This window comes from Toxorhynchites rutilus, chromosome 3 (assembly GCF_029784135.1).
Source record: "Toxorhynchites rutilus septentrionalis strain SRP chromosome 3, ASM2978413v1, whole genome shotgun sequence".
Classification (NCBI taxonomy): domain Eukaryota; kingdom Metazoa; phylum Arthropoda; class Insecta; order Diptera; family Culicidae; genus Toxorhynchites; species Toxorhynchites rutilus.
In genome coordinates, this window is record NC_073746.1 from 26,645,488 (window position 1) to 26,717,576 (window position 72,089).

At 39.8% G+C, this 72,089-nt stretch overlaps 2 protein-coding genes across 2 annotated transcripts; both read left to right on the forward strand.

The window, feature by feature from the left end:
- The first annotated feature begins 14,021 nt into the window (after positions 1–14,021).
- Positions 14,022–23,356, forward strand: LOC129772965 (uncharacterized). The gene is made up of 5 exons (XM_055776508.1): positions 14,022–14,219; positions 14,290–14,415; positions 22,768–22,991; positions 23,047–23,157; positions 23,221–23,356. The coding sequence occupies exons 1-5, from the start codon at positions 14,037–14,039 to the stop codon at positions 23,354–23,356; spliced, it is 780 nt and encodes a 259-aa protein (XP_055632483.1). The 5' UTR covers positions 14,022–14,036.
- Positions 23,357–64,313: 40,957 nt separating this feature from the next.
- LOC129772966 (uncharacterized) lies at positions 64,314–70,436 on the forward strand. The gene is made up of 3 exons (XM_055776509.1): positions 64,314–66,494; positions 66,545–69,079; positions 69,207–70,436. The coding sequence occupies exons 1-3, from the start codon at positions 64,314–64,316 to the stop codon at positions 70,434–70,436; spliced, it is 5,946 nt and encodes a 1,981-aa protein (XP_055632484.1).
- The last annotated feature ends 1,653 nt before the right edge of the window (positions 70,437–72,089 follow it).

Below are 72,089 nucleotides of genomic sequence, written 5' to 3' on the forward strand. Positions count from 1 at the left end.
AAATTTCGCTTCGGAATCGAAACCGTGTGAGCTAGCGGATGAGCCTCCTCTGTCTCCGGATCCCGATCCAGCAGTGCATTCGCGCGGTCTACCTCGAGGCCGGCAAGGTGAAATTTATTTTCATAATTAAAATGGTCGATACCAAAAGAGGAACATGCTTACTTGCGCGCATGTGCACTCACCTCCGATGGGGTACAATATCGCTTAAATCCGATTAACATCATCCCCGCGTGATGCCACCCACCACCCACCAAGGCAAGTCGGCCCAGCCTGGAGGCGTCCAATCGCTCCCGCTGAATCTAGCGAACGAACCGATTGCTAATTAAAAGTGAATGATTCCAATCTTGATCACTATTCGCGCTTAAGCCATTGCTGCTGCTGCTGTTGACGCTGCCGCCAGAGATGGCCGGAGCGGAGAAATTTCATCCAACCAACCGCAGGACTCTTCGCTACCCAGTTGCCAGAGGTGCCAGGCCTGTGATTTTAGTGATTTTTTTCTGTTCAGTATATTTTTCCCGTCAAAATGGAAGTAAAAATTAAAATGTTTCAATCAAATTGTGGATTCCTTTGGAATCACCGGCCCTATTGACGTAGGACTACGTCTAACCGGAAGATATAGGGGGTGAAATGGAAATCTAGGCACTGAACAAGTAGGAAAAAATGCAAGATTTGGAACGCTTATAACTCGAGCATTTCTCAATAGATCGCAAAGGTTTTTGCATCAATTGATAGGAAATATATCTACGCATCTATCATAACGAATAACATTTCATTTTTCTTGAGATAAATAATTGAATTATTGTGAAATATCAAGCATTGTACAAATGCACTATGTGCCCATTTTTGATTGGTCCATTTTGTGCTCCTCAAATCGTATCGACCAAAACGGGCAACCAGAGCAGCAGCGAAGTAGAATGAAACACGATTGGAAAGGAAAAAGAAAAAAAAAATGAACGAAACATTGGTCGCAGTCTCACACATGAGTAATTCTCGAGCCAGCCAGTCAGCTTAAAAATCCCCGCTCCGCTGCCGTAACGATTCTTTCTTTGTGTGGACACCGACTGGACAACATCGTTGCTGGACGGGCTGGACGGCGAGGGATCGAGTGCCTTTCTCAAGGCAAGAGGGCGGAGGTGGTAGCGCTGGAGTAAAGTAGAGTAGAGTTTTCAAAGGGCCTTTGTCAAGGCTAGAGACGAATGAACTGCAAAAGTTTAAAGTCTCTATAATACAATTCCTTCCTTCCTTCCGTAACGATCATTCTCATTCAAACCGTACACCACATCAGTTCGCATCACAACACATCAACGAACCAACCCAAGCAGCCATGTCTGGACATGGCAAAGGAGTAAAAGTGAAGGGTAAGGCAGAATCCCGCTCGAACCGTGTTGGTCTCGAGTTCCCCGCAAGGGTAGCTAGGCCGAGTTAGCTGGCAAAGCTGCTCGCGACGATAAGAAAACCCGCATTCGGAACAGAACACATTCGGTTCGGTGGACATCAAGACAACAGGCAGTTGCAGCGAGCGGCGAGTGGCAAACGCAATCGCAAAACGGCAGCTGGTAGCAGAAGAAAAAAGTTTGTTCTTTATACAAACTGCTTTGGTGGCAAATCCAGAACAAGGCGGCATCAAGGGCGTTCGAAATGTTTTTTTTTCAAAACCACGAGTACAAAGTTTTCTAAATTGGAACCATTCCATAAAACACGGCGCTTATCAGGGCCATTAAACCTTTCAAAAAAGAGTTTACGAAATACAGTTCAATGCTTTCTAAAATAATATCCAAAATAATAATAAAACACAAATTGATTTTTTCATAATTTGTTTGCCAGGATCTGATGAGTATGTGAATTTGTCAGTTGTTCTGAGCTTATTGATAGTTGGGGACTTTCCTGATTATTCAATTTTCACCAATTCTCAAATTGTTTCCAGACTGAAAGTACAGTAATTTACAATTAGTTCGACAGTTAGCTAATTGGACGGACATGTAATGCGACATAATTAGTTGGACATTTTTGTAAACATAGAGATCCAAATTATGACCCCACATTGAAAGTCGACACTGTACCACTGTCATCGCAAATGTTCAATTACAGGTTAAAATCGCCTCCAATGCGACACTGAGTGGTGCTTCGGCACGTCGTGGGGTCTTTGAAATTGATCATTCAGTTTTCACAAACCCATGTATGGTGTCCGAATTAAAAGTGGCTTCAAATTACAACACATTGTATGCAGGATGGCATTAACGAATTTTCTCGGTAGCAAAAACTGCTTTCTTTGGTTGATAACTGATGTTGAAAATTGACTGACGTTACATCTGCATTGCATAGAGAAATAACTAAGGAGCAACACGATGAGCTATGTTTTTCCTGCTGCTCTGTTCTTATTTTAAAGGACTTTAATCCGAAGGTCATTCGTCCTTGTGTTTACTGTTGGTTTTTCAGAACGCTTATAGCTCGTTTATTTCTCGGCAGATCGTAGAGTTCGTCTCCAAAACCTCAGTTCTTTTTCATTTTTATTTACTTTGTTTGCGGAGACTACAAATCTTACAATTCATTCGTCTCCGAAACCACAGCTTAAGGTACGGTAATGTGCTCAATAGTTAAATATATGATAGTGAACGAGCTGATGCCTACCTATGCATTCCCTATCACAGTCATCATTTTGATTGTACGATATGTGTATACGCCGAAAGATGCCCGACGTTGAACATTTAATAAGTACTTCAGAAAAAAAATCAAGAATCAAGTTTGTAATAAAAAACGCAAAAACACAACACCAAAGGTTCTTTTCAGAACCCCCAACATGTTCATAAAGAGTAAACAGTAAACTAATCCATTTTTCAGGTAGATAGGTAGGTATTCACGTAGCAGAAGAAAATAAAACTATATATTTAGCAAAAGTTGTACCCTTTGTATAGTTCTACGTCACTCCGGTTATGTCACCGACATTACCCACCCGTCTTTTTTCGATACCCTTATATTCGGCCAAGTGCTACTCTAAAAGTTCCATTTCTCAGTCAAGGTTTTTCATTGTGTCTTTCACGGCTTCAGCGATGTGCGGCGTGTACCTTCGGGCAAATTCCGGTCTTTTTGACGTAGGATTACGTCTTTCGCACGTCGATCGCATCGTGGAAAATGTCCAACTTCAAACGCTTATTGCTCAGTCTTTTCATGATCGATTGATGTGATTTTTGCGTCACTCGATTTCGGCACTTCATAACAATTTTTTACGATGGATAAAATAATATCATGAGACTCAAACAATGAAAAAAATCTCACTCGTTGTTCAAACGGAAATACTGGTTGGTTGAAATCGAAGGCACAGGCTTCCTCTTGTACTCACAATTATTGCTCAGCTTTTTTCCGAGAGAGTTTTGCATCACTCATTTTGGGCACTCCATAACAATTCATTACAGTGAAAATGAATAAAATAATATATTTTATCGAACTACTTCAAAACCAAGGTCACAGGGGGAATCGGCATTGCAAATGCATGCAAGTCGGGGGCATTTTTCTATTACAAGTAAGGTGAGTGATACGGTTAATGCTTACAAATAAAATATCCGCGAAATCTCATATCAATGACCGATCATGCATTATAAAACGTTTAACACAAGTGAAAGTGTAAAATTGGTAGCGGATGTGTTATTTCAATTTTCATAAATAAAATCCAATGTGTATTCCCGTTCGACAACGGATTGTCCGATGCTATCTGTTTTGTTGTATTCATCTTCACCTAAGGCAAGTTCATACAGCGAGAAGAATTGGAAAAGTGAAGAAATAATTTCCCATATGCTCTACATAACGCATCAGGTGCTGTAAGTTCAATTGAAATTCGCATTTAGGCATATAGCATCCAAAATGACCGCCACCACAAAATGGCGATTCAGCGCGGACTCGATTATATACAGTTTCTGATTTCTTTTCACTGTATATAATCGAGTCAAAAAAAATTTTTTTTAATTCGTTTTTTTTGTATGTATTTTTATTTTTTGAATATGAAAGAGGAATTTGATTTTTTATTCATCTCCTTAGAGTAAGAAAACACCTTTCTCCCATGATAAAAATAAATTTATCCAAATTCTCTCAGGAAGAGATAGACGATCAAATTTGATGAAAAAAATCCTTCTACGTATATGTTCGAATTTCAACAATGACAGAGTTATTGAGCTTTTTTTTTGTTTTGGACTTTGTTGCCTAAAACTGGCTCTACATTACAAAGTACGCTACGAAATACGATTGTTGCTTTCATTTGAAAGATGAGGAAATTTAGTACAAGATATAGTAGTAGAACATTTAAATTAGTGGATTTTAATAACATTTTGGTAGTGAAAAACTAATAAGTTTATAATTTTTGATGTGTTATTATGAATTTCATCCTAAACATGTATATTAAACTAGATTGTTTCTATCAATTAAATTGAAGCTCTCTAACCGCCATGCAATTTGTTCTTTGACACCCAACTTCTATCTTTCTTAATTTGGCTGTAATATCGATATAAACAACTCCTGGTTACTCAAAGATCCTTGTTCCGTGTATGTCGCTGAACTGGGTGCGATATATTACGCATTAAGGATCATTGAACCATTGCCCATCGATCACTATTTTATTTTTTCAGACAGTCTCAGCTCAATAGAGGCAATCCGCTCAATGAAAGTTGATAAACGCTCATCTTATTTCCTAACAAGAATAAGACAACTATTGAGTGTTTTGGTCGAAAAATTATTCAAGATTACCTTAGCATGGGTTCCCTCTCATTGCTCGATTCCGGGGAATGAGAAAGCGGACTCGCTAGCTAAGGTGGGCGCTTTAGAAGGCACACTTTTTGAAAGGCAAATTGCTTATAATGAATTTTTCCACATTCCTCGTCAGTATACGCTCGTAAGTTGGCAACGCATGTAGAGTGGTGATGAGTTCGGTCGTTGGTTACACACGATTATCCCTAAGGTCTCGACGAGTGCATGGTTCAAGGGATTAAATGTAGGTCGTGATTTCATTCGCGTGATATCTCGGCTTATGTCCAATCACTACAACCTAAACGCGCATCTCTATCGCATTGGGCTCGCAGCAAACAATCTTTGTGATTGTGGCGATGGCTACCACGACATCGAGCATGTTGTCTGGTCGTGTATCCGGTTCCATGCTGCTCGCTCTCAGCTCTCTAGAGCACTGAGAGCACAAGGCAGACAATCGATTATCCCCGTCCGGGATATCTTAGGTAGCCGGGATCCTGATCTTCTGCTTCATCTATACCTGTTCCTCAGAAACGCCGATGTCAACGTTTAATGATGTTTCCTTCGTTGTGTCCCCGTTTCATATCCCTCCTATCCGATCGATAAACTTTTACTTAGTCGCGGCAATACATACACACACTCTTTACAGATGCACGGGCCGAAGGTTGTGCAGTCCACTGATCATTCAACAAGAGCCAAAGGTTGTACCGCTCATGACAACTCTACACGAGCTGATGATTGCGCCGGCTAGTGACCCTTCTATCCTGGATTCCTCGAGTCGAGAAAGACGCACCACGCTAGATATGGGGTACAGACTAGGGGGGCGTTGCTGATCCATGGTCAGCTGCATCCCAATAGGAAGTATCCCGTGTCGGGCACACGTACAGAGCATCGAAGACTGCGACATACCAATTATGAGAACACTTGTAATACTAACCTCGAGTCAACCGCGAGTAATCGGTTACATATTACTAACATAGTTGTAAACAAACATTGTCAAAATATTGAACTCCCGGCCCCGTTAGGCTGACGCCATATGAGCCTTAATAAAATATATATTTTGGATAAAAAAAAAACTCTTGGTGAAAATTCAAGATATATCTTCAAAAATCACGATTTTCACAACACTGTACATGTAATAACCACTCAAATTACACCTTAAAGTTGAAAGGCTAGATTTCTTCTTGAAATAAGTTATATTCCCCGGAATTGACGAACCCATTGGAGGATGACAACTCGCCACTTCCTGGCGTAAGGCAAGACATGACATCTTCTCAGGAGGAGATGTTTCCATTAACGAAATCAGACGTCCCAGAAGATAATCATTTGTCAGCTTCACACCAAGGAGAAGTAGTAAGTTTTAACAATTTGTATGCCTCGTCATACCAGTAGTAGATAATGAACCATCTTCCTCGCCTCAACAACTAAATGTAGTTGAAATTTTGATATACTGTCAAAATTTCAACCGTATGAAAAGTCCACTTAAAATGAAAGAAATCCAAATTAATGTTCTGAATTCTTCTTTCTCGATAATTATGGCCACAGAGACAAGTTGGGATGATAGTGTTAGAAGCGAGGAAGTATTCGGAAATCGTTTTAATGTCTTCAGAGATGACCGTAATCTTCACAAATCCCATAAAAAATCGGGAGGCGGCGTCCTTATTGCTATTAATTCATTAATAAATTCAGAACATATTCCAACAACAGAATTCGACGAGTTTGAGCTAGTGTGAGTCAAAGCACTTATTGCGGGAGAGATACATATATTTGTATCTGTTTACTTCCCCCCTGATCGTGCTTAACTTAGTTGTTATGAGAAATTCTTTGAAGTTGCTGAAAATATTTTATCTTCCTTTGCACCAGAATAAAAAATCCATATATACGGAGATTTCAATCAACGAAATGCGGACTTTATCACTGATTCTGAAAATGAATTTATCTTGCTTCCAGTTGTTGGTGATAATAAGACTCTGCAATTTATTTTTGATAAAATAGCCGGTCTTGGGTTGAATCAAATAAACAATGTTCAGAATCGACAGAAATGCTTCTTGGATTTCTTGTTGACAAATATGACCGAAGATTTTTGTGTGACCGAATCATTAACTCCACTTTGGAAAAATGAAGCTTTCCACACAGCTATCGAATATTCTATATTTATAGATAACACTCAAAAACCATTTGATTATGAATTTGAGGAAGTCTCTGATTACACTAAAGCAAATTACCAATCAATTAGGTGTAAGCTTAACTATATCAACTGGCAGGATTTATTTAGAAGTGTGGAAAACATTGAAGTAGCAGTGACGACTTTTTACTCGATGATCAATGAAATTATAGAGCAGGAGATACCAAGAAGACGAAAAAGGAGAAATATGAACACAAAATATCCGATTTGGTTTAATCAAAGCATAAAGAATCTAAAAAACAAAAAAACAGAAGGCACATAAATTTTATAAGAAATACAAATCTGACGCTAATCTCCAAAAATATCTGAACATTTGCGAACAGCTCAACTCAACTGTTAAAAGCGCTTTTGAAGATTACAGCTTAAAAACAGAGTCGGACATAAAATCTAACCCGAAAAGTTTCTTTAATTACATAAAAACAAAATTAAAAAGCAATGGTTTTCCATCACGCATGCACCTTGACGATACCGTGGGGAATGACAACATTTTTTCAAGAAGTTTATATTGTAACAGCTGAGGAGGACCGAGATCGTGACTTCTTTGCATTTCTTCCAGAATTTCCATGTGATGTTGGAGTTAGAAAACTAACTTACATTGAAATTTTTGACGCATTAAATAAACTCGATGTCTCGAAAGGGCCAGGTCCTGACGGAATTCCACCGGTTTTTATAAAAAATTTGGCATCTGAATTAACTCATCCACTTTGATGGCTTTTCAATACGTCATTGGAATCAGAAAGGTTCCCATATGGAATAACTCTTTTCTTGTACCAATATTCAAATCCGGTAATAGATCCGACGTAAGAAATTATCGTGGAGTAGCAATTATTTCTTGCATTCCAAAACTCTTTGAAGCCATAATAAACCAAAAACTTTTTCAACAACTAAAGACACGAATTACGAATAAGCAAAACGGTATATTCAAAGGACGATCAACAACAACAAATTTGCTGGAATTTGTCACATTCACTTTTGCAATGGATAATGGTAATCAAGTTGAAGCTCTATACACTGACTTTAGTAAGGCTTTCGATCGTGTTGATATATCCTTACTCCTTCTTAAACTTCAAAAAATAGGGATAGAAGTCAAGCTATTGAAATGGCTAGAATCATATTTGACTGACCGCACCCAAATGGTAAGATTTAATGGGAAAATTTCAAAACCAATATTTGTTACATCCGGAGTTCCTCAAGGCTCTCATTTGGGGCCACTTTTGTTCATTTTATTTGTTAATCAACAAGTGTTTTTCTTAACAGTGTTAAGGCACTTATCTACGCAGATGATATGAAACTGTATATGGAAATAAAGAGTGAAGAAGACTCTCAAACATTCAAAAATGAAGTTGACATAGTTTATAATTGGTGCACTAAGAGTTTATTACAGCTCAATGTTAAGAAATGCACTTTGATTACTTTTACAAGAAGAAGAACACCATTGAACAATGGTGTTATACTGGGCAATCAACCCATCAGTAGATGTCAACGAGTAAGAGATTTAGGTGTGATCTTAGATTCGAAACTAACCTTCGTGGATCATTATAATACAATCATCCATAGAGCAAATAATATGTTGAGCTTCATTAAACGCTTTAGTTACCATTTCCACGATCCGTACACAATAAAAACATTGTATATTACATACGTCAGATCAATTCTCGAATACTGTAGTATTGTATGGTCCCCCTACAAACTTCACACGAAGACAGAATTGAATCTGTACAAAAACAACTTTTGTTATTTGCACTTCGTAAACTAGGTTGGTCTTCATATCATCCACCTCCATATGAAGCACGCTGTATGCTAATCAATATTAAAAGCCTAAAAGAACGTCGGAACTCTGTCATGATTCTATTTATTATTGATATCATATCACAACGAGTGGACTCAGAAGAAATATTAGGAAACCTGAATTTTTACGCACCGATTAGGAACCTGAGGAACCCTAACATTTTTTACATAGATTATCGAAGAACGAATTATGCCAAATATAGTCCTATCAATCGCATGATGAGCCTCTGTAACGAACACAGTGAAACAATTGATGTAACCATGTCAAGGTCAATGCTCAAAAACTATCTGAATAGCATAAGATATCGTTAAATTTCAGTGTAATATTTGGGCAGCATATTTAGTCTACGCTGGTTTGACGAAATAAATAAATAAAAAAAAATTGATTATGTAACTTGTTAAAATCGTCTTTTAAATTAAACGAATAAATTATCCAGCCAGCTCTCTTTAGATTTTTAGTTTTAAGTAAGTAGTTTTAAGTAGTATTAAGAATGTATCGGTCTACAATTTAGATTGACGACAATAAAAATAAATAAAAAAAAATTTAAAATATAAAAAATAATAATTTTTCCAAACTGGATATAATCTAGTCCAAAATTGTATTTAATCGAATCACATATAATCGATTCTGTTTATAATCGAGTCCGACATGTATATAGTTTTTTCATAACCCCATCAAGATGGGTATCATATTAAAGGGCTCGAAATCTTCCAAGATGAAAAATTAAAATCGACTCTCCTCTCAGTAGCTTCACTTCGACTAGGACTACTTTGGCATTCGCCATCAACATGCCTTGAAATGACTAGAAATGAATTGACGAGCGTTAAGCGCGAGGATGACTAATAAACTATTATAGCAAATGGTTATTCATCCTGAATTCAATCCACGGTCTACTCACGGTCAGACTTCCTAACTCACGGTCAGACTTCCAGATTTGTCTGGAATCTTCCAGAGTTTGGTAAAGCAGAAAAAAATCTGCAATCACATTTGACTCTATTGAATTGGTTTGGAAAGCTAGTTTGTGCTAGTTTTATTGAAACAGTTATTCAAAATGGCATCACTGATTTCATCGATGGGATGCCAGACTGAGCTTTCTCAGAGCACCGATAAGCATGCTGGTTCCAACAATGTATGTAGTGAAGACATAAAGTGTCTTGGAGGATTGAAGGATTTCTTGAAGCATGCTGCGACTTAGAAGCACAAATGCGACGGTTGTGATCCTGAATGTTCTCGGAGATGATCAACACGAAGAGTTCATTAGTCATTTGCGAAGCAATTCGTTCAGATTGATTGCCGACGAATAAAGTTGCGTTTGATCAACAAAATTACGAGAGTTTTGAAAATGTGTAGGTTGGTACAATGACTGAACTACTCATTACACATCCAACCATTCTTTTACTGAATATTTTCCTAATCTGGTTCCCAGAGAAATGATTCAGCCAATTGATGAGGAATTCAGAGAGCTGCGCAATGTTGATTTTCAGAATATTCTCCGGATGAACGAACCAATTTAGTAATGTCTTGCGGTAGAGTTCTAGCCACAAAAAATGGCATTCCCGCAATTAAGAAAACTTATCCTTAAGTTTGGTACACATGTCTGAAGCCATCGATTTTAAGTATATTGCGTCGATATATGATAGGAAGAAATAACGGTTAAACCATGTTTTATACATCAGACGTAGAAATGTTGATTGATTGATTGTGTTGAATTGAATAGTTGAAACTTTTTCAGTTCTACCCCTGAGAATGGCCCTTCATTGGCCCTTCAGAAAGACACTTCATTGTCATTGCACGTCAGCAAACCGTGTACACTTCCGCAAACATCAAACGACGTTTTCGTGAAAATGTTCAATGAAAATAGCAATTGAATATAAAAAATGTTGACAAAAATTCCGGACAAATCCAGTCTTTTGAATTTCCAACATTCAGTTTACTGTTCAATACACTTGGCAACCCTAGTTTAACCCTTCATAAGGCAAGGAATCGACTCAAACTTCAGAGAACATAATTCTTACATGAGGAAGAACACATCATCTTCGATAAAAAATAAGCTATTAAAACGGTTGGAAAAAATGGTGGGAATATAGTCGCCACTGCTCGTTAAACCCCAAAACACTGCTTGCCGCTGCCTTGTAAGCTCATTATAACGAATTGTATAACGAATTCAAGAAGAATTTTTTGCCGGCCCTCTGAAATCTCGTTTTTTTGTTACATAAAAATGACTCCCAAATTTATATCGTACATTTTTAGCAACCCCAAATAAGTTGGAGTATTGCCAGATACTTTTAGAAGTCTTTGGTTAAGCAAAATATTTAAATAATATTCCATGTGCGGAAAAAAGATGTTTCTCTGGGTGACAATAGTTGTTACGGCTTTATAACAGGTTAACCAACCGCAAAGTCTCTAAATTAGTAAGAATTTTGTATGAATAGGACAAAAACTAGAAATAGATTTTTGTTCAAAAAATTTGACTATAGGGGTCTGAGATGTCACTTAATTGCCCAAAATAGTTTGAGAACCCCTGCCCTAGACTAATGAAGGAGAGGTGTGATAACTGCTAATTCCTACTTCTCTAATTATTTTCTAGTACATTATTATGTTTAATCACAATTAAACCGTTTAACTTAAAATGTTTTTTTTTTCCTTTTTTTATTTATTAGTTTTTAGTACATTATCTGTTTCATTAGAATATTTCTCTACAATAAAACCATTGTACTGTATTCTATCAATCAAAAAATTTCATTTGATACCGATATTGAGTGGATTGCAGAAAATACATAGTGTGTTCTCCAAGTCAACTTCGTTCGTTTGATACACATATTTCAATCAACCTTTTTTTGAAATGATATGGAATCAGCTATTTTGTAGCGGCGGCCAAATTGGATTTTTCAGGATAAGCAGTTTTAAAATGACAGCAGAGATGAAGGTATTTTATAAATGCGGTCAGTTCCTATTGGTCAAATTTCTATTACTGTGGGACAACCCTACAGACATACAAACATACATACGAACAGTTCAAGCTAAATAAAACCGTTTAATAAAGTAATTTGCTATTTTGTGATTGCGGCCATTTTGGATTTTAATTTTTCATGATCTACTGTGATCTACTATTCAAGTCCTTTCATTTGATACCTATATTAATCGTGTTTTGAGAAAATATGCAGCCCGCCATTTGATAGTCATAGCCATCATAGATTTGCATTTTTCATAAATAACTATGTTCTACTAGTCAAGCCCTTTTTGATACCCATATTAATGAAGTTTCGAGAAAATATATAGTCCGTCATTTTGTAGTGGCAACCATCTTGGATTTACATTTTTCCTAAATAATCGTATTCTACTAGTCAAGCCCTTTCATTTGATACCTATATTGATGAGGTTTTGAGAAAATATGTGATCCGCCATTTTGTAGTGGGCGCCATCTTGGATTTTCAAGATCATGAAATACGCAGTTTAATAATGACTACAGAGATAAAGGTGTGTTCCAAATTTCGGATCAATCGGTCAACAGGAAGGAACTAATCAAACAAATGGAATCAAACAAATGGAATCAAACTTAGCATATAGAGGTTTTACGGATCGATAAACGTTTCTATGTTAGTTCGACACTCCTCCCCCCGCTCTGAAGGGGGGCTCCCATACAAATGAAACACAAATTTCTGCATTACTTGAGAACTAATCAAGCAAATTGAGCCACATTTGGCATGTGGATGTTTTACGGGGCACGAAACGTTTCTGTGGTGAATCGATTTTTTCTCCACTCCATTTCTAAGGGGGGGGGGGGTGTTGGTCTCCCAAACAAATGAAATACAAATTTCTGTATAGCTCGAAAACTAATCAAGCAAATGGAGCCGAATTTGGTATGTTAAGTTTCTAGGGGCACGAAACGTTTATATGGTAAATGGACACACCACCCCTCTCTCTGAGAAGGAGGAGCGTTTTGGTAGGAGTATTAGGAATTTTATAATAAAAGGCAAATTAAACGGGGTTCTGCGATTGGACTCATAAACTTGCGCTTAGTAAGAAAACGTGAATGTTTGAAGGTATTGATAACAAAAAAACTAATTTTGGGCGGGACGAAGTGTGTCGGGTCAGCTAGTAGTAAAATAAAGATATATTCGGTTCGTTTCCGGAAGTTTTACCAAAATCTGACTACTTTCTAGTCGAATTTCTGACTATTTTCTGTTTATACAATAAAAATCTTTTGGAACTGGGACCGACATTGATGTTGCGCAAACGCTCTTGATGCGCGCTGAATGGTAAGCGCAGCAAGAAAAAATTGGGGCTTAACGTGTTAAAGTACTTGGCGAACAAATATAATAAAACAATCCACCTGAACTTCAATCGAATTCCAGCTCTTTCAAAATCCCAGTGAAAATCAAATCAAATCAGCAAAATAAAATAGAAATTTCAATCTCAATTTATAAAAAAATGTTTATATCATATAACATTTTAGTTCAATTAGTTACGATTCAATAGTCTTTGTTTATTTACAACTATCTTCCGCGAAAAAAATATATTTAATCAGTCAAAAAAGCGTGATTACCATGGTTTGCGCGCATGTGGCAAACGCAAATCTTCATTGCGTTTCTTAATCGATTACTAGCTTATTGTTCTTTATTTTTGAGCATACTCTCAATACAGATTCTACTTAAAATGAAGTTCACAAAAAATATATTCACAGAAATTAATCTGGCATCTCGGCCAGTAGCACACATTGGCGGGATTTAGATGAGCCCCGATGGATACGGTGATAAATTACTGAAATTGCACTAATCCGTGCGGACCGGCGAGATCGCATCCGCGGCGGGAGGATTTCTGGCGGCCTTCCGGGGTGTCAGCATAATGGATGTGATGAATGCCGTGGAGATCAATCTGGATGACGTTCGGTTTCGCTCCGGCTTTTGCTGTGGGGAGACCAGAGGCAAATGAAGATGAAGAGGATTCGAGGTTCCATAATTAGATTCGCTTCAAATACTACGGTCGAGTGAAAGGCGTCCGCAGGAATATAAACGATAAATCTTCAAGTTGGATCACTGGATGATTGGCCCGTTGATTGTGGTTCAGTTCAATTGCAGCGGACCATGAAAAAAAGAAAATCGCGTGCCCTAGTGAGCTGATCGCTAATGTTTACATCTTCTCCCAATCGTAACAATTATCACCTAACAGTCCCAGATATTGTCTGTAACATCTGTAGACACTAATCAAATTAGAGATCATCAACTGTTCCGTTAGTTCTCATTATCTTTCACCGTTTGACGATTCCACGCCGAAACCCTTTGCCAGTTCAATTTTGGATGGTGCCGCCGAGAGACCAATTCTTGGCTGCCGAAAATGAAGCCATTACCCGAACATGCCATCTGTGTAATATTGCTCGCGATTATTTCGTTCCGTAGTGCGGTCTCAGTGACGACGAGTTTTGCCACTCAGAATCCTAATGGAACCGATCATCCGAATGGAGTGCGGAATAATCGAGACAAACGGTCAATTTTCTTCCCGTACAACAGCTGCGCGGGGGTAAGTGATGATCAGTTTCGGAGCGAATTGGGCCAAACAGAATCTTATACGTGATGTGTTGTGCTTCCAGATTCTCATAGCAATCGCCATTCCGTTAGGAATTCCGGACCGCAATATATTCGTGTCGTACAACTTCGAAGCGAATTACAATAGCCCGCAGGAGCCTAGCGTGTTTACCGAGGGGCTTTTCAATATCGTAAGTTAATCATTTCTCGATTATAATTATTTTATTTTATTGTCGTCAATCTAAATTGTAGACCGATACATTCTTAATACTACTTAAAACTACTTACTTAAAACTAAAAATCTAAAGAGAGCTGGCTGGATAATTTATTCGTTTAATTTAAAAGACGATTTTAACAAGTTACAGAATCATTTTTTTTTTATTTATTTATTTCGTCAAACCAGCGTAGACTAAATATGCTGCCCAAATATTACACTGAAATTTAACGATATCTTATGCTATTCAGATAGTTTTTGAGCATTGACCTTGACATGGTTACATCAATTGTTTCACTGTGTTCGTTACAGAGGCTCATCATGCGATTGATAGGACTATATTTGGCATAATTCGTTCTTCGATAATCTATGTAAAAAATGTTAGGGTTTCTCAGGTTCCTAATCGGTGCGTAAAAATTTAGGTTTCCTAATATTACTTCTGAGTCCACTCGTTGTGATATGATATCAATAATAAATAGAATCATGGCAGAGTTCCGACGTTCTTTTAGGCTTTTAATATTGATTAGCATACAGCGTGCTTCATATGGAGGTGGATGATATGAAGACCAACCTAGTTTACGAAGTGCAAATAACAAAAATTGTTTTTGTACAGATTCAATTCTGTCTTCGTGTGAAGTTATGTAGGCGGACCATACAATACTACAGTATTCGAGAATTGATCTGACGTATGTAATATACAATGTTTTTATTGTGTACGGATCGTGGAAATGGTAACTAAAGCGTTTAATGAAGCTCAACATATTATTTGCTCTATGGATGATTGTATTATAATGATCCACGAAGGTTAGTTTCGAATCTAAGATCACACCTAAATCTCTCACTCGTTGACATCTACTGATGGGTTGATTACCCAGTATAACACCATTGTTCAATGGTGTTCTTCTTCTTGTAAAAGTAATCAAAGTGCATTTCCTAACATTGAGCTGTAATAAACTCTTAGTGCACCAATTATAAACTATGTCAACTTCATTTTTGAATGTTTGAGAGTCTTCTTCACTCTTTATTTCCATATACAGTTTCATATCATCTGCGTAGATAAGTGTCTTAACACTGTTAAGAAAAACGCAAACGTCATTAACAAATATAATGAACAAAAGTGGCCCCAAATGAGAGCCTTGAGGAACTCCGGATGTAACAAATATTGGTTTTGAAATTTCCCCATTAAATCTTACCATTTGGGTGCGGTCAGTCAAATATGATTCTAGCCATTTCAATAGTTTGACTTCTATCCCTATTTTTTGAAGTTTAAGAAGGAGTAAAGGTATATCAACACGATCGAAAGCCTTACTAAAGTCAGTGTATAGAGCTTCAACTTGATTACCATTATCCATTGCATTCAAAGTGAATGTGACAAATTCCAGCAAATTTGTTGTTGTTGATCGTCCTTTGAAAAAACCGTGTTGCTTATTCGTAATTCGTGTCTTTAGTTGTTGAAAAAGTTTTTGGTTTATTATGGCTTCAAAGAGTTTTGGAATGCAAGAAATAATTGCTACTCCACGATAATTTCTTACATCGGATTTGAATATTGGTACAAGAAAAGAGTTATTCCATATGGGAACCTTTCTGATTCCAATGACGTATTGAAAAGCCATAAAAGTGGATGAGTTAATTCAGATGCCAAATTTTTTATAAAAACCGATGGAATTCCGTCAGGACCTGGCCCTTTCGAGACATCGAGTTTATTTAATGCGTCAAAAATTTCAATGTAAGTTAGTTTTCTGACTCCAACATCACATGGAAATTCTGGAAGAAATGCAAAGAAGTCACGATCTCGGTCCTCCTCAGCTGTTACAATATAAACTTCTTGAAAAAATGTTGTCATTCCCCACGGTATCGTCAAGGTGCATGCGTGATGGAAAACCATTGTTTTTAATTTTGTTTTTATGTAATTAAAGAAACTTTTCGGGTTAGATTTTATGTCCGACTCTGTTTTTAAGCTGTAATCTTCAAAAGCGCTTTTAATAGTTGAGTTGAGCTGTTCGCAAATGTTCAGATATTTTTGGAGATTAGCGTCAGATTTGTATTTCTTATAAAATTTATGTGCCTTCTGTTTTTTATTTTGTAGATTCTTTATGCTTTGATAAAACCAAATCGGATATTTTGTGTTCATATTTCTCCTTTTTCGTCTTCTTGGTATCTCCTGCTCTATAATTTCATTGATCATTGATCATTGAAATTCGTTCACAAAACTATCCTTGTGAGGTAGTGTTTCTCTACACACGTTTAGCCCTTTTTGGATGAATTTCTATCTTTCAAACGTCATATATTATCTTTATTAACCGTCTATGAATTCCGGGTGCATTCCCATATATGATCAACTTTGACAACGTTTACAATATCGTTTCAGCTGAATGACAATGACCCATTTCATGAGGTTATGCACACCCAAACCAAATTTCAAACCATATTCTAGGAGAAAATGAATAATCTGAATAACTTTTTCTAAAATGCGAATTCAAATTTTTTTAATGTCTATTAAAACCTTGCTTTGAAAATGGGGTATTCAAAAAATTTCGGCATAATTTCGGTTGAAATATTTGAGGATTTCTTTTTTTCTTATTCTTGAGATATTACAAACAAATTGTGATTTCTAAATTGTAATATGAATACTATTCAAGTGACAACTAAATACTTCTATGAACAGTATTTGATAGCAATACGTTTGATTTTAAATTTATGGAAATGAAGCATCTGAAAAACAGGTTTTTTGAAGGGTGTAGCTACAACTAAAATTTAGGAAATAAATCAAAATATGTTCGAATATCTTTCTACTCAGTTTTATTTGAGTGAACCTAGTATGAATCGTCAATTCACTAGTTTAGGTTAGAATTTGTGCGTCATTTGTATTAGCAGTATATAAAGGGTGTGTCACATCAAATTGCATCACGGAAAAAACCCTGTAGAAATTGAATTTTTAGGAATTATATCTTCAGCTTTCGCTTATAATCAGATAAGAGTGTATAGATCACGTTGGCCATGCTTCACTGTCAATTTTTCGTAAATTTGGAAAAATGTCGTCGAACGAAAAAGAGCGTCGTGAATTAATTCTGTGCACTCATTTCGAGAATCCGGAGTTGTCACATCGGGACATCGGTAAGATGCTGGGAATCGTCCAATCCACGGTCAGCAGAGTACTAAAACGATACTTCGAGTACCTAACCATCGACAGGAAGGTGAAGAACGGCAAAAATGGATGCTCCGTCAGTGAAATAGATCACAAGCGCGTAGTTAAGCAGTTTAGACGTGATCCGAGAAGTTCGGTCCGGGATGTCGCCAATAAGCTGAATTTGTCAAGTTCATTCGTCCAGCGGACCAAGCAGCGGGAGGGCCTGCGTACATACAAGGTTCAGAAGGCTCCTAACACCGACGAAAGGCAAAACATGGTGGGGAAGACGCGAGCCCGGAAGCTGTACACCGAAATGCTGACGAAGCCGCATTGCCTGGTAATGGACGATGAAACCTACGTCAAAGCGGACTTTCATAAGCTGCCGGGCCTGTTGTTCTTCTTCGCAGAGGACAAATTCAGCGTTCCGGAGGAGATTCGCAAGCAGAAACTATCCAAGTTTGCCAAAAAGTACATGGTGTGGCAAGCGATCTGCTCTTGCGGAAAGCGGAGCGCCCCCTTCGTGATGACCGGCACGGTAAACGGGCAAGTTTACCTTATGGAGTGCCTACAGAAGCGCTTACTACCACTATTGAAGCAGCACGAGGGCCCGACCATCTTCTGGCCGGATCTCGCTTCGTCCCACTATTCAAAGGACGTGTTGGAGTGGTACGAAGCCAACGGGGTCACCTTCGTGCCAAAGAAAATGAACCCGCCCAACGCGCCGGAGCTTCGCCCAATAGAGAAATATTGGGCGATTATGAAGCAGGCCCTCCGGAAGAACCCAAAAGTTGTCAAATCGGAGGCGAACTTCAAGAGAACATGGATTTCTGTTCAAAAAAAAACTACAACCTGACGTTGTACAGAACCTTATGGACGGGGTAAAGAGGAAGGTGCGAGCATGCGGGCTTGGGCTCGAAGTATGAATAAAAAGAAAATGCCAAAAGTTGTTTAATAGTTTTTATTTTACTGTCTAAAATTTTCAAAAGGATCGGTCTACTGGGCGAATTTCTACAGCGTTTTTTCCGTGATGTAATTTGATGTGACACACCCTTTATTTAGGTGTTGTGTTTGACTCCAAAGGAACATGGGGTAAACACATAGGCTACTTGAAACAAAAATGTCAGAGAAGAATAAATTTTCTTCGATCCATAACAGGAACTTGGTGGGGAGCTCATCCTGAGGATTTGATTAGGTTGTATAAAACAACCATTTTATCTGTTATGGAGTATGGTAGTTTTTGCTTCAGGTCCGCTGCCTGTTCCCATATTTTGCATCTGGAAAGGATTCAATATCGCTGTTTGCGTATTGCCTTAGGTTGTATGCAGTCAGCACATACAATGAGCCTAGAAATTCTAGCTGGCATACTTCCTCTTTCCGTACGTTTTTTTCGAGTTATCATTCCGTTTTTTAATACGGTGTGAAACACTTAATCCGAAGGTGATAGCAAACTTTGAAAAAATGTTGAACTCAGGCTTTCGATCTAGGCGAATGTCTCTATATCATGAATTTATGACTTTGGAACATCCATCTACTTTATCTGGTTTCCAGATCATTCCTTCATTTTTGTTCAATTCCTCTATTACTATTGACCTGTCAATGAAGGATTATGTGCATAATATTTCAGATGATCTCCGCCATTTAGTTATACCTGCGATATTCCTGTCAATGTATAAACATATTGACCCAATCAAATCTTTTTTTACTGATGGATCTTGTCTTAATGGATCCACAGGCTTTGGTATATTCAATATCAACTTCTTCACTTTTCGTAGACTTAGTTTACCTTGTTCGGTGTTTGTTGCAGAATTGGCTGCAATTTACATGGCCTTACTCCATATTCAGACCTTGACCCCAGATCACTTTTTCATTCTTCCTGATAGTCTCAGAGGTACTCCGTTCAGTGAGAACTAGATATGCGTCGTATTTCTTATCTGAAATCCATCAACTTTTAAGTGCTCTGATAACGAATTCATTTAATATCACTTTTGTATGGATTCCGTCTCATTGTTCGATACCAGGAAATGAGAAAGCAGACTTTCTTGCTAAGAAGGGCGCTATGGAAGGAGACTTATTCTATAGGCCTATTACTTTCGATGAATATCTTCATTTTCCTCGTGAACGGACACTTGTATCTTGGCAGTCAAGTTGGAATAGTAGTGATAGAGGCCGATGGCTATATTCTATCATTCCTAGGGTTTCTCTCAAACCATGGTTTAAAGGGTATAATTTTTCTCGTGATTTTATACGGGTAGTGTGCAAACTCATGGCTAACCATTATTCTTCGAATGCACATCTTTTTCGAATTAACATCAGTGATAGTAACCTATGCGTGTGTGGTATAGGATATCAGGATATTGATCATATTGTGTGGTTTTGTTCTGAGTTTCAAAATGACAGGTTATCTTTAATAGAAAATTTTCATTAACTCGGCTCATTGTTACCTAATGTTGCTGAGCCATTTGAAAATAAATTTAGTACAAAAAAAAATTAAAATTCATTTTTCTCAAAAGCGTATTTTTTAAAATTCCTAAAAATATATATATGAATAGCCCTTACAATATCCAACAAGTCGTTCATACATTGGAAGATGGGCATTTTTACAGGGAAAAAGTTTTTCCAACAACAACTTTTTTATACTTTCTTTGAAAAAAATACAACTAATCCTAATTTTGTTTAAAGTCACGAAAGCGATATAGTGTATTCGACAAAGTTTTAGATCTTATTAAAATGTGAACTTTTTTCGAAAACATCAACTTTTTATCTGTTATAATTTTTGGAATACAGGTCATTTTTGTATGAAGACTCCTGAAAAAATTAATGCTTTCATATGCTTTCAAAATTCTGAAAGAAATAGATATAAATAGCCCTTAAAATTTCCAACAAGTTTTCCATACATCGGACGATGGACACATTTACATGGAAAAAGTTTTTCGAACAACTATTTTTTCATGTTTGTAACATTTTTTCAGCACAAATTGTCGCATTTTAACTGCTCTGCTAACTTTTCTCTATTTAGAAACATATCAAGAACATGTCCAACGTGAGAATTTACACACAAAAATGATACGAGCAAAACATTATTTTTTTCAGGAGTCCTCATACAAAAATGACTTATATTCCAAAAATTATAACAGATAGAAAGTTGATGTCTTCGACAAAAGTTTATATTTTTACAAGGTCTAAAACTTTGTCGAATACACTATATCCCTATCATGAATTTAAACAAAATTAGGATAAGTTGTATTTTTTTCAAAGAAGATATGAAAAAGTTGTTGTTCGAAAAAATTTTTCCCTGTTAAATTAACCATCTTCCAATGTAATTGTAAAGGCTAATTGTAAGGGCTATTCATATATGTATTTTTGGGAATTTCAAAAGAATACGTTTTTTGAGAAAAATGAATTAAAATTTTGAAAATAACTTTTTTGGCAGCGACATTTTTTTCCAAAAAATTAGTGGCATTTTTTTGTGAAAATTTAAACAATTTCCTACATTTCGTCCTATGACAAGAATTTTGTAGGTATCATAATTTTTAAATTATAATTTTTTGTAAAAATTGAAGAAAAAAAAAGGTCTTTTTCCAAAAACTAGTTTCCAATTCTTTTTCGAATATTTCTAGTATGCAATGTCGCTTAAATGTCCCATGTCTTAACACCCACAACGTTTCACTACTATCTGAGATGGTGCTGCCAACTCCTAAGTCGAGTTGGCATGAATTTCGTCATTGGGGTTGATGTGTAAGATCGTTGACACCCACTGACAACTTGAATACTTTGGAGCTTCGTTGGGTCGTAGCCTTAGCCTTTAACCCTCTACCCTGCCTTTAGACGGGCTTCAAGGATTTTTTTTAAAATTATTCAGACATTATTCTCAATGTTCAAACGAAAAACAAACACACATTTTGAACATTTCATAGGTGGAAAAATCAGCCGGTAAGTTTATTTTCATTAGTATTTCACGTTCGACATCAAGTTTTGGTATTATGGTAACAAAAAATTATAGTTTTTCGGTGCAAACCATAACCCACCCTAAGGCGGTGTTGGGCAGTTGAGACTCAGACTCTTGCTTGAGTTTAACATCTACTGAAAATTAACATCGGATACATCTGTTTTGCAGAAATTGAGTATATTTTTGTGTTTTTATAGGTTTGTTTTTCAGCACGGTATGGGGACATGACGTAGTAGATCCTGAAGGTGGCTTCGGGAGCGATGGTCAATACTACAATGAATTGAAGAATTGAAGAACAAAAAAACGATAGATAAAAAGCAGTAAAATGTGTCAGGCCTACTTGTAGGATTCGAAAAGTTCACTGGAAAACTGATCCGAATTAAAAACACAAAAAAATCAGATTTTTTTGAATCCTCATTTAAATATTCATTTACCGAACATTCGGACTGAGGCTACGAAATCCTATCAAGACCAGATGTTTTCCAAAACTCCCTGTCGCCCACGTATGATCACTACAAAGAAACCATCCACTTCGAAGCGAGCGTATGTTGCAAAAACCCGAGATGCACATAGGAAACGCAAGTCATATTCCTTAAATGCGCATCAATTTACACCTGCAGCCAAACCAGAATTGTTTTTATGTTTTCCATCATAAGGAATAACTACTACGAGTAGTTCAAAAGAACAATGATTTTTTTCGACCAGATGCCCAACCCTGCCTTAAGGCGGATTATTGGTTTTGTGGCATAAATGAAAAATCCGTAACTTTGAAAAATTGCCGTTATCGATCGTTTTTTCGATTTGCTTATCAAAAATACGATCTACAATAAAATCTCTATTTCTTCATTTTGTATCCCAATAGCCCCGTACCTCCTTTCAAAGGCACTCAAACAGTTAATATTAGTGACATGCTCTCAAAAATCATTACATGTAAAATGGTTGACTGAACGAAATGTTGTTCACGACGTGGTTGTTGGAAAATTAAGGGAGAACTTGCTTTAACTGCTTTCAAAAAGACGTTTTTTTCTTGAATTGAACTCTGCAAAATGCTTTGTGTGTTTCAGTATATTTTTGAAACATCCATTTTTCAGTTAGAATATATCACATCATTTAATTGACATGGGAAATTTTTTGAACGTAGCATCGTTGGAGATTCCGAATGGCGTAAAATATACAGCTTGCAGTTTTTGTCTGAATTGAACAACGAACGAAAAAAAAATCAACTTTTTGTAAATGATAAGTCTCTGTCATTATAGATCCGAGGCGTGGCCCTTCCGCTGACTGCCCCAGTACTACAGATACATCGAGCGCTGGATGAAAGTCCCGCGGTGGTTGCTGACTCCACGGAGCCCCCGACTGTCGACGACAATCTACCAGCTTCCACGAAAATTCGGCGGAACTTACCCGAAACTGTCCTCAAAAGGACGCCAAGCTTCACTCGTAAGAAAGTTTACCGTGGTATTGTGGAGCAGTTGGAAAGGTAGACTTGAGATATTATTCCTCTAGATTGTGTTTTATGGTGTCAATGATTACAGAAACGGCTTCAGTGGAAAGAGATGTTTATTGCGAGCCATCTGCGAAGCGGCCGATACTCAACTGTATGAAAACAACGGGGTGCTGGGAGATCTGGTTCACATCATTCTAAGGTATAGTTACAATTGGATTTAAGCTTCTGTATATTCACTTTCATGTCTTCTGTGTAATTTTAGTCCATCAGCTTCTACCGACGAGCACTTGCCTGCGGAGTTTTCGAGGGCGGAGAAATTAGGACACGACCAAAACTGTCACAAATATCGGAAGCACTGTAGAGAAAGTGTTCTAGATTTGATAAGTTTCATGATGTAATAAATCGATATACAATTTCCCCACATCGTTGACGATTCAATTTGAAACCGCGCTCTCTTGTTCGACCATGGGCACCTAGCAAATATATGTATTTTTACATACACCAGAGTCTAATTAAGCGAACACTTCATTCATGTTTTTGCCTTACTCGACAAAATCGCTGCATGTTGTCACACCAACCCCTTCGGTGCGACGTCGGCAGCAGCCACTCATTAAATTGTTTCCGAAACATAAAAGGCGTCATAACTCGGCTGCTCTCGTTTTTGGTATAATTAGATGTGTTGGACAGCTGCATGCATATACATGAATACATTGTACGGTGATAACCAGCCTCCGAATTGAATCGCAGCCTAGACCAGTCAACAAGTGTTAATTTGCGCCCGTCGGTGGATCATAAAAGTGAGAACTTATCAATTGGGCTGTCCGCGAACAACGAGACAACGAAACGCACTTTGAGTAGATAAGATTATGTCCCACTACCTGGTTCCTGGGGTTTAATTAGACGATTGAGATGTGCTTCGTTTCGCTCGCTTCAAAAATTAATTGCGGGAAATAGCGTTGATACACACGAAATGTCTCATGAATCGGAGCAAAAACAAAACTTTACTGTGGGGTAGGTTTTGAAATTTGAACGCAGCCTCTGCACAGAGCGCCCCAATCAACCATGGACCCAGTTTGCAGCGAAACAAGTTGCCTTCTTTTTTGCTTTCAGCTCGCGCACACACCCATCTCGGGACAGGTCGTCTTCTGGGTACACCTCTTCTTGCTCCAGTTTAGACGACATCCACGCACATTTTTGCCGCCAAAAGGTGTAATTATTAGAGTCTGCAAGAGTTAGAGAATACCTTCGCTCGCCATAACTTGTTTTTCCGCGGACTTCTCCTTGGACTGCTGATGTCCTCGTCTGCGCTGCGCCTCCCATCCTCCCACCCCCTTCGGGTGGTCGGATTATGCAATACATCTCCGCGTGCAGAGCGTCGTCGTGGTGGTGCTCTCGTTTTTTATGCAATATTTAATGTGCCCCGATAGCTCCGACATGTGCCTCCCCATTCGGTTTGCGGTGCGTTGTGGTCAGTTGTGAGGAGCGGGGAGGCTGCGCTCGAAAGGAGGCGCGGTGGGGCGGTGTTTTCGAGCGCGATAATGATGTTTATGAAAATAGATAGATGAAGTGGTTGGACCTCACCTCGACAAGTGATGGATAATCGAACCGGCCCCCGAGAGGAGGATGGGCGATGGCGACGGGGAAAGGCGCGGATCGGGGTGCGTTTGCGCGAAGGGTTGGCCGATAGCAGACCGGGAGTTTGCTGCCTAGCTAGTTGGAAAAATGGATGTATGTCAGTTGACCAGTGCCACGCCAATGATGTGTTTTTGCTCCTCGGGGCCTTTTGTGTCTATTGAAATCGAAAGTCGTGTGGATGGGCCGACAGCCGGCCGAACTGGTTCCAGCGATCCAGTTCTGGGCCATAATGTTACGGAACTCATTCCGCGGTGGCGATAAGCGGTGGAAGCGACAGCGGATGATGGTAGGATGGAAAGTTTAGTGGTACACGCAACCTATCTATTTGGTTTGATACCATCAAATGTACTATCCTAAAGTTCGAGTCATTTAAAAGGTAGACGCAGACCTGGATCTTTTTCTGGATAGTTTAGGGGGTTGTCCACATACCACGTGGAAAGAAAAAGCACGATTTTAGACTCTCCCTCATCCTCCTTCGTTAACAAGCATGGACAGTTAGTATACGCCTCCCACTGTTAACCACGTGGACATTCTTTAAATTTTTCACTAAAAATCAAGAAAATAATTGAATTGCACCATTATTCCATTTTAGATTTGATTTATTTTATATGTTATGTTTTTATCAATAGAAACAAAATCACTATGGGTGGATTCTATCCAGCGTTAGAAGGAGGTCGCCATCGTGGTCCTGTCACAGCCCCCAGTTGTCGAAGACGATCCACGCGAATATTCCAATGGGGACTATTACGTTACAGGCGGAAGCGTTCGGAAGCGTGTTCTTATCAAAGTTGCTGATGTAGAAAGTGGAAAAGTTTTAGGTACGAATGTGGTATATGAAAAGAGTGGTTATGATAATTTAGGATGTAGGTAGGAATGCGGATTTTAAATTAGGGTCGAGATGTTTTTAGTTAGGAACGCAACTTAGGTTAGCTTGTAATGTTACACCTCCCCTCTTTAGGAGAATGGTGTAGCCATTCGGAGAAAGATAATGATAGATTACACCCGATGAGCTCGTTTTATTTTTTTTATACATTGAAATAGTTTTACTAGTTCTTTGTACAGTAAAACCTGTTTTTGCGCGTTTTTTTTTGTGCGATTTTCTGTTCTTGTGCGGTTTTTTTTTTGTGCGGTGTATGAAAAGAAGCATATTTGACGAAGTTATCGTCCATTCAGTTTTTTTTCGATGGTTTATATGCATTTCAGTGCGAAAAAAGCATATTTGCGTCTCAATTATCCACTTCTGAAATCATTCCTCTCCTCTCATCAAATGCTCTAAGTTTTTCTCAGTTTTTGCATGACATGATTTCTAACAGCAACACGTTTCGACATGCAACTAAAAGCACAAAACAGCCACGCGCAACCAAAGTGTCAAAGTGTCCCACCGCAAAGCAGGGAAACAAAAGGAAATTGAACGGTGAATGGCGAGGATTTGAGTTATTTTCTAGGGGGAAACTTTTTTTATGCGGTCCCTATCTACCGCACAAAAAAAGTTTTTTTCAAAATGTGTACCGAACACAATATTTTAAAGCTGCTGGTGAAGTTTCACACGATTTTTTTATGCGACTTTTGTTGTGCGGTCCCTATCCTCCGCACAAAAAAAGGTTCGCCTGTATTTAAGTTTGATGCATTTATTGGTCTTTTTTTGTGTATTATTGTGTGTTCACTTGTTGCAGGGTGCTCCAATGTACAATTTTGGAAAATTCAAGGAATTTTGTTATTTATAAAATAATTATTTGCATCTTATATTATACTATAAATATATATATATATATATATATATATATATATATATATATATAATATATATATATTCTTATACATAGAAGAAGAAATAGGAGTGCGTTTTATCATATTAAAAAAAATCACCATGGAAACGTTTATCGATCCCTAAAACATCTATATGCTAAGTTCAATTCCATTTGTTCGAATAGTTCTCGAGTTGTTCAGCACCCTTCCCTCCTCCTCTTTAGAGAGGAGAAAGGAGTGTCAAACCACCATAAAAACGTTTATTGCTCCCTAAAATCTCCATATACCAAATTCGGTTCCATTTGCTTCATTAGTTCTCGAGTTATGCAGAAATTTATGTTTCATTTCTATGGCAGCCCCCCTTAGAGAGGTGGGAGGAGTGTCGATTCACCATAGAAACGTTTCCTTTCCCCTAAGACGTCCATATGCTCAATTTGGTTTTATTTGCTTGATTAATTTTCGAGTAATGCTGAATTTGTGTTTCATTTATATGGCAGCCCCCCCTTAGAGAGGGAAGTGGGGTGTCTAACCACCATAGAAACATTTATTGCATCCTAAAACCCCCATATGCCTAATTTGGTTTTATTTGCTTGAATAATTCTCGAGTAATGCAGAAATTCGTGTTTCACTCGTATGGCAGCTAATATTTTAGATTTTTTATGTTGTCCAATGACATATCCTATTTCAGCCATTGAATAAATACTCGGAAATACTTTTCGATAATCGATGACCATAACCATGATTCCAGAAACGTCAATTTTTTTCGGGACAATCCATTCTGGGGATGTCCATGGCGATGGTCTTATAATGCCCTCCGTCAAAAGTTTCTCTTTTTGCTTATTGACTTCAGCAGTAGAAGCAGCGGGATATGGACAGATCCTCTGATGTACTGATATGGCATAAGAGTCTTTATTCAATTTCAAAAAGACTCCGATTTAAACTAAGGTGGTTTGTTCTGATTTTCTGTTTGATTAAGGTTAGAAAGTTAGATTAGAAGATGGTGCTTCCTTTTCAGGACAATTTTGTAGTATTCACAACCCTTTTGAAACATACGAAAACCAGTTGAAAAATCTGTTGTGGCTTTTAATGCTAGGATACTAGCTCCGATGATCTAAACCTCTCGGGTTAAGTAGTGAAACGTTCGTTGTTTCATTTATTGATGGTCCACATCGAATATCCATATCATGATAATCGAGACAGAATTGATAAACACTGCCAATAATTTTAAGATGGGCCGTCTTCAATAAAAGGCTAAGGCTCACGACTACTCATTATCGAGTAAAGAGTCTTCTCCCTGAAGTAATCGATGTATATTGCGGCGTTAGCTCGAAATTTTTCGTCCGTTTGCACTTGAGCTATGACAGCTGATAATTATTCATTTACCCTACTGTATGTAATAACCAGTCAAATATTCGGTTGCACCTTTTTTGATAGTAATCAATTCAAAAGCAAGCGTTTACATTTCTCGCTTGTCACTGTAGTACAAATGAAATGTTGATTTTATTTCATTCCAATCTGAATCAACATTGTTAGCATTCAGCACATTAGCAGCCTCATCAGGTATTCGTCTTCTAACAAATTTTTCGATTATTTAAATCAAATTAAAGCGAACTTTGCGGAATGTGGCGGTACATTGAAAAATGCCTCATCAAAAATCCAATTCATTGACATTTTTGAACTATGATAAAACTCTAATCTGCTTCTTATCTTAATTTTAATGGTAATTTTTTTAATCGATAACAATTTACCACTATCAATCACTTCAAACGCTTACAATCAATTTCCAATCACTCACTTCAACAGAAATGTTCGCACAAATGTATTGTTTTGACGTAGGACTACGTCTTTCATTTCTATACCGGGGTGTAAAATCAAAGTTTCGAAAACGAAAGCGTTACGCCGGAGACCGAGATTTTGAGCGTTAATAGCTCCTAAACAACTGAACGAAATGGTATGATAAACACTTCATTCGAAAGATAAAATGTCTACGCGTTCTATACTTGTTACTTTTAGATCCAAAAACTTGTTTCAATAGTTATTAAAATTGCTTTCAAAACAGGCTATTGAAATCACCAATCGGTATATAAGCGAGCGCCGCTCGGAAATCCACTCAGTTTTAATTGTACAGCGATTAGAGCATGTTGTCGCTGTTGTGGTGAAGCTCTTCGTTTATCATGAAAGCGCGGATGAACGGTGTCACCAAGAGCCTGTTTGTGCACCTTAGGCCAAAAGGGAATCCATCAGGAGGAGAGTGATGCCACAAACGGTTTCCCGGGAAGACATCGCTACACACACATACACGCGCGGAATTCTTTCCGTTTGGATGCCATTAGTAGCCGGAAAGTTCCGGAAAGATCTAATCATTTCTGGAAAATAACCTGCCAGTTCCTCTGGGAATTAAAAAATACATTCATGTGGAAGAGTTTATTTTAATGTTTTCTAACCATATAACACAGCGATCAAATACATTTGATTTTGTAATTTTTCAACCAAGTGTAATTAGCAGGAAAGCTTCTGAAGATTATTCTTCCCCATCAGTAGGATATTTCCGTATCCAATATTGTATGCGTACGCAATCGATTATTGCCTAGTCGCCGAAAGTTTCGAGCTCAGAGAGTTCATTCCCCTCTAGTTTGCCTTCCAAATTGCCATCGTAAACCACGCCTTCTCTCGATTCAATCACACACAAAAAGCATACTTAAGCGATATTCTGGTGGTGAGACACATTCATTTTTCGTGAGGACATCGACAAGACAACATCGTTGCCTAACGTGCTGGAGGAGGTGGACGGCAAACGATCGACACATACACGCGCAGAATTCTTTCCGTTTGGATGCCATTCAGCATCGAGAAAGTTCCGGAAAGATCTAATCATTGCTGAAAAATAATCTGCCAGTTCCTCTGGGAATTTAAAAATACATTCATGTGAAAGAGTTTTTTTTGAATGTTTTCTATCCATGTAACACTGTGACCAAATATGTTTCAATCAAGTGCTATTAACAGGTGGTTAGCATTAAATACTGGTGGGCTTCCAGTATCGATGAAAATGTGGAAATATCTAATCGTTGCTGGAAAATAATCTGCCAATTCCCTTGGAATTGAAAATTAAATTCAAGCGAAAGAGTTTATTTTAATGTTTCCTATCCATAAAATATCCATATAATATATTTGGGTTTGTGATTTGTCAATCAAGTACAGTTAGCAGGAAAGCTTCTGAAGATTATTCTTCAGAACAAGGTTTTTCGTATCCTATATTGGATGCATAAAACCTTGTGCCTCCAACGTAACGCTCGCGTTTTCGAAGTCCCCCAAATATTCATTTATTCATTCATTCAGAATAGATTTAGATTCAACTTCAAACAAATGATCTCTAAATCAACGATAGTCCTACGTCACCCTTGCGGTTATACCATAGATATAACCCACTTCCTGTTTTTCTCTCTTACTACTAAATTCACTCTAATTGTTCGTCGTTGTACTTCGACCAAGTCCGGCTAGCAGCGTCGTTAATCAATACAAGCAATTTTTTGGGTTTGCAACAATCAAATGTGCTATCCTAAAGTTCGACTCAATTAAAATGTGGACGCTGGCTCGGCCCTTTCTCGGGATAGTTTAGATAAAACAGAAAAAATGCGTTCAAATGGTCGACGTTGAGTATCGGAGGGTCTAGATTTTAAGTGTATCGACTTCAAGGTTTTATATTTATAGGTTTATCGGTTTTTAGACTCGTTGAAACTTTTTAACCGAAATCGTTTTGGTTTAAAAATGAATCCACGGCCACTCATTCTCGGCATATATAATATTGATTTAACCACTATTTTTCTGTCTCATCTGGTTTCGCTTGGAATAGCCATTATTTTTGGTGCTGTTACCAACCCGATTATTATACAACCTTCGTTTTCCGTCGTAAAACAGAAGAAAAAAAAATCTCGAATCATCCATTTCGCATTCGGGTGGACTCCTCATTAAGACAGTGAAACAATTGCTTGAAATAAAGCAATAACGCACTGCAGGCGGATGCAAATTGCCACAAATTGCCACAGTGTCGTTGCAGCCCGTCTCCCATAACTTCATCGGGGTGAGGTGCGCACGTATAGCGCACCAACATACGTACACACGAACTTCGGGCTCCGACACACAGAACAACCTCATTAAGCTTCACGTATCGATTATCAGTTATAAATTGTACCATTGATGGTTATTTAATTTCAATCAATTTTCCTTCTCGTCCACCGATAAACATTTAACTTTTCTCATTTGCTCCACACACACACACACACACACACACACACACACACGACGCATTTTTATATTTTTATATACATACGGTTCCAGAGAGATAAAACTTCTTTTGGCTCGCCGGGAAGGATCGACGAGTGACTAAATTTGTTGACCCCAAACCAAGATGACAAAATCCGAAATTAATCCTTTATCAGAATTAATTTATTTCGAGTTTTTTTTTTGTTCATTTTCTGTTTTCGTTGACAACATCGCAGCCGGCCTGAAGTAACCGCAAGTCACCGACAATCGTCGCACTGGATGCCGATCGCCCCACTGATAGGAATCAAAATTTTGTATTTAATTAAAAAATTATCGTTACAAGTATCTTCTTGTTGTTCGTGGTGTCTTCGCCGGCTCCGGGGGACAAATTTATGCCGTTGGAGGGAATCTTGTATTGCGAAGCTTTTTTCAAAATAAGACGCTTCTCAGTCTTATCAGTTTATTGATAAACAATCAATTGCGGTAGAAATGGTATGCAGGATGCGGTTATATTAGAATCAAGCCAGTTTGAAGGATAATCTAGACGTGCAAAGTGAACTGTAACTCGAGATCGGAATATGGTGAAAACCCGATCAATGACTGCTTGCCGTATTCTCAATAATGTTTTATTTATACAATTTATACATTTCTCAATCGAATTTACCATATTATTAATCACACAACAAATGATTACCTACTATAATCGTACTTATCAGTTGATGAAAATATCGGCGAAAGAGGAGATTCTATGATATATTAGGCTGTCAAAAAAGTCCTGCGGTATTTTTTTTGAATTTTCATTTGTTCATAAAATTAGTTACAATCATCTGTTTTAAGTCAAAAATGCGCCGTTTTGTTCGATGACTTGTTCCCAAAGAGATGCCAACTTCATAATACCCCTGTTATAGAAGCTCGCTTCCTTATTGGCAAAAAACTCGGATAGCCAATTTTCACAGGCCTCTTTTGTGGCTAACTTCTGACTACCTAGCTCGTTCGCCATGGACAAAAACAGGTGGTAGTCACTTGGTGCAAGGTCCGGACTATACGGCGGATGCAAAAGAACCTCCCATCCGAGCTCCCGGAGCTTCTGGCGCGTCACCAAAGAAGTGTGTGGCCTGGCGTTGTCCTGATGGAAGACAATGCGGCCTCTGTTTATCAAAGATGGCCTCTTCTTCATGAGTGCTACCTTCAAGCGGTCCAGTTGTTGGCAGTACAGGTCCGAATTGAGCGTTTGGCCATAGGGAAGCAGCTCATAATAGATTATTCCTTGACAATCCCACCAAACACACAGCAGAACCTTCCTGGCCTTTAATGAGGGCTTGGCCACCGTCTGAGCCGCTTCAGCGGGCTTCGACCACGACCGTTTGCGCTTCACGTTGTCGTAAGTGACCCACTTTTCATCGCCATCGCCATCACCATCCGCTTCAGAACCGGGTCGATTCTGTTGCGATTCAGCAGCGATTCACATGCGTCGATACGATCAAAGATGTTTTTTTTGCGTCAACGTGTGTGGCACCCATACATCGAGCTTCTTTGTGAATCCAAGCTTCTTCAAATGGTTAATAACGGTTTGATGACTTATCCCCAGCTCTTGGCCGATGCTACGGCTGCTACATCTTCGACGACCTCTACAGCAGAACGAAAACGTTGAAACCATCGTTGTGCGGTGGAAATGGAAACTGTATCGGGTCCATAAACTGCACAAATTTTATTGGCAGCTTGAGATGCATTTTTGCCTTTGTCGTACTGTAAATATGTCGGATTTTCTCTTTATTTTGCTCCATATTTGCGACACTATAACTCACGAACGACTTAACCAAACAAAACACTGTCAAGGACTATATTATAGCGCCTTTCCAACAAGCTATAGTATGACTCGATACAATGAATACAACTAGAACTACGCGCTTACAACGACACCTCGCGGAAATACCGCAGGACTTTTTTGACAGCCTAATATTACACATTTACTTCATTTGAAATATCCTTTATTACTTAATGTGAACAATTCTTTTGATGAACGTTTACTTACAGCGTTTACGGTAAACATTAGGATTTTTAATCTATAATGGTATTAACAATTCCGACAACAGTCCTTTAATAATCTTCTAAGAAGGTTTCTACAGAAAAAAAACTTGGCATTGTTTGTTTTTGTACTGTTAATTGTATTTATTTGTCATGTTTCTAATATTTGTATTGAGTGTGAAGAAAAATGTGCCATAAAATACGTCTACAACAGTAGGGGATAGGTTAAGTAACATTTAAAAGTTCGGATGAGAGAACGGAGAGGATGCAACAAAAGTAGAGATAGGGCTAGGGATGAATAAAGGTAATATTATATTATCAGGCACGTAGCGTAACCGGCACGGCACGTTTCATGCAAGACAAATATTATTGCGTGTGATTCAAATGTGTATGCGTATATATAGCGGAACGGCTCCGGGCATACACAGCACGCTTCAGACAAATGCATGAAGGAATTCTCGAAAAGAATATTTTGCCGGTGCCGGGCACGAACTACATGGGCGAGTAGCACCATACATACAAACCCAACGTCGAAGTTCGTGGTGTGGGTGCGTTCGTCGCTCTTCGGTACGACATCGGTTCAATCACCAGTAGCATTTCTCCGCTCCGTCTGCGCTGCCGGTCCGTACAGAGAAGTTGCTATGCCTGATGATATGAATACATCATGTATTTGTCTGCCGGTGTCGGTACGTGCCGTTTACGCTACGTGCCTGATAATATAAAACGGCCTTAAGGATGAATATACAGAGGAAAGGATAGAGAGAAGAGCAGATCATGAAAGTGAGAACAATAGAAGTCAAATGAAATGAATGCTGAGAGAGTGAATCATTGTCTGACCAGACCAGCAAATATTTATAAAAAAAATTACGATTAATGTGCGATTCACATAAAACGTTAAGGCCGTTTTATATAATCAGGCACGTAGCGTAAACGGCACGTACCGACACCGGCAGACAAATACATGATGTATTCATATCATCAGGCATAGCAACTTCTCTGTACGGACCGGCAGCGCAGACGGAGCGGAGAAATGCTACTGGTGATTGAACCGATGTCGTACCGAAGAGCGACGAACGCACCCACACCACGAACTTCGACGTTGGGTTTGTATGTATGGTGCTACTCGCCCATGTAGTTCGTGCCCGGCACCGGCAAAATATTCTTTTCGAGAATTCCTTCATGCATTTGTCTGAAGCGTGCTGTGTATGCCCGGAGCCGTTCCGCTATATATACGCATACACATTTGAATCACACGCAATATTTGTCTTGCATGAAACGTGCCGTGCCGGTTACGCTACGTGCCTGATAATATAATATTACCTTTACGGAGAAGAACGTCTACGTTCCGTCAATCTCTCCACCAATTCACACATGCAGTCAATGCTTCCACCAGCATAGTCAGGTCAAATGTCAAACGAATGATTTATTTAATTTTATTAATGGTGTCGCCACCTACAACAATTTAAAATTGCAATGTCCTCTTTCGAATCAGCATGCCTAGAATCAGTTCTAAATTTAGAAAAATTGAATGAAACTCATTGAATTCAATTATTGAAATGCTCAAACCCCGTAGTCCGACCCGTATTCAACAATAATATATTTATCTCAGCTGGTCGCGAATGATTTTCACTCCGAAATTTGGAGCTAAGAGATATGTTGGCATGAAGAAAACAGTAAGTTACTTATAATGCGATAAGCTGAGGCACCACTCAGTGTCGCATTGGAGTCGATTTTGACCAGCAATTGGACATTCGCGACTGGTGGCGACTTTCAATATGGGGCCATAATTTGGGCCCGAACTTAATGTTTACGAAATTGTCCAATTAGAGGTAGAAATGTCCAATTAAACGTGTTGTATCACAGGTCTGTTCAATTAGCTTAATGTTGAATTAGATGTAACTTACTGTACAACCAAATCAAAACAAAAGCCGAGACACAAAGCCCAGACAAAAACCAAACGAGCCGTCCGTCTCCGTCAATTATTCTTTTCTACAAATCCTGCCGGTCGTTTTCGTTAAACGTATGCTGACGGGTCGTTACGTTGCCGGTGTATGTGAATGTTTCCATAATAATTACATGGTAGAATAACTGACGTGGACGTGACGTGGATGTTGTATGTGAATTACACTTAAGTCGTCACAAGTTAAACACAAAATTGTGAAAGTAACAGAAGCTGGTAGAGTCAGGTATACATATAAAAAATACCATGAGACACATGGAAAAGAGGCTCATGGTGGGAATTCTCTTCCTCTCTGTCCGACTAGGACCTGCTGATTTAGGGTTAGTTAACAACTAACAATAGCTGAGACCCGGTCCAGCCGGCGACATTCCACTAAAAATACACCAACGACTGACACCCACTCACACAGCATTATAAGAGATTAGGTAATAAACGAAAAAAAAATATATGCTCACTTTTTAATTACACTCCACATCCGAGCCTTGATAAGCGTTTCCCCGAAAAGTCGACTGTGAGAGCGGTTGGCCCTAAGCTCGAGCTTGCCAACAAAAAAGAGACCTTGAGAACCCAACCTCAAAGGTTTCCGAGGCTGAGACTAGGAACCGAGGTGTTGCGGGAGGTCCGTCTGACCAACCAGTAGTGGTACTATTCAATGAAAATTTTGCTCCATTGGGTGACACTAGGATGGTTTTATCGATGTCTTCTTCTGGAACGATGTAGTTACACCGAATTATTTTTAACGCGCGCAAAAAAAAAAAAAAGTGAGGGGGTCTCCGTAGCCACATTGGTTGCGCGTTCGCTTAGTAAGCGATCGATCGTGAGTTCAAAACTCAGGGCCCCCATTGACCATCTTTGTGTTGTTACAGAATAACTACGTCCACGCAACAATCATCAGCGATGGAGATCGATCCACGGTCGAAATAAGATCGATTCATCCATACAACTGCTCTGCTCTGCAAGACACATCGGGCTGCTGTTCTATAAATAACTCAACAATGATCAATCAACTGTCTCCGCTGTCCGGTGGTCCAACTGGATAATGGAAGAACAGAAAGAATACTCTTACGCCTAAATGGCTACTGTGTGAATGTACCATATGTAATGGTATAGAAGGAATACTGGCGAATGGCAACTGTGTAATGTGCTAATTATAGATATGATAACCATGTGACATGTACACGATTAAAATTCGGCTCTGTTACAGCTAAAAAAAATGCTAATGAGTCTTAAATAAATAAATGTGATAAAAAAAATCGTTGGGTTATATCTATGATATAACCGCAAGGTTGACGTGGGACTGCCTCAGCTTAGCAATAATTTGTTTGTATTGATTAAATTTTTGATTGAATGAAACAATTTCCGAACTCAATCGAATACAATATATTTGCTTTGTGAATAAAGAGATTGAACAAATGCCATGTAAGGTCAATTCATGCATTGTGATAAATTATGTTCTTCGTTGCAAGTGAATTAAGGGAATCCTTTTACGTTTGGTATGATGCCTATGGCAAAATATGTGAGCGGAAGAATTATCAAACGATTGTTGCATTTTACATTTTCCTCTAAAGTTGATATCTCTCAAGTGTACGTACTTCTCGAACCGTGACTTTTCTTGATTTGTGAACTTCAGGCACTCAGTTTCGATTTTGACATGTACTTCAAATGTATGTTGTTTAATCAATAGGCGTTATCGCAGCAAATGGTTATCAACTTTTTACCTAATCACCAAATGGTATACGTAGAAATTCAGTGAGCAGAAGATATGAAGGTATATCCTTCAATGCGATCTTGAATAACCCAGCCAAAGCGTTGTGTTCGTATCCGTTTTTATAATCCGTGTTAGGAAAACAGTTTTCGGAGTGCATGAATCAACAACTTCAACTTTTACTTTTTATACTATAGAGGCTCTGAACTTGAGAGTTCATTCGCCTCTAATGTCTGCACGATTTTCCCAGGTTCCTAAGTTTAGAAGACCGTGTTAAGGAAACATACTCTATTCTGCACAAAGACAAACGAGTACAAAAGTACACGCAGTTTGCATTTATTTGCAAAGCCGATTTCCCTAGACACCTCAGTTTTGAAGTCTGTGTTGGGGAAACACATTTTAGCCGAAACAAAAATAGCCCCGACTTACATGAATTTGTAATGCCAATTTTCCACGCTCCATGAATTTGAAGTCTGTGTTAGGGGAACACATTTCGATGGGAACAAAAGCTTCTCCTACTTTAATGTATTTGCAATGCCGATTTTCCCAAGGCTGCATGATTATGATGGCTGTGTTTGGGAAACCGTGAATCGGACCAATCAAAACGAGGTAGTTAGGGCGTTTAGATAACGCTTAACATTTTACAATTCTTCAATTGTTTATCTGATGAAAACTAACATTTCATTAATTGTGATAGATGCGTAGAAATATTCCCTATCATTTGATGCAAACATTTTTCCGATCCAGTAAGAAATGTTCGAGTTATAAGCATTCGGAATCTTTCATTTTTTCCTGCGTGTTCTGTGTTTAGGTTTTCATTTTACCCCCATATACTCCAGTTAGACGTAGTCCCACGTCAAAAAAAGTGTGAAAAATCGTCATCAACGATATGCAGTGTCAAATCACGTAATTTCATGAAAATTGGGTAATTTCGAGTAAATCGCGTAAAACAAAATCACGCAAAAAAACAAATAAAAAGTGTACATGCTGAGTGTTTGCTAACTCTGGTCAATCCTGAGGTTAAATGCACTGCGCAATGTTTCAATTAGAATGACAATTCGATGAAATCTAATGACTCTATCACCTCAACTTTTGACTCAACTTTTTTCGTGAGTGACTATAGGGTCTCTAAAACAGGTGATTGAATGAACAAACCTAACAAGATCACATCCCGATTTTTTTGTTTTTGCCTAGCACATCATACCGTTCAAAGTTACATATAAATTGTGTGCATTTTTCAACGTAAAAAACCGCGTTAATTGGAAAATTTCCGTAAAAAAACTCGTAAACAAACCGCGTAAAAAAATGAATACGTTGTATCTAGGATACGACCGCAGTTTTCGACGTAGAACTACGAAATTATATTATTCAATACACTTGTTTACCATTTCGGATATTGTTTTAGAATGCATCGAAATTTTTGTAATATCTTTTTAGCTATTTAATTTTGACGTAGGACTACGTCTTTCATTTCTATACCGGGGTGTAAAACCAAAGTTTCGAAAACGAAAGCGTTACGCCGGAGACCGAGATTTTGAGCGTTAATAGCTCCTAAACAACTGAACGAAATGGTATGATAAACACTTCATTCGAAAGATAAAATGTCTACGCGTTCTATACGTGTTACTTTTTGATCCAAAAACTTGTTTCAATAGTCTTAAAATTGCTTTCAAAACAGGTTATTGAAATCACCAATCGGTATATAAGTGAGCGCCGCTCGGAAATCCACTCAGTTCTAATTGAACAGCGATTGGAGCATGTTGTCGCTGTTGTGGTGAAGCTTTTCGATTATCATGAAAGCGCGGATGAACGGTGTCACCAAGAGCCTGTTTGTGCACACTAGGCCAGGAGGGAATCCATCAGGAGGAGAGTGATGCCACAAACGGTTCCCCGGGAACACATTGCTACACACACACACACGCGCGGAATTCTTTACGTTTGGATGCCATTCAGCATCGAGAAAGTTCCGGAAAGATCTAATCATTGCTGGAAAATAATCTGCCAGTTCCTCTGGGAATTTAAAAATACATTCATGTGAAAGAGTTTATTTGAATGTTTTCTATCCATGTAACACTGTGAACAAATATGTTTCAATCAAGTGCTATTAACAGATGATTATCGAGTTAGCATAAACCACTGGTGGGCTTCCAGTATCGAGGAAAATGTGGAAATATCTAATCGTTACTGAAAATAATCTGCCAGTTCCTCTGGGAATTTAAAAATACATTCATGTGAAAGAGTTTACTTTAATGTTTTCTATCCATGTAACACTGTGACCAAATACATTTGGTTTTGTGATTTTTCAATCAATCGCAATTAACAGGATAGCCTCTGAAGATTATTCTTTCTCATCAATAGGATATTTCCGTATCCAATATTGTATGCGCCCGCAATCGATTATTGCTCAGTCGCCGAAAGTTCCGAGCTCAGAGAGTTCATTCCCCTCTAATTTGCCTTCCAAATTGCCATCGTAAACCACACCTTCTCTCGATTCAATCACACACAAAAAGCATACTTAAGCGATTTTCTGGTGGTGAGATGCATTCATTTTTCGTGAGGACATCGACAAGACAACATCGTTGCTGAGGGTGCTGGACGGCGAAGGATCGAGATCTGCCCTGAAACGCAAGCAGTTTGTTTGAAACTGTGAGGAAGCACAGAGAAGCCGTCCTTCAGGAGAAGAGAAGGTGACCATCGAAGCAGCCGCTACACACACACATACACGCACGGAATTCTTTCCGTTTGGATGCAATTCAGCATCGAGAAAGATCCGGAAAATAATCTGCCAGTTCCTCTGGGAATTTAAAAATACATTCATGTGAAAGAGTTTATTTGAATGTTTTCTATCCATAAAATATCCATATAATACATTTGGGTTTGTGATTTGTTAATCATGTACAATTAGCAGGAAAGCTTCTGACGATTATTCTTCAGAACAAGGTTTTTCGTATCCTATATTGGATGCATAAAACCCTGTGCCTCCAACGTAACGCTCTCGTTTTCGAAGTCCCCCAAATATTCATTTATTCATTCATTCAGAATGGATTTAGATTCAACTTCAAACAAATGATCTCTAAATCAACGATAGTCCTACGTCACCCTTGCGGTCATACCATAGATATAACCCACTTCCTGTTTTTTATTACTTCAGTAGACTCGGAAGAGTCGAGTAGAGTCGAAAGCTATCAGCTTCTATGTTCCGCTTGAGATGTGATCAACCCCCACAACAGTAAGGTTACCCTGCTGGAAGTTGAATGCATACTTTTATGAAATATATGTTTATCTAAATAAATGCAGTGTATATCTTTATTCCAAAATTCTGGATACTCTTCCATATCCGCACTAGCACAAAAAATTCTCGTATGCTGCTCTTCCTTGTTGTAGTACATCTCGATACAGAGGGCTTCCTCTCCTTGTATCGAGCTGTGTGTATGTGTGTGAAGTCAGCATTAGGCATGAATGATATCCGCTCGTTGTGTTATGCTAGGTCACTCGCATTTGTGTTTTCATTCTATTCTATTTTTGGTTTCTGCCTCTAGCTTTGAGAAGGGCCCTTGTGTAGAAAAACTCTATTCCATACTTCTCCCTTACCCGACAAGAAAATAATTCTCTCCCGCTCGACGTCCTGCGGCAACCATGTTGCTTCGAAGACCACCAAAGGAGAAGTGGTGTGGCTTCAAGGTTAGGTTAGGTTTTTTATTATAGAGACTTTAAACTTTTTCAGTTCATTCGTCTTTTGCCTTGAGAAAGGCCCTTGGAAAACTTCACTCTACTCCTGCACTACACTTGCTCCCTCATTGCCTTGAGAAAGGCACTCGATCCCTCGTCGTCAGCTCGTCCAGCAATGATGATGTCAAGTCGGCCACCACATAATGAATGATGTGGCTTCAAATCGCGGATGGCTTATTTAAACCAAATATGTTGAAAACTGGCAGAAACGAATGTACCAGTTGCTCGTTATTGACAGCTCTGTTCGGGAATGCACACAAATCGGCAGAACAAATGTATGGGAAAATGAGAATGCTTCCAGTTTTCATTAAGGTAAACTGTGTAGGTATTATTGGATTGTACTGTATAGTATATCAAACGCATCTTAGAGAATTCCGATTCCATTGGTTTGCAAAGTATCAGAATTTGTTCGCTGTGAAAATAGTTATTAACGTTAACTTTATTTCACGAAAACGTGACCTGTTTTCTGATTTGGCACCCTTCCTGAAAGACGTAGTTCTACGTCAAAATTCTGGGTGTACTTATATGTCACCTGGTGTTTTTAATGCATGAACTACCGAGCTTTGCCGACTAAAAACTGCTAAGAGGGCTGCACTGCACTTTGAAGCAACAATGTGTATAACTCAACCGTCAATACCAAAGAACAAGTAAACGATGCCATGTCGTCTACCTACGTGGTATTCAGCGGAAATTCAAAAGCAATCCTAAATTATCCTGAAAATACGTCGATGAACAACGCAGGGATTCTGGATTACCATCATCTATGTTTCACGATGCAGGAGTATCGAACCACCATATAAAAACACTTATTGTCCCTTAAAACAATCACATGCCAAATTTGGCTCCATTTGCTTGGTTAGTTCTCGAGTTATGCAGATATTTGTGTTACGTTGTGTTTGTGTTTCCCCTTATAGAGGAGAGATGGGTATCGCACCACAATAAAAACGTTAGTTGTCCCATAAAACCACCATATGCCAAATTTGGCTCCATTTGCTTGGTTAGTTCTCGAGTTATGCAGATATTTGTGTTTCCCCTTATAGAGGAGAGATGGGTGTCGCACCACAATAAAAACATTAGTTGTCCCATAAAACCACCATATGCCAAATTTGGCTCCGTTTGCATTAGGGATTGTTAACCGGTTTTACCGTTATCGGTTTTACCGGTAATACCGGGTCCTTTTATCATTAGCGAGTTACCGGTAATTTCGGTAATTTTTATTTTTACACCTTAAATAATATTTGCCTTTATGCCGCTTTGAAATATTGCTCGAAACATTACTGGCAGTGTAGCGCCGATTCTACGACCTCAGAACTTCAGTTCAAAAATCGCTGCTAGATCTGAAAACGAAACACAAGATAAGCTTCAGCGATGAAGAACTGACAGCGATAAAGGAATTGGTTGATGTCCTGGAACCAGTTCTGGTCGCTGTTGAACTAACATTGAATCAGTAAAGATGCCGCTATCGCATGAACCTCGGACTAGTCAAAAACATCTTTTTTGACAAAATGGCAAATGACAAAATTTGAAAAACAAAATGCGGTATAAAACTTTTTCTCTTACATTTCCCGATTTTTTAAAAATAGTAAAATTTGAAAAATATCGTTTTTCAGAGGTTTATGCGATAGAGAGATGCCTGCAGATTGTGCATCGACATTAATCGGTACAGTAGAACTTGAGATATCGTTTACTCCAGTTTAAAAAATCTAGTTTCGAAAAAAACGCGTTTGAAGTTCATTGTTATGGTCGTACCGGGTTAGATACCGCATTGCTGAAATGGCTCCAACTCGGTTAATAATGGGATTTTCGATAACTTATTTTTAGGGTATATTCTTGAATGCCTAAACTACAGAAATATGAAGGATTTTTTTTTTGATTTTTTTCAAATTTCTAGACTAGAATACTGCCTTAACAACGAAGTAGATGATTTTGCCCTTAAGCCTCCAAATAGAAAAAAATCGCAAAAATTGTTTTTCATATTTCTGAAGTTTAGGCATTAATAATACTTCCTGTTAAGGATTTTTATAAATTCTCATTATTTACTGAGTAATAGCCATTTTAGTGACGCGGTATCTAATCTGGTGCAGCCGAAAAGCAATACACAGTAGGCGCTGCCCGACCTCTATTCAGTCCAGACTATTTTTAAGTCATCCCAGAAGCTTGAAGCTCATTGATTTTGCTACAAAATGGATAAAAAAAAGTTCAAAACAAAGTGGTCAGCACCTATGTGGATCGAAAAAGAGTAGATTTAGCGGTAATCAACAGATCGCACAAGATGATACCAGTTCCACGCAGATGCGCTTAAAATTGGAAAATTTGTGAGATGAAAAAGTTGTTCATGATAACAATGGCTATTGCATTTTAGGATTCTTCTTTGTTTGACCGCACTTTCATCATGAATTCTGTGTCCTGCACGTGAAAAAAATACTATTTTTTCAATTGCTACACAATGTGATAAGGTTGTGATTGTGATAAAGTGCAGTATATTAAATAATTGGTTTTTATTAATAAAGCATGCAACGCAAATCGCAGACTTATAGCAGCTAGGACAATATGAGGCATTGGAAGAGATAGTAGAAATGTATTCTGTAGCATGATGGATATCTGTCACGGACTGACCAAACTATGTTGATAGATGTAGAAGATGAAAAGCAGTGTATACTAGAGTTGATTCCACTCTTTATTTCTCTCATTTTTGTGTTTTCGGCGTTGATATATGAAAAAAAAAGGTTTCTGGGGAAAATACAGTAAAAAAGTAGCATATATAGTAATGAAATGTAGTTTTAGCCAAGGTTGCTAAACCTAAAAACCAATCTGACATCGAAGCATATGAAGATTGGTAAGAAGAGCATAAATAATCTTGAAGTATAAATAACAAGGAAAATGGAGATGCAGTTATTGAAATGTTCGGAAAATCCGAAGCCAAGCATGAAGTTAAATATGTCAGATACATTGTGGATGGTGTTCAAAACTTTTAAAAACTTTTAGAGCTATTCATCCATACCATGACCAGATATTAAAGAAAAAGGTATGTTCAGAAGTGTATGGATTCTCGTTTATTTAAAGCGAAAAAAGATCGTAAAACTCACTGATGAGACTGTCGATGAATTGTCATTGTCATTGAATTGACAATTCATCCAATCCGAGATTCAGTTGAAAACATGGAAATAAATTATCATGAAAGCTCAACCAAAAAGAATTCTCAACACATGTATTGTCTACCTGGTCGTTCAAGATGGTCCAAGCAGATGACAAAAAAGAAACTGTTGTTGAAAGACCAGTTGTTTTAACCATGACCGTTACCATCTTAGAATTTAAGCTTCCGAATTTGAAAACAATGATCAAACCTTAAATTTGTGAATGTGAATATTTTTCCCGAAGCACGACCATTCAGGAACGCATACGATTGAAATAGTTTCTTTCTTGTCTGTTTGTATGAAATTTATATACTCATCTTAAAAATATTAAACAATATAGGAATCACAATTGGCTCCGAAACTCAAATATTCGCTATAAGACGGGACGAAGCTGGGATCGATCGCTCTGATGTCCAAAGCTTAGAATCATCTAATGAAGATCTTTTGATAATCAGTGCAATCTATTTTTTACGAAGTAAAATTTAGAATCATTATGAAATGAATATTTTTTAGATTATCTATATCTCAAACAGTCTTTGAATGGTGTAGTACCAAACATTCAAACTTATATAAACATTTCAAACGTAAATATAGTGCTCGCAACTAATGTACAGGGTTTTCCATTTCGGGCTTCCGAAAGTATACAGCCCTGCGCGGACAACCGTTTCAGATAGCTGTCAACCAAAGCGTCATATCCATAGCAAGACGGGTCTATGGTACTAGGTGAGGCCGTTTCGTCACTAAGTTGGTTAGGGGAGCGGTATATGAAAACAGTACGGAAGAAAGCAGAAGGGGAATTATTTGCTTGTAGCGTGAAAGAGACAGACTGATCACGAGCGAGCTTCGGCACTAGTGTATTGTGTTTTGTTTACAAACAAAGCACAGTAGACTTCCAAGATGGCTGAAGAGTGGTTTTAGCAAGTTGGCCCACTTTAGGATATACTTCTACGCGCCTTGATCGTTAGTTGAATGTCTGCCATTTTACAATATGGATCGTTCTAGCATCGCACAATGTGTTAATTTTGTTAAATTATACTATAAAAATGATGAAAAACCGGCAAATGTTTTTCGAGCATTACGGACGGATTTTGGTCGTCATGGACGGCCTACAGAGCACACAATCGCTAATGTAGTGCGTAAATTCGAACAAACTGGATCCGTAGCGGATATTGTGAAACCTGTGCATCATCGTAATGTGCGTTCGGCCGAAAATATTGCTGCTGTTGCTGCCAGTATGGAGGATGTTTCGATTCCACGGCGTGCTCAGCAATTGGGATTGTCAAACACATCATTGTGGTGAATTTTGCATTTGGACTTGCACCTACATCCATATAAAGTCCAACTGGTACAAAAATTAGAGCGTGGTGACCATGGAATGTGTCGGGCATACCTCGATTGGGTGAACGAACAACAGCAGCAAAATGCTGAATTTTCGCATCAAATTTTCTTCAGCGATGAGGCACATTTCGAGCTCGGTGGCTATGTGAACACCCAAAATTTCCGTATATGGGGCTCAGAAAATCCACACGTGATTGTTGAGAGGCCATTGCATCCGCCAAAAGTCACTGTTTGGTGCGCATTATGGTCTGGTGGAGTCATCGGGCCGTATTTCTTTGAAAATGAGGACGGCGAGACGGTAACTGTGAATGGTAAGCGCTATGACCGCATGTTAACCGATTTTTTTTGCCACAAATTGAATATATGGATACGGATGACATGTGGTTTCAGCAGGACGGCGCCACGTGCCACACAACACAACCGAACATGGCCATATTGCGCGAAATTTGAGGGACGCATAATTTCGCGTTTTGGTGATGCCAATTGGCCGTCCAGATCATGCGATTTGAACCCGCTAGACTTTTTTTTGTGGGGTTATGCGAAAGACCGTGTCTATGCCAACTCTCCGCAAACTCTTGAACATTTGAAAGACAACATTCGTGAAGTTATGACCGAGATACCGCCCCATATGTGCCGAAAAGTTATCAGCGACTTCTAATCGGGTGGTATTATCTATAAGCTTGTTTCTACGAAGGTCTACGAGCAGGTCATAATGCTTGAGAAAATCCGATAATCGGTGATTTTACGGTGTGACGATGTTGGTGTGAAACGTTCTCTTGATGACGGTGGGATAACAGATACGTCTGCTCCGGTGTCGATAAGATATCGATTAGATGTCTTCAGATCGTGAATGTGAATTCGTTGGACGTTTGCGGAATGGTTCAGGCTGCTGTTGGTATTCTGGTGAAGTGTGTGTTTGCTGCTTATTGCGTCGTCTCGTTATTACTGCAACTATGATTTAATTTTCCTTTGGTCGGGTGTACACCTCGACATTTCCGTCGAAAAAAATACTCTTGACGTTCGGATTATCCCCTTTTACCTTCTCGCATTTTCGAGCTTGTGCACCGTGGCGGTAGTGAAACCAACAGATCCAGCGACGATGTGTCTTGCTTCTAGCTGGGGTTCCATCTCGGCGATTAAATGAACGGGTACGTGGACGACTGTTGTGTCGATCTCGCCCGCGAGTGTTTCCAGACAGGACTTCATCGAGACGTCGTGATAGGGCTTCGATGCGTTGTTCGAGTGACGGTGTTGAAGATGATTTGCTGCAGAGATCTGTTCGCGAGGAGCTTCCAAAATTTTGTCTGCAACTTTAGCTTGATCATCTAACGTAGCAGTTGGCATAGCAGCGATTATGGAACGAGCAGTATTGGGAAGGGCTCTCAGCCAAAGATTCGAAAGAACGTTGTCTGTGCATCCTGCTCCACCCAAGCGTCGCATCTGAGACAAGAGAACGCTCGGCTTTTGATCACCCAAAGACATCCCTGATAGTATGCTAGTTAGTCGTTGTGTTTCCGATGGTTGAAAATGAGCTATTACGGCACTTTTAAGAACATCGTATTTGTCGTTGGTGTTCGTTTCATTACATCTGGAGATAACTGAATGTAGAAACTCTGCACGTGGACCAAGAGCAACGATCACCGCATTAAACTTGAATTTATCATTTTTGATTCCGTTGACACTGAATGCTGCTTCAAGGCAGATAAACCACGTTTCGATGTCGTCTGGATCGAATTCAGGAAAATTTATCTTCGCTATGACTGTCGGTTCTTTAGCATCACTTCTCTCTTCTTCAACCAAGTCACCATTGCCATCGGTATCCAGTGTGTAATTTACATGATTGCAGATGAGAATATCGCGTTCGCGATTCTGTTTCAGGAATTTCGCGATCGCGGCTCAATATTTCGTTTGTCGGGGTCACCAGTTGTGGGGTACTTCTATCCCACGAAATACGGGAACGCGTTAGCGGATAATCAATATTCTTCGGATTTGTAAGAAAAATAGACCGTACGGTTTGGATGTTTTATCAGAACTAAAATATATTTACATCAGGATTTACAATAGAGATAGCATTCGATATGCATGATTGTTGTGTGTGTGTAATACAAATGTGTTATATAATAATGGTTATATAATCAGTTATATGTGTAAGGTACGCCACAAATTCATTTAAAAACCTACAAAATGACATTCTTTCTTTTTTTACTTTATTTCTATGCTGAGAAATATCCTATTTTATGCGACCAAATTATAATTGAAACAGGCGTTAGATTGGTTGACTAATGAACAGAATAACGAGGAAAATTGTTTTGAAATCCGGTCAGAAATTGTGACTGGAATATAATCCTCTGAACCGAAGATTTTCATTTCAAACAGTCATTTTGAATCAAACCTGTTCAGTCAAAGATTTCATTATTAGTAAATTTAACTTTTGGACTAGTAAATGATCCTCCTACATGATGTGATTGAAATGGTGTCTGTACTGTCGTAATCTTGCAAAGAGGGACGAATTTTCAATACGGGACTTTTCGTAAAATTGCATGTATAATCAGCTTACGCGTACATTACGGAAATCTGATCTGTACAAATTGTGTACACATGATGGAAAAACATTGCCATCGGTTTTATTTTTGAAAAAATGCCGTTTTATTTGAGCTATATTGCCAACGCCAGTTTGTTGTGGAAACAGCAAATTTTAATCGCTGTTTCCACAACCGATTGGCGTTCGACCATAAAAGTATGCGAGAATCTGTTTCCAATTATTTTCTCCAAAATGCCGCTGTTGAGCGGAGCATGAGAAGGCATCAGGGAGAGAAGTTCTACACATTTTCCGACTTTGTAACATGCGTTGAACAGGCTAACATAGTTTTTTTTTTTTATAAAAACGTTTATTTGGAACTCGCTTAATTAAAAACAATAACAACTTAGATTAAAATCAAGTGCTTCTACTGTGAGAACATTATTGACATCTAGAACAAAGTTTACGTATACAATAAACATTTTCAGAGCCTTATTTTTTAAATCTCTATTTACACTTTTTAATTCAGGAATTTTTTTTTTTTCATATCTGTATTATAGTGATTTTCAACTCATTTGGCTGGTTCGTCACTTTTTACTTCCATTTTTGGAAGAATGTCGGGAGTGAGAATTGAACTCGTGACCTTCAGCGTGGATGTTACCACTACGCCAGATCGCCTCCCAATTCAGGAATTAGGAACATTTGAAAATTTGATCTTCGATTCAAAATTGCCTCCAATTTCGCTAGAAGATGATTCCACAGGTGCTGCACACGTATACATGTAGAAAACTTATGTTCAAGATCTTCAACTTCATTCTGGCAAAGGTTACACATTTCATTGTCTGTTCGACCCTGTCTGAAGAACATTGCTGCGTTTGGGATTTTTCTGTTCACTAGTAAATAATAAGTTGACTTCTCTTCTGATGTTAATGTTTTATGTCGTAAATTTCGCCAAACTCTATGCCATTGCACATTTGGATGTTCTTCCATGATTTTGGGCATTTTCAGCATGCCGCGATAGAAGCACTCTATCGTGTTTGCAGAAGGGTTCCTCAATACCATTTCTGGGATATAAGGCAATTCCTTGGCTATTTTCTTCAGACATGGGTATAATGTGGGGATACCGTTGACGTTAGGAGGATTCGTCATCTGCGCACTGAATGATGTTGCAAAAGGAGTTTGTTCTTTGCAGGCTAGAAAACGGTTAATCAGCAAGGCCTTGCATTTGTGCATCGGAAGATGAAGGTTCAATCCCCCTTTTTCAATTGGGAGAGTTAATTGCTCCATTGATACTCTACATGTGTATCGTTCCCATATAAATTGTCCAATTCGAGAAGTCATTTTGGCCACTGCCGCGTTAGTAGTGCTGAGTACTGATGCCATGAACCATATTTTGGATGTCACGAACGTGTTCACGAGGATAGCTTTTTGGTGGATGCTTAGAACTCGTGGTTTGAAGAGCCACATGAGTTGTGAAGTTTTTCTTATGGCGTCTCCCCAGTTGAAATCGATGATTTGTTTCAAAGAGTTGAAGTATACGATACCCAGGATTTTCACCGACTCTTGAGTGGTGAGCCAGTCACAGTTTGATGCCATATTCCGTTGACATCCTACCAGGATTGAAGTTGTTCTTGCGAAATTTAGCAAAGCTCCCGAGCACGTTCCAAAATCCATAAACGCTTCTTTAATTAAAACCAGTTTCGATTCGTCTGTCACAATTATGGATATGTCGTCCGCATATGCTACAACGAGTTCTAAGGGATGGTTGCAAATGGAAGTGAGTTTTTCTAGGAGAGGGTGCAGGTAAAGGACAAAAAGGTGCATACTCAGTGGATCACCTTGACGGACTGAGCATTGAATAGGAAACTCGATGGTAAGATTTCCGTTCACAAGCGCACGAGAATGAGACAAAGACATGATCTTTTGGATAAGCGATACAATACCAGGGTGGAAACGCATACTCCACATAACAGACAATAGATAATTCACGTTTACACGGTCAAAAGCATGATCCAAATCAAAGGAGATAAGTCTTCCAGATCTATTAGTGAAGTTTATTTCCGCGATCCTGTCTTTTATAGAGCATACAGCTTCAAATATATTTCGCTTGGAATTTGAGCATTTCTGATTTGAGTTTAAAATATTGTTTTCTTTTATAACCTTTTCCACTCTTTGCTTTAAAATGCGTGCAAGAATTTTATAATCAAAATTTAGCAGAGATATGGGTCTGTATCCATTGATTGTATCATCATCACCTTTTTTCTTGCTAAGGACAATAACGCCATCCATAATTTTTTTCCTTATGTTACCATTGAGTGCTTCATTAATTATAAGATTGAGTTGACGATGGATTATGTCAAAGGTTTTAACATAGAATTCTTTTGGGAGTCCGTCACACCCAGAAGCTTTTCTCGATGCGCTAGATTTGATAGCAAAAAAGATTTCTTGAGTAGTAATCTCGTCCATCGCTTGCATGTTGGATGGTGAATTTTGAGGGATTTCACGGTTACTAGGGAAATTATTATTGTTAGGTAAGATTACGGCTGAGTATAGTTCCTGAAAATATTGACCAACGTGTCTCTCAATTTCGTGAGGATTTATCAAGGTATTGCTTCCTTGTCTAATTGTCTTAATAGCTGTATTATTCCGACGTTTGAGACGATCCCCTAGTTGAAACGATGAAATGTTTCACCTGATATGTATTGATCATTGATTCGTTCGAAGGCTTTCGAAAAGTTACTTTGAAGCCGCAGCATCTGTGCTTTAATTTTATTCACTTCTGCTATTCCTTGAGGATTCGTGTACAGATTATCATAAGATTCGCGAAGCTTGTAGTATAATAACTGATAAGTAGCATGAAACTCCCGAAATGCAAGATTTGTCTTCCATTTGAAAAAGCTAAGAGTTTTTGGCTTGGCATATTCTATCCACCATGCCATCCAGCTGTCATAGTTTCTTTTTTCTCTCACCCAACGTTGCCATTTACCCTCATACTCTTCGAGGTTTTCGAAAGTCAGGATATGAGGTCGAATTGACCAGAATCCACGACCATGTGGTTTACCAAGATGGGGAAGACAGCATCTTATTTTGTACGCTTTATGATCAGAAAAAGGTGTTACGAAATACTCTGACGTGCGAAGGTGTGAAATCAAGGCAGAGGACACATAAATTCGATCTATACGAGAAGCACAATTGTGACGAACAAAACTGAACGCAATTTGGTTCCTATTAAGATGATCCCAACTATCGCAAAGCTGTAGGTTATCTATCAGATGTCTGAGCGCTTGACTGTATTTACTGGACCCGGTCGCATCTTTGGTGGATACGACACAATTGAAATCCCCGCCAAGTATTAAATGAGTCGGAGAATTCCGAAGGTAATTGGGGAGAGTGTGTCTGAAGAGGAACTCACGAGAGGATGCATTTTGAGTGCCTGAATTAGCATATACATTGCAGATTGTTACGGAGGTAGCAACAATTAAGGAGATAATTCGACTGTCTATACTGCGCTGAACATTTGAAAATGGGATGTGAGATTTAAGAGCTATGGCAGTGCCTCTTTTGGAACTATCTACGTTTGTGATCACATTGAAACCTAGTATGGACAGATGAGAATTTTCGACTTCTTGTAAAAGTATGATTTCAAAATCCATTGAACGAATAAATGTGCACAAGGATTGAATTTTGTTCGCATTAGATATAGCATTAATGTTGATACAACCAATGTTGTAGCTAATAAGAGTGTTGTTCATATCGCATTAGGTTCGAATTCCGAGGTATATTTTGCTACAGAGTTGGGGACCGATTACCCGCGGTCTACTCGGAGTTAATAGAAGGAACCATGTTTGGGATGTTGGTTGTTGGAGGGTTTTTTTGGAGAGTTAGTTTTGGTTTCTTAGTATGTTTTCTAGTACGCTTAACTGCTTTGAATGATTCATTTTCACGAGACGAATCACAACTTTCACTATCGGAAATTTCCATCGAGATATTACTAGAATTGGGAACAATGGATGGGAGTTTAAAAGCACTCACTGAACTCGTTGTAGCTGTAACAATTTTATCTTTCTCTAGCTGAGAAGATCGCTCATCTGTTGAGTTACCGATGGAAATCTCCTGTGTTGGCTCTTGGTTTTGGTTGCTGCTTGGGGCGACGGAATCAACAGGTTCGACAGAGGAGTGAGAAGCAGAGACATTGTTTGTTTCTAACGAAGTAATCGATTGTGTTGGATTCAGAGATGAAAAATTGGGCAGCAGTTTAAGTGCCGAGTTCGAGTTTTTCCGTACTATATCGGCAAAACTCGTGGATGGTTCGTTGTTTGGTTGTGTGTTGGTGGAATGCGCCGCTTGCTTCAAACGATTGTTGAGGTTAACCTTTTGTCCTAAGAGTCTTTTATTCTCCACACAAGTAGAACCAGGGTGGGATAGATTTGTACAATGACGGCATGTTTGAGGTTGATTTCGATAGGAGATCAATGTTTGCTCACCTTGAACAAAAGATTTGATGTGGTGCCTTAGAACCATTTTGGCGACCCGCACGCCTGACGAAATTCCCTTGAAAGCGAAATTCTCACCCCAGATCACCTCCTTAATTGTGATTACGTCCCCAAAAGGCTTTAAAAATGCAGCGATTTCTTCGTTCCGAACATTTTCGGAAAGGTCATGGATCTTTACTTCAATGCCTCCGTCATCCATAAAGAGACGCACTTTGATCTTCGTCTTGTTAACCTCAAGTTCATGTTTTTCATGATGCTGCTCGACGACATTTTGAGCAGATTGCAAATCACAACACTTCACTTGCGCACAGTTTTGTGCGTGGTTCATTTGTAGTCTAATAACTTGTTCAACTCTCAATCCGAGAGTGTTGTGCACAAACGTGTGGATTTCTTCAAATGATGGTCTCTTTGGAAAATTAGTGAAGTCGATTTTAAATGTATTCTCACGAGCACGCACGGAAGCCATAATTGCTATGGTATCACAAAGCAAAACTTGTCGTCAGGTAGTACTGACGCGGAAAAGATCTGTACACACCGAAGTGTGCGTACGAAAAAGAAACGATGCGGAGAAAAATTTGAATACGTCTGGTTGTGGCAAGAGCTCGAACCTAACTGTAGTTGAGAACCCGATTGTAACAATTATAGACAGCACCATTTTTTTTCCAATCCAAAATGCAATTGAAAACATTGAAAACATAAAATAATGCCGTCCAAAATCATCCGATGTAAAGCAGATACAGTTTATGCGAGGATGTTTTGAGTTTTGTTACAAAATGCGTTTCGATGGAGGATTTAGAAAAGTGTAGCTTTTCACCAAATCCTACATTTACCCTTCAATCAACACTCAGCTTCAATCCATCTGAAAGAGAAATGAGCAGGTGAGAAAGTAAACAGCGTCAAGAAGCTTTATCGCTTGGTACCTGAGGATAGAAGACATCATTGCCATCGAAAGACATCAATTCTTGTAATCAACAAAGAAATTGATCATTCTTCGGCATAAGCTTCGAGTAACCGGTCATGTGCTGTGAGCGTCTCCGTTAAAGCATTGTTTTCGGTTACCGTTGGCTGTTATTTTTTTTTATCGCCCGGGTGTGCTTTTTTCGCGCGTTTTCGAACTGTTCGAGATATCGTAAAACGCAGTGTGAACTCGGAATTAGTGAGAAAAGCAGAATCATCAAAGCCTGGCAAGGCCAGCCGGCTTTCAGTTTTCGCCGATTTGTCGCCATCGCAATCGAAGTCGGACATCGGTGCTCAGTTGCACGCACACAATACCAGCGCGATTCGCTGTTCACTTACAGCAGTGTGAAGGAGAGCATCACTTCTTAGTGGTATGTGATAGTGCCGAGCGCTCAAGCGCTCCGATTGAGAAGCAAGCAGCGGTTGCCAGTTCATCAGCACTGGGTGCATTGTGGTGAATAGAAATATATAAGATATAAGATTTTTTTTTTATAATTTTTTTTTTTAATTATTATTATTATTAAAACAAAATATTAGATTATAAGTACCAATTACAGAATGGCAGAAGGAGGGGGAGGATCTCCAGATATGGAGATCTCTGATGATGACTCCCCTCTGGTTGAAAAAACAAATAAAGGAACAGCGAAGACACTTAAACGCGTTCCTACATCAGAGGATGTTTCGTCCGGGGACGAGTCTGCTAACTCTAGCAAGCCCCCCTCTAAAAAACCTGCAAATATCTCCTCTCCAACCCCCCTCGCTCCTACCCCAGCTCAGATTTCGCCTCCCCATCCTGTTGTCCCCGATCCCCTTCAATCCTCGTCATCTCCTTCTCCTCCTGTTGTCTTCTCTCCACGTGTCAAGGTCTATCCTGAAGATGCACCTGGAACTGGTCCGTGGGTTGTTTTCTTCAGGCCTAAGCCAAACGGAAAAGCACTTAATGTTATTCAGATCATGAAAGATCTGGCAAGATACTCCTCCGTGACAGAAATTACGAGGGTTAGACCGACCAAACTGCGTGTTGTCGTGGCTGATCGGAAAGACGCAAACGGTATTGTCGTCGACCAGAGGTTTACCCTGGAATATCGTGTCTACGTGCCTTCCCATGACGTAGAAATCTCGGGGGTGATAACCGAAACGGGTATGACGTGCAAATCAATTATGGAAGGAGATGGCAGATTTAAAAAGCTGCCTTTGATTAAGGTTAAAATCTTAGAATGCCGACAACTCGGCAAAGTCTCCCAGGAAGGGAAAGAATCGAAATTTACGCCGTCCGACTCGTTTAGAGTCACTTTTGCTGGTTCCGCCCTCCCTGACTACGTTATGGTGGACAAATTGAGGCTACCGCTGCGACTCTTCGTGCCAAAGCCCATGACTTGCCTGAAATGCAAGTCAGTTGGTCACACAGCAGCTTACTGCGCCAACAAGGAGCGCTGTGCCACTTGCGGAGAGCAACATGTGGACAAATCCTGCAGTGCGATTGAGCAAAAGTGTCCATATTGCGGAGGAAATCCGCACGTGCTCTCGGCTTGTGAAACTTACAAGAGTCGCTGGGAGAAGCAGAAGCGCTCTTTAAAGGAACGCTCGAAGCGCACTTTTGCGGAAATTTTGAAGGGCGCTTCTCCATTGGCCCAACAGCAACAACCTTTAACCGCAAACAATGTCTTCGCTTCGCTGCCAGTTGACGAAATGGAAGCGGATACAGCTAACGAGGGCACACCGTACATCTTCCAAGGGAATCCCCGGCGCAAAAATGTGACCACTCCCAAAGTTCAAGGACAAGCCCCTCCGGTTATACCCTCTGTTAGCATGCCTAAAAAATCGAGTGCAGCGGACAAGCAAAATCAGGTTCCTCCTGGCTTCCGTGGGAATAATTCACCTTCGAACGACCCAGCACTCGAAGGGACATCAAAAACCCCAACTGTCCCCATTTTACCGTCCAGTTCAACTTCCCAATCGGGATTTATAAAGTTGACTGACCTTGTGGCTCAAATCTTCACATGCTTTAATGTTTCCGACTCCATCAGAACCATTGTCATATCAATGCTTCCAGTATTAAAGACAATTTTACAACAATTGATGCAAACATGGCCCCTCCTTGCAATGATTATCTCTCTTGATGTCTAATTCAAATAGAGAGGTCGGAGATATCACTGTTTTACAGTGGAATTGTCGTAGTCTTATCCCTAAATTGGATACATTCAAATTTTTAATTCATAACTTCAATTGTGATGTTTTTGCTCTGTCCGAAACTTGGCTTTCTTCGCGAGATGATCTCTCTTTCCACGATTTTAATATTATACGCTTGGACCGTGATGACAGATACGGAGGGGTGCTATTGGGGATCAATAAGTGCCACTCATTTTTTCGAATTGACCTTCCACCTATTGGAGAGATTGAAGCTGTTGCTTGTCATGCAAACATCAGAGGAAAAGACCTCTGTATTGTCAGCTTGTATTGGCCTCCGAGAGCTGCGGTTAGCCGCAAGCAACTTGTTGACATGTGCTCACTCCTTCCTGAGCCACGATTGATCTTGGGAGACTTCAATTCTCACGGAACTGCCTGGGGGGAACAGTACGACGACAATCGTTCACTGTTGATATATGATCTTTGTAACAGCTTCAATATGACACTTTTGAACACTGGGGAAACAACACGTATACCTAAACCTCCTGCTAACCCAAGTGCTCTTGACCTCTCGCTTTGCTCGAATTCACTATCGTTAGATTGCAAGTGGAATGTAATCCAGGACCCCAACGGTAGTGATCACTTGCCAATCAAAATTTCCATCACCATTGGGTCGAATTTTTCTGAATCTATAAACATGGCATATGACCTCACAAGACACATTGACTGGAAAAAATATGCGGACGCGATTGCTCTAGCCATCAATTCCAGAGATGGTTTACCTCCATTGGAGGAGTATAACTTCCTTTCTCGTTTGATCTATGACAGCGCGGTTCGCGCTCAAACGAAACCCATCCCAGGCTCCACTATTCGTCGAAGGCCTCCCAATCCATGGTGGGATAGCCAATGTTCCAAGCTTTATCAGGATAAATCGAACGCATTCAAAGCTTTTCGGAAACGTGGAACCATTGAAAATTTTCAATCGTATTTGGACCTTGAAAATCAATTTAAAAACTTGATCAAAGGGAAAAAACGTGCTTATTGGCGAAATTTCGTGGGAGGTTTGTCACGAGAAACGTCAATGAAAAAATTATGGAAAGTGGCTCGAAACATGAGAAATCGCTCTTCATCCAATGAAAGCGAGGAATATTCACATCGATGGATTTTTAATTTTGCACGGAAGGTTTGTCCTGATTCCGCTCCTGTGCAAAAAATTGTTCGAGATATACCACAAGATAGGTGCGATCTTGATTCCGAGTTTTCGATGGTAGAATTCTCTCTTGCTCTCCTTTCATGTAACAATTCTGCTCCGGGATCGGATAGAATTAAGTTCAACTTGCTGAAAAACCTCCCTGATGTGGCGAAACATCGCTTGTTGAATTTATTCAATCGGTTTCTGGAGAATAATATTGTTCCAGATGATTGGAGACAAGTACGAGTTATAGCTATTCAAAAACCCGGAAAACCCGCGTCCGACTTCAATTCGTACCGCCCAATAGCAATGCTGTCTTGTATACGGAAATTGTTGGAGAAAATGATCTTGTTTCGCCTTGATCGATGGGTTGAAACGAATGGCCTACTCTCAGATACACAATATGGGTTCCGCAGGGGCAAGGGGACGAATGATTGTCTTGCGTTGCTTTCTTCAGAAATTCAAATGGCTTACGCCGGAAAAAAACAAATGGCTTCAGTATTCTTGGACATAAAGGGGGCCTTTGATTCTGTTTCAATAGAGGTTTTGACAGACAAATTACACTCTCGGGGTCTGCCGCCTCTATTGAATAATATGTTATATAACTTGCTTTGTGAGAAGCATTTGAACTTTTCTCACGGAGATTCGGCAGTAAGTCGGGTCTCTTACATGGGCCTCCCCCAGGGCTCATGTTTAAGCCCCCTTTTGTACAACTTCTATGTAAGCGACATCGACAATTGCCTTACACAAAATTGCAGCCTAAGACAACTTGCAGATGATGGAGTGGTCTCTGTTGTAGGATCAACAGAATCCGACCTACAAGAACCCTTACAAGATACTTTGAACAATTTTTCAACCTGGGCCATTGGGCTAGGGATCGAATTCTCCACGGAGAAAACAGAGATGGTGGTTTTTTCTAGGAAGCATAGACCAGCAAAACCAAAGCTTCAACTTTTGGGTAAACCGATCACTCATGCTATGTCATTCAAGTATCTTGGGGTCTGGTTCGACTCCAAATGTACTTGGGGGGCCCATATTAGGTATCTGAGTAAAAAATGCCAACAAAGAATAAATTTTCTCCGTACAATTACCGGCACCTGGTGGGGAGCCCATCCCGAAGATCTTATAATGTTGTATAGAACAACTATTCTCTCAGTGATGGAGTATGGCAGTTTCTGTTTTCAATCAGCTGCCAAAACACACTTAATTAAACTCGAGCGAATTCAGTATCTTTGTCTCCGTATTGCGTTGGGATGTATGCCCTCAACGCATACCATGAGTCTCGAGGTTTTGGCAGGCCTACTCCCACTAAAAGATCGCTTCAATTTATTATCTCTTCGGTTCTTCATCCGGTGTAAGGTCATGAACCTATTGGTGATCGGAAATTTTGAGCGGCTGATCGAGCTAAATTTTCACTCCGGATTCATGAGTTCATATCATGAATTCATCTCCATGCAGGTTGATTCTTCTTCGTATATTCCCAACCGTGTTTGTTTCCCTGACTACATCAATTCCTCTGTGCATTTTGATCTGTCCATGAAGCAAGATATCCATGGATATTCAGATTACCAACGATCGAGGATCGCTCCAACGATCTTCGATGAAAAATATAGGGGTATCAATTGTGATAATATGTACTTTACTGATGGGTCCACTATAAATGAGTCCACAGGATTTGGAGTGTTCAACGAATTTTTTAGCACCTCACACAGTCTTCAGAATCCTTGCTCAGTGTATATTGCTGAATTGGCAGCAATTCATTGGGCGCTGGACAGCGTCGCCTCACGACCTGTTGAACACTATTACATTGTAACGGATAGTCTTAGCTCTGTCGAAGCTATCCGTTCAGTGAGGCCGGAAAAGCACTCGCCGTACTTCCTTGAGAGAATACGAAAAATTTTGAGTGCTTTATCCAGACGCTGTTATGTCATTACCTTTGTGTGGGTCCCTTCTCATTGCTCAATTCCGGGTAATGAGAGGGCTGACTCATTAGCAAAGGTAGGTGCGATTGAAGGCGATATTTATCAGCGTCAAATCGCCTTCAATGAATTTTACTCTTTAGTCCGCAAAAATACCATCGCTAACTGGCAACGCAAATGGAACGAAGATGAATTGGGCCGGTGGCTTCACTCGATTATCCCTAAGGTTAGCCTCAAACCATGGTTCAAAAGTCTGGACTTGAGTCGGGACTTTATTCGCACCTTCTCCCGACTCATGTCCAATCACTGTTCGTTAGACGCGCTACTCTTTCGTTTCAATCTGGCCGGCAGCAATATCTGCGTTTGTGGCCAAGGTTACCACGACATCGAACACGTTGTTTGGTCGTGCGAGCTATATCTTGTCGCCAGATCGAATTTAGAAAACTCCCTTCGGGCCCGAGGAAGGCAGCCCAATGTGCCGGTGAGAGATGTGTTGGCTCGGTTAGACCTTGATTACATGTCCCAAATATATGTTTTCCTTAAATCTATCGATGTTCGTGTGTGATTATCCTTATATCCTTATACCCTCCATTTCTTCCTTTGTGAGTAATTGGTCCGCTTGCTATAAACAGAAGAATGAAATGTAAATTCACAACTGATGTACGAATAGATTTATGAATTGAGTGTGTGTGATTATCAACATTGTAATAATTTCCTTATACCCCATCCTTTTCCTGAGAAAATGTCACCCTTTTAATCTCGAGTCCACCACGAGTAATCGGTTTCCCACATTACTAACCATAGATTTAAGAAAATTGTTCATATATATAGTTTTAAAAATATATTTAAGATTTCGGCTCCTTTAAACTTATGTAACTGAGCCTGTAAAAATAAACGAATTTATAAAAAAAAAAAAAAAGAAATTGATGAGTTTAAACTAATTAGTCACAATTTTTATGTTCAATATGTGATCGATCAAGGATAATTTTTTTCCTTTGAGATGAGTTTGATTTTATGAACTTAAATATTTGACGAGATTTATAAACAGAGCAAAGTACATGATTTGTAGTTCTGAAACAAAATTGCTATTATAAATGTAACACTGCATGGGGATGGACAGTTTTGAATTAAAATGTTTGGCATGACGAGCTTTTCGGAAAAGTGATTTTCATTATGCTAAACGTTTATTACGGAAGATGTTGTTATGTGGAGTTTGCTGTCCCTGCTAATCCATTCTATGCTATCAGATCAGATAAAAAAATTACTTCGCATCACAATCAAATTACGACACACCATAGGGAAAATGGCGCTTGCGCCACATCACAGTGGAAATGGCGCTTGCGTCACTCCGTTTTTAGGCTTTTACGAGGTCATTTTTTCACATTTCTGTAAAACTCCGCAGTTGTTTGAAAGTATCTGGTATTCTTTATCGATCTATAACAAAAAAAAGTATAATGTCAATTTTGGCGCTTGCGTCACTTTGCGAGATTACGGCAGTGTACAGATCCTCGAGAAAAATCAAATGTGTTCCTAATGATGAGCATATTCTAATAATAAATTGCTTTTTGAATGTTATATTTAATCGCTGTATGTTCGACAAAAACACCTTTACGCGATCGACATAATATCCAGGTACACAGCAAATAAAATCCCACCAATTTTTAAATCTTTTACCACTAGTGTACGCAGGAACTCATGCGCATTCAGGAAATTTTGATCAAAGCCCCGAAACACTCACCTGGTTCCCGGGAATCCGAATGTTTGGAATAATGTTCCAAGACTTGTTTGAAGTCACTGAATTATGATTATCTGCCTTGGAAAAACTTTAGTATTCGACGAAATCTTAAAAGCGATAGCCTGTCGTGATTTTTTCTGTTTCATTCAAAGATGAATGAATAAATGATTACACTACATTCGTTGTTCATCTGTCAAGAAAAACCATTGAAAAAACAGGAAGTGGGTTATATCTATGGTATAACCGCAAGGGTGACGTAGGACTATCGTTGATTTAGAGATCATTTGTTTGAAGATGAATCTAAATCTATTCTGAATGAATGAATAAATGAATATTTGGGGGACTTGGAAAACGCGAGCGTTACGTTGGAGGCACAAGGTTTTATGCATTCAATATAGGTTACGAAAAACCTTGTTCTGCAGAATAAACTTCAGAAGCTTTCCTGCTAACTGTACTTGATTGACAAATCACAAACCCAAATATATTATATGGATATTTTATGGATAGGAAACATTAAAATAAACTCTTTCGCTTGAATTTAATTTTCAATTCCAAGGGAATTGGCAGATTATTTTCCAGCAACGATTAGATATTTCCACATTTTCATCGATACTGGAAGCCCACCAGTGGTTAATGCTAATTCGATAACCACCTGTTAATAGCACTTGATTGAAACATATTTGGTCACAGTGTTACATGGATAGAAAACATTCAAATAAACTCTTTCACATGAATGTATTTTTAAATTCCCAGAGGAACTGGCAGATTATTTTTCAGCAATGATTAGATCTTTCCGGAACTTTCTCGATGCTGAATGGCATCCAAACGGAAAGAATTCTGCGCGTGTATGTGTCGATCCTTCGCCGTCCACCTCCTCCAGCACGTTAGGCAACGATGTTGTCTTGTCGATGTCCTCACGAAAAATGAATGTGTCTCACCACCAGAATATCGCTTAAGTATGCTTTTTGTGTGTGATTGAATCGAGAGAAGGCGTGGTTTACGATGGCAATTTGGAAGGCAAACTAGAGGGGAATGAACTCTCTGAGCTCGAAACTTTCGGCGACTAGGCAATAATCGATTGCGTACGCATACAATATTGGATACGGAAATATCCTACTGATGGGGAAGAATAATCTTCAGAAGCTTTCCTGCTAATTACACTTGGTTGAAAAATTACAAAATCAAATGTATTTGATCGCTGTGTTATATGGTTAGAAAACATTAAAATAAACTCTTTCACATGAATGTATTTTTTAATTCCCAGAGGAACTGGCAGGTTATTTTCCAGAAATGATTAGATCTTTCCGGAACTTTCCGGCTACTAATGGCATTCAAACGGAAAGAATTCCGCGCGTGTATGTGTGTGTAGCGATGTCTTCCCGGGGAACCGTTTGTGGCATCACTCTCCTCCTGATGGATTCCCTTCTGGGCTAAGGTGCACAAACAGGCTCTTGGTGACACCGTTCATCCGCGCTTTCATGATAAACGAAGAGCTTCACCACAACAGCGACAACATGCTCCAATCGCTGTACAATTAAAACTGAGTGGATTTCCGAGCGGCGCTCGCTTATATACCGATTGGTGATTTCAATAGCCTGTTTTGAAAGCAATTTTAATAACTATTGAAACAAGTTTTTGGATCTAAAAGTAACAAGTATAGAACGCGTAGACATTTTATCTTTCGAATGAAGTGTTTATCATACCATTTCGTTCAGTTGTTTAGGAGCTATTAACGCTCAAAATCTCGGTCTCCGGCGTAACGCTTTCGTTTTCGAAACTTTGATTTTACACCCCGGTATAGAAATGAAAGACGTAGTCCTACGTCAAAACGTTCAATTGATAACTAGTCATGATTAAATTTACAGTAATTAGGAGCGTCTGAAGAGAGTGTGTACCATGTTATGAGTCGCTATTTGCACACAGGAAGGGTGGACTATCATCACAACACAATAATCGAAACCGCATTGCTATTGCTCTCATCCTGCCGATTCGACATCTCAACAACAACAACATACAAAAAAATGTCCCCGGAAACAATCACAACTCGCATCATGAAGGATGACATTAGCGAGCGGAAAACGTCTTTCGCTGAACGCAGCCAACTTCTGGATGGCCAAGATTTCATCGGCAGATAACCAAGCGTCCAGACAGAGAGGAAGGAGCGCACTTGGTTGTCTCCCAAACACCGGCCGGATTCGATGTTCGTCAGCGATGTCGCTCTGATTGTTTTCAATTAAGACGTTGAAATTTGATCGAGATCTGCCAGACTGACAGACCCGTCGGCTTTTGGACGAACTGTCGGCGGCGGCCAAACACAAGAGGCCAAACATCAAACAGATTCGCGTGGTTCAGAGGCCGTTGGACTAATTAGGTGCGGATCGATGCGCAGGGCTGGTGGTGGTGGTGGGAAAGGACTCCAGGCTGGGGGAAGAGTGCGGTGAATGCTGTTATTATCTTAAACATAATTTATGTAACGGAGAAAATCGCTCCTTTCACTTCTTGACCCGGTTATGGATGGATGTTTTTGACACTAGCCATTAAAGGCTAAATTATTGGAAGTGGTGATCTTTTGTTTGACGCTGCGCTGCGAAGAAATTCGAAAGTTGATTGAAGATGATTATTGGTTCTTGCGCTCCAGAACGTGTTTATCGATACAACTAAATTTGACACTTGAATTTACCCACAAGAACATTAAGAAAAAGGCGTAAAATTTTCTACGATTTCACCAGAAAGATACCGATTATATTTATGTGTCGAAAACCCGTAATTAAAGCCAACAGGTCGTCGTTATATAAAGTGACCACGCGAATGTAACGCTCGAGCCAGATCTGTCACCACTAAAGCTGTGATTATAGTTTTATGGACTCCTCGCGAATGGTCTATCCTCGCGACATTTGCACCATGCGATCAGCATCCCCCTAATGGTTGGGATGGTTTTTATAGCGCAGGACGCCCGTTCGTCTATAAAATAGTAGTTTATCCCCGAGGATAATCTGCCATTTCTCTCCCAATGAGCGTAAATTTATGAAAGCCAATAAAATTTGATACCGCTGAATGTGTCGTTCGTAGCGTTGTCAACTCAATCTCGCAGTCTTCGCAGGTTTTGCAATGGCTTCTTGGCGTACAAACCACCAGCGCGAGAAAATGAAATGCATAAATTATTTTAAATTAATCAAAAGTATTAATTATGCACACCTTCAAAACGCAATGAAATTTGATACATTTTCTCGCCAATCCGAAGACACGCCAGGGACAGACCGAAATTAAGGTGTGAAACCTCCGTGAAGCTATACTCACCTCTGGCTGGATCGAAAACGGGAATTGACCGGCTCTGTCTCTCGCTCGATTGGCCCTCGAGGGCAGCAATTTCAAGAAGCGTTTCGCAGTTCACACGTCGAGGCCTCGCGGTTCAATTGCACTCTTTCCGCAAGAATACCGATGCGCACCGACATGATGCGGTGTGATTCGAATTGAAGGGTGTAATGTCACCTCGTTAACCACGTGACGTTTGTGGTTTCACACGACGACGTGTGATGCTGACTTGGATATGGTGCTGCAGCTTGGGCGGTGAGAAGATACGCCTGCCCGATGCAGTCGAAATAGGGTGTCAAATATTTAATTCGCGCCTTCCTCCCCCTCCCTACTGTCCCCCGAGCAAATTCGCTGACGGATAATGGGCGAAAGTGGAGAAAACCGATCAACATCCGTGTGTGGTAAGCCATAATTAGGTCCTCTTCCCCGGAGGTGCATATCGATATGTATTATCACTGAAAATGCTCTTGTTTACAAAGTAGATCAAGGGTTTCCACCTTTTTTTATTAGCACAAATATGACTTCTTGTACCCAACTCTACAACACTTACATATACAAGCTATTACATATTACAATCTAATAAAATCATTTCAAATAACTTTAATCTAACCTGAGGGCACAGTTTTTATAGTTCGTAATTTGTTCTCGATGATATCGTTCCAGGTTTCAGGCCAACACTCTTTTATTTTTGCCTTTATTTGAGCTTTACCATGAGATGTGGCTAGAATAGGATCATTAATAAATAAAATAAGATTGCTTGGAAAGTTCTACTACCGTTCCATTTCCATATTTTCGAGAATGACTCGGAATCCATCAAAAGTTTACTTATAATTACTTTACCATAGCCATTTGTAATTTTTAAATCGTCTCGAATATTTTGGATATCTAGATTATCACTGAAAATATTCTCAATAGCTTTCAGAGAACTCAGGGAATCGGATTCAATTAAGGTTTTGGTGATAAAACGTGCTTAAAATACATATCTAATAGCATGATGATTTGCTTTTTATTTTGCGCAGAAAATTGTTGATCCTGGCACGAGATGGTCTCGATACTAATACGACGAACTAAATATGTTCTACAAACCTGGTGAAGTCTCTGAGTTGAGAACCATCAGTATACGTGTTTCGAACAGCACCGAGCACAAATTACCAGTGGGTTATTCAACGTTACAGGAACCCGTGACTGAAGACATTGCAGACGAAAAAACAATAGATTGACAGATCATGAGCACACAATTGTCAAACACTCACTCACACATATGAATACTAAAATATCTAAAAAATAACATGTAAACATTCAGACAAACAACAAATCACAAAGGAACACATTGGACGTATAATTAAAAGCAGCACAGCACCTTTAGTTGGACAGCAGATTATCTAACACAAGCAGGACTAAAAACGTAATTATTTATAAATTAAACATGAATTAGATATTAAAACCAAATAAAAATTACAGCTTAAAAGCAACTCAAAATAACCTCCAAACGAGTTTGCTAAACGGTGGTCCGAAGTCTTGTCGGCTGTGCCAACAAACTTTTAAGGTTTTTAAGCGAAAATCTTGTTAGATGCCAAGGTCGAAGAACGCTCCCGCTGGTTCGAATCCGGTTCCAGCTGCCGATGAACGATGCTCATGCGGTCGTCCGGATGAAGCTGAAGCGAACATGGTACAATGCGAGCGCTGCACCCGATATTACCACTACACTTGTGCTAACGTGACAGCTAGCATTGAAGCGGAAGATCGACATTTCGTGTGTGCGGCCTGCATCCCGCCGGCTGTACAGCTCCCAAGTGTCGCAAGCTCAAGATCCAGTCGATCAACAGCGAGTGCCAGAGCCAGAGCAGTGCTTGAGCTTCAACGTCTGGAGGAGGAAAAGGAGGTGGAGAAAAGGTATCTCGCCAAAAAGTACGATGTTCTCCAAGCTCAACTGGACGAAGAGGAAAACGGGAGTGTCAGAAGTCGTCGATCGCGTCGCAGTACACAAAGGATACAGGAATGGGTTCAGCAGTTAGTCCCGACTACGAGTGTCAGTACCGGGTTACCAATCCCCACTAGTATTCCGTCTCGGACCGGAACCCTACCGAAACAAATCCTTTCAGTACCAGCACCGCAAGTGATGCCAATCACATCCGAGCTCACCGCACAAAATGTGCAGTTGCAGCCCACCGTTCTTAATCCAGTCAGTACCGTATGCAACAATATAACTCCAGCCAATACTCGAGTGTCTGTTCCTCGCAATATGGGTATGCAGCTTTCCAACACAACCAACGCTAGTGGTTTACAAAGTGAAGCCATTGGAGGATTAGACAACTACCCGTTCCGGCAGAATCACCAGGTGGATTTTTCTATCTCTGCAACGCAGCATCCCGATGATCTGATGCAGCAACTGTTTGAGCTGCGAAAACGAATGGATGGTCTACAGCTGCAGCTGGCGAAAGAGCCACCTCAGAACACACTACCAGTCACAGCACCCAATCTGTCGGCATCGCAGATTGTTAGCAACAGAATTCCTGAGTATGAGTTTCCAAAGAACAAGGGTAATGAACTTGTTAGCAGTTCGGTAAGTCAGACGTGCTCAAAGCCAGTAGACACTATCAAGAGAGGTGTGTTAACGAATACAACAAGCATTTCAATTTTCGATAAAACCCCGCCGTGTACAATGCCAGTTGAATCAATAAATTATAATGCACCTCCCACTTCGACCGGTCCATGCCAAACCCCCCCTGCCTTGTCGTTCGTTCCGTCGCTTATGAGTACTCCGCAGCATCGAATTCCACCCCCCTCCGCAAATACAGTGTCCGCTTGTTTATCACCAATCGTTTCACCGATGGTTATCGCACCTATTTCCAATCCCGCCACCGTTTCGAGACAGTTATTCTGTGGTCCCAGTTCACAACAACTCTCTGCCAGACAAGTCGTTCCCAGAGAACTTCCTATCTTTTCGGGCGATCCAGTCGAGTGGCCGTTGTTTCTGAGCAGCTTTCAGAATTCTACAGAGATGTGTGGATATTCAGATGGAGAGAATTTGATGCGTCTTCAACGTTGCCTTAAGGGAAACGCATTGGAAGCGGTCCGGAGTTATCTGATGCTTCCGTCGTCAGTACCTTCGATCATCGATACACTGAGAACATTGTATGGGCGTCCAGATTTGATCATCAGTTCGTTGTTAGCTAAGATACGAGCAACCCCAACACCTAAACCCGAGAAATTGGACACGTTGATAAGCTTTGGGCTGGCCTGCAAGAATCTTTGCGGACATCTTCGAGCAGCTGGGCTTAACGATCACCTGTCGAACCCCATGCTTTTACAGGAACTGGTGAACAAATTGCCTGCGAACATAAAATTGAATTGGTCCCTCTTCAAGCGACAACAACGAGTCGTAGATCTCACTACGTTCGGTAGCTATATGGACGACATAGTAACGGCGGTCAGTGACGTCACCTTCACTTACGAAGCCGATGAGCATCGCGTGAGCAGGCACGAGAAACCCAAACCCAAAGAAAAGTTGTACGTGAACGCACACGCTACAGACATTTCGAAGGATAAGCCGAATATCAGCATAGTCAACCACAAAGGAGTTACACCGAAGCCGTGTCCAGTCTGCCAAAAGGAAGGGCATAAGGCTAAGGACTGCTACACTTTCCGAAATATGACCTTGAACGACCGATGGAAACTCGCCCAAGAGCAACATTTATGCCGCCGTTGTCTGGTATCTCATGGAAAATTTCCGTGTAAAGCGTCCAGAATGGTGAGAATGGATGTGAGGAACGTCACCATAAACTTCTTCATCCTGGAAAGCCACTGGTGTCACAGATCGTTGAAGTTCCGAAGACAACTAGTATGGTTACTGTGCATCGCAAACTCCAACCAACTATCCTTTTCCGGATACTGCCTGTAACACTGCATGGGAATGGCAAAGTCATTGATACATATGCGTTCCTAGATGACGGTTCATCCACCACACTGGTGGAATCCCACATCGCAAAGGAATTGGGAGTGAGAGGCGAAGTAAATCCACTCTGTCTTCAGTGGACAAATGACATCGAGCGTACAGAAAACGAGTCACAACTGATTAATCTGGAAATCTCTGGTGATGGTCATACGAAACGGCATCCATTAAGAAGGATCCACACAGTTGAAAAAATGAATCTACCAGTTCAGTCACTGAATTATTCGGAAATCAGTCAACAATTTTCTCATCTTCGTGGGTTACCAGTCCGTAACTATAAAAGTGCAGTTCCTACCATTTTAATCGGTTTAGACAACTCATATTTAAAAACATCTCTGAAATGTCGTGAAGGTTCCAGAAATGAACCGATTGCTTCCAAAACTCGGTTAGGTTGGACGGTTTATGGAGCCATCAACGCTGGTCCTGATTCTAAGGTCCAGTTACAGTTTCACATCTGTGCTCGTTCGCCCGATCAGGAGCTCCATGATCTCGTGAAGGACTTTTTCGCTTTGGAAAGCGTTGGTTCAATTTCACCGATCGTAGAAAGCGACGATGACATTCGTGCACGTGCAATACTTGAGCGCACTATGGTTCGAACACCTACGGGGAGATTTCAGACGGGCTTGCTGTGGAAACACGACTATATTCAGTTTCCAAACAGCAGACCAATGGCGGAAAGAAGACTCCAGTGCCTTGAACGTCGCTTGGCGTCCAAACCAGAGCTTTACGACAAATTGCGAGGGCAGATGAAGGAGTATCAATCCAAAGAATATGCCTACAAACTCAGCCAGGTGGAACTAGCCGCATTAGACGCGAATAGGACTTGGTTCTTACCGTTGAACGTCGTAATCAATCCAAGAAAGCCAAACAAATTACGTTTAGTGTGGGATGCTGCAGCCAAGGTCCAGGGTCAGTCATTGAACTCCAATCTACTAGCTGGTCCTGATCTCCTTACTCCGCTTCCCGCTGTACTTTGTCCATTCCGACAATTCCAAGTCGCCATCACAGCGGATATTTCGGAAATGTTCCACCAAATATTGATACAACCGGAAGATCGATCGGCGCAGCTGTTTCTTTGGAGAGATCATCCGTCGAAACAATTTGAGGTTTTCGCAATGAAAGTGGCGACGTTTGGATCTACGTGCTCCCCATCCGCAGCACAATTCATAAAAAATCGAAACGCTCAAGAATTTTCTAAGCAGTTTCCACGAGCGGCTGAAGCGATCTTAAAACATCACTATGTGGATGATTTTTTGTACAGTGTAGACACGATGAAGGAGGCGGTACAAATTGCGCAACAAGTGAAGGAAATCCACTCAAAAGCTGGCTTCCATATCCGTAACTGGCTCTCGAACTCCAGCGACTTTCTAACACGGGTCGGGGAAAGGAACGTGGAAACGTCGAAGTACTTCGCAGTGACCAAGTCAACTACTAGTGAACGAGTTCTCGGCATGATTTGGAAACCAGATCCAGATATTTTCGTGTTCCAAGGGTTGTTTCGCGAAGAAATGCTACCGCTGATCCAGGGTAATTATATTCCAACCAAGAGACAGACCCTTCGGATCGTGATGAGCATATTTGATCCCTTAGGATTGGTAGCTGTTTTTGTGGTCCACGGAAAAATGCTCATTCAGAACATCTGGCGTTCGAAAATCGGATGGGACGAGCGTATACCCGATGAGCTAGTTAGTCAATGGGAGCGCTGGTTGACCCTGTTGCAGCAACTTGAGCAAATACAAATACCCCGAAGTTACTTTCCTGGCAGTTCAAGTGAGATCTATCGTTCACTTGAGCTGCATATTTTCGTGGATGCCAGTGAGGAGGCCTTTGCCGCTGTCGCTTATTTCCGAATCATCGAACAACAAACAGTTCGCTGCGTTCTTGTTTCAGCGAAGACAAAGGTTGCTCCACTAAAGCCCATATCGATTCCTAGATTGGAATTAATGGCGGCCGTTCTTGGGGTGAAACTTGCCAAATCGGTCGAAGAATACCACACCCTAGTTATTACACGCAGAGTATTTTGGAGCGACTCCAGCACCGCACTTTCGTGGATACGTTCAGACCAGAGAAAATATCGACAGTTTGTTGCTATCCGGGTGACTGAGATTCTTGAGAATTCTCAGGTAGACGAGTGGCGATGGATTCCTTCTCGTTGGAACGTAGCGGACGAAGCAACGAAGTGGGGCAAGGGACCTTCTATCAACAACAGTAGTCGCTGGTTCCAAGCACCAGCTTTTCTCTATCAGCATCCTGATCTATGGCCTCATCAAGATCTACGTGTTACAGAGACACCAGAAGAGCTTCGCCCCATCCACATTCACCATCAAATTGCAATAGTTGAGCAGCTGATCGTGTTCGGAAGGTTCTCAAAATGGGAACGCTTGGTGCGAGCTGTAGCGTATGTTCTCAGATATCTTTGGAAACTGCACCGCAGAGTCAAAAAGCAAACTGCAGGAACGACGAATTAGTTGAATCAGGACGAATTAGTTGAATCAGGACGAATTACGAAAGGCAGAGTCAGAGATTTTTAAGCAAATCCAGCAAGAGGCTTACGGAGATGAAATCATCACACTCATTAGAAATAAGCAGCTACCGATGGAACAGCAACTAGGTTTGGAGAAAACGAGTAAGCTTCGCAAGTTATCACCTTTCCTGGATAAGCACAGTGTCATTCGTATGGACAGTAGAGCTTCGATTTCCGAGTACTTGTCAACAGACTTCAAGTTTCCTGTAATCCTTCCGAAAGGCCACTATGGAACTCAGTTGCTGATAAATTGGTACCATCGTCAACTCAAACATCGGAACGCAGAGACAGCAGTGAACGAGATGCGTCAGAGATTCCACGTATCAGAAATGAGAGCGGCGTTTCGACAGGTCAGAAAACTTTGCCAATGGTGTAAGATCTACAAAGCGGTACCTGCAGTACCTAGGATGGCTCCCTTGCCCCCAGAGAGGACCACATCCTACATTCGTCAATTTTCTTTCGTTGGCGTGGACTACTTTGGACCAATGTTAATCAGACAAGGACGCAGTGATGTGAAGCGGTGGGTGGCGATATTTACTTGCCTCACTATACGTGCTGTGCATTTAGAGGTGTCGCACAGCTTGTCCACGGAGTCCTTTAAACTGGCAATTCGGAGATTCATCGACAGGAGGGGGGCACCTGCCGAAATATTTAGCGATCAGGGAACCAACTTTGTTGGTGCAAACAACGAGTTGAAGAAGGAGTTGCAGCAAATGTACACAAGTCTGGCTTCAACGTTCACTAATACAGCAACGCAGTGGCGTTTCAACCCTCCGCTTTCACCGCATATGGGGGGGTGTTGGGAACGCATGGTCCGGTCAATCAAGAGTGCTTTGGCTTCGTTGTCTACAATTCGTAAGCCGAGCGATGAAATGTTTTTGACATTGTTGGTCGAGGCGGAGTCGATCGTGAATTCGCGGCCACTTACCTATTTACCAATAGAATCAGAGGCGCACGAAGCACTGACACCGAACTGCTTCTTGATGCTGAGTACGAGTGGAGTAAATCAACCAACGAGGCACTTCATCGACGACGAGAAGTTGGAAGCATACTCAACCTGGAACACATGCCAACAACTTTTAGACCAGTTCTGGAGTCGTTGGGTGAAGGAGTACCTCCCAACAATTACCAAGCGGACGAAGTGGTTCAACGACTGCCGACCAATTCAGGTGGGGGATCTCGTAGTCCTAGTTGAAGAACATCTGCGTAACGGGTGACTGCGAGGACGTGTACTACGAGTATCCCCAGGTCGAGATGGTCGAGTACGCAGTGCGGTAGTGAAGACAACTTCGGGAGTCATCCATCGCCCAGTGGTCAAAATGGCAGTTCTGGAAGTAGCAGGTACAACTGGAGTGAACTCGCAGCAATACGGGTCGGGGGATGTTCCGAACAGCACCGAGCACAAATTACCAGTGGGTTATTCAACGTTACAGGAACCCGTGACTGAAGACATTGCAGACGAGAAAACAATAGATTGACAGATCATGAGCACACAATTGTCAAACACTCACTCACACATATGAATACTAAAATATCTAAAAAATAACATGTAAACATTCAGACAAACAACAAATCACAAAGGAACACATTGGACGTATAATTAAAAGCAGCACAGCACCTTTAGTTGGACAGCAGATTATCTAACACAAGCAGGACTAAAAACGTAATTATTTATAAATTAAACATGAATTAGATATTAAAACCAAATAAAAATTACAGCTTAAAAGCAACTCAAAATAACCTCCAAACGAGTTTGCTAAACGGTGGTCCGAAGTCTTGTCGGCTGTGCCAACAATACGCAAATAAAAAATAACAGAACTTTGTTTCAACTTTCATACGGTATTGATCATTTGAAGTATTAGATTTTTTCAAACGAGCTAGCGATGAATCTATGTTCTATGTTTGGTTTCGTTCCAATCCATGAATAATTGGTATGAATACGATGACAAGAAATACTTCCAATGTTTAGTTGATGCTTTACCAGTATTTAACAGTACCTTACATAGAATAATTGAGCTAACCGAGGTCGAAATGAGTAGAAACCTTCTACCAAAACTTAACTCTTTCATATCTGAGCCATAACATTGTTCGGACAAGATGTTGAACATCTATGATTTGTTCTTCCTCTTTATCATTAGATTGTATTTGGAAGGTTATCCAAGAGCCACATGGAAGTGATCATTTGCCGATCACTTTTTCTATTTCAAATTATTTCGAATCGTCTAGAACTATAAATGTTCAGCATGATTTATCTAGGAACATTGATTGGAAGAGATATTCTAAAATAATTTCGGTGATATTAGTCCATGAGTTACCTCCGTCAGAAGAATAGTATCTTCTAGCTGAATTAATTCACAACTATTGATGCTATTGATTCGCAGACAAAGCGGTTTTTTTGATAATTCGTTTCGCAGATGTCCTCCTAATTTGTGGTGGGACGAAGAATGTACAAATCTCTATAAAGAAAAACTGAATACGTTCAAGGATTAAGGTAAGGGGACCTGCAAACGTTACGACAATTACATTTATCTGGAGCGTAAATTCTAGAGCTTCAACTTCAGAGAACATAATGAGGAAGAACACATATTTGCCTTTTTTTCCAATTTCCAATTTAAAATTTTTTGCTCAGTCATTTCATGATGGATTGATGAAATTTTTGCGTCAATCGATTTCGGCACTCCATAACAATTTTTTATATTGAAGAAAATAATATATGTCATGAAACTAACTATCGAACAATTGAAAAATCTGAACCCCTATCCTAACGGAAATATCCACTTCTGATTGGTAGAAATCGACGACACATGCGGCGGGTACCTAACAGAGACATCAAAACTAAGCTGCCTGGGGGAAATCGGCATTGCAAATAC

Coding starts and splice junctions, on each gene's coding strand:
- LOC129772965 (XM_055776508.1), top strand. CDS start 14,037: ATGAAGCCATTACCCGAACATGCCATCTGTGTAATATTGCTCGCGATT. Junction 22,992..23,046: donor ATTGTGGAGCAGTTGGAAAG/GTAGACTTGAGA, acceptor CAATGATTACAG/AAACGGCTTCAGTGGAAAGA. Junction 23,158..23,220: donor CTGGTTCACATCATTCTAAG/GTATAGTTACAA, acceptor GTGTAATTTTAG/TCCATCAGCTTCTACCGACG.
- LOC129772966 (XM_055776509.1), top strand. CDS start 64,314: ATGCCAAGGTCGAAGAACGCTCCCGCTGGTTCGAATCCGGTTCCAGCT. Junction 66,495..66,544: donor CGTGTAAAGCGTCCAGAATG/GTGAGAATGGAT, acceptor CATCCTGGAAAG/CCACTGGTGTCACAGATCGT. Junction 69,080..69,206: donor TCTCAAAATGGGAACGCTTG/GTGCGAGCTGTA, acceptor GAATTACGAAAG/GCAGAGTCAGAGATTTTTAA.